The following is a 72,089-nucleotide window of genomic DNA, read 5'->3' as shown; positions in this document are numbered from 1 at the left end:
ATGGCCAGCTTAAGTGAACCAGCTAAAGTTTGTGTGAAGTGTGTTCCCTGCTTGGGCAACAGAGCTATAGGCAGCGAAGCGGCTACAGACTGACCTACCAGTAGCGGAGACGGTTGTAGTGGAGGTGTAATAAATTGTGGAGTGTCTGACTGAACTGAGGGCAGCTGACTGAACTGAGGGCAGCTGGGCTGCTGACTGAACTGAGGGCAGCTGGGCTGCTGACTGAACTGAGGGCAGCTGGGCTGCTGACTGAACTGAGGGCAGCTGACTGAACTGAGGGCAGCTGACTGAACTGAGGGCAGCTGGGCTGCTGACTGGGGTGAAAGTGAGGATGGGACAATATGGCCAGAAAAACCAGTTTCAGAAAGGTTTATTGCTTTCCCTGAAGGAACTGACGGAGACAAGAAAGCTTCCCAGACACTTAAATTCCCTATGTTCGTAGTGCTAGGCTCAGCTACTCCGGGCATGGAAACAACAGCGTGAACATAGTCATTAGCACGAAAAGTCGGCTCAACAAAGGTAGTCTTAGGAGCAATGGTCATGGGTGAGACAGAGAAATCCTTATTAATTTTAGAGGAGACACAAAAAATAGCTCCAGAAGAAGTAGACCTAGTATCTGGGTCAGAAGGAACATAAGGAGTGTCTGTTTCACCCACCACAGCCGACTGTTTTGACATCCTGAAGTCCGGCTGTGGGGTGCCGCGCCGGTGACGCGAACGTCGCTTCCTCCCTGCCGACTGCACCGGCGGGCCAGGCGACTGCTCCGGCTGGCCGGGTAAAACCTTCACCGGGGGGCTGGGTTGGGAAGCAGTAGCGGCTGGAGGGTGGAGGTGAAGTTCGTGGAGAATGAAGTTTTATACCAGAGGGTGCAGTGAGTCCAATAGCCAGGGATAATCGGAAATAAGCTGTTGTAGCCTGGCTTCCAGAAGGTAGAGAAATGCTTCTCCCTCATGCTCTAGCCACAGGTTGATTAATTTTGAAGCAGAGTTTGTTATGCGGTCCCGAAGCTCCGTGGGTGGGGTGAATGCCGCTGGATCCATATCTGGCTGGTCCGTACTGTCACGGCGAGTGAGATAAGCCGTGTGAAAATAATAAATGAGGATCCAATCGCAGGCAGTTGTGAAGATGCGAAGGTGGTTTATTGAACACGAAATAAATATGGACAAACAGCAAATGGAGCTCGAACTAAACTAGACTGGAAAAAAACTAAACTGCAGAGCACAAACCTGAATGAGACCGAGTAGAGGAGAATGACGATGGACAGCAGGGAGAACACAATGAGAATTGATAAAGAATTGATAAAGAATTGAACCGATCAGTGATATGAATAATGGAATTGGAGTTGCTAAATTCTTAACAGTTCCCATCTCTAGTACCAAGAGAGGAAATGTGGCACTGTATGAACATTTTGAACACAAAGTGACAGACATGTATGAGGATATCATGACAGTGTTGTTGTGTGGTAGGGGTGACAGATGGTGTCAAGGTGGGGGTGGGATTACATCAGGTGACTCTGAGTCCCTTCTTGTTTTCAATCTGATAGGAGAGAAACAAAAGTCAGCTGAACAAGACAGAATGAGAAAGAAAAAATAAGAGATAAGAGGGTGAAATGGTGAAGACGCAAGATGCAGACGCAGTGAAGATGGATGAGTTTATGTCTGTGTGGTTTAACCATCCCAGCAATGAAGAGAAGAATTCAAGGAGGGTGGGGTGGGTGGAGATGAGTGTCAGGGGTGAGGAATGTCAACAAGACTGAAAGGAAAGGTTTATAAAATGACAGTGAGACCTTCCATGTTGTATGGTTTGGAGACAATGAAACTAATAAAGAGACATGAAGCAGAGTTGATGTTAAGAATTTCGTTGGGAGGGATCAAAGCAGACTGGATTAGAAATGAGTACATCAGTGAGACAGCTCAGGTTGAGTGATTTAGAGACAAAGTTAGAGAGGAAAGGCTGAAATGGCTTGGGCATGTGGAGAGGAGGCATAGCAGACAAAGTTTGTGGGTTTAGTGAAGGAGGATATGAAGAGGGCTGGTGTGACAGATGAGGATGCTAGAGACAGAGTGAGATGGAGGCAGATGATCCAGTCTGGTGATCACTAAACGGACAAACTGAAAGAGGTAGAAGAAAAAAAGAGCTGTGTTCTCCTTTCTTCTTCTTCTTCTTCTTCTTCTTCTTCTTCTTCTTCTTCTTCTTCTTCTATCTTTTCCCATTTTTCTTGAGTCCTCGCCAGGATATAGGGCTGGTCAGTCTATGTGAAGTTTGATATTCAGTAAATACTTTACTTTGAAACCAAGACTGAAGATGCCTTTTATTTCTACAAAACAAAAGATGGTCACTGCTGTTGAACAGAAATATATTCTTCCAAACAGAAAATGTGTTTATTTTGAATCTGTGATGTAACCTCCAACAGGACCAATATTTTAAAAACGGTCCTTTTAAAAAGCATTGTTTCTAACCAAAAATACAAAGTCAAATGAATCCAATGAACTCAGTTGTGCCATAACATTGTGTAGCAAATGCACACACACACACACACACACACACACACACATATATATATATATATATATATATATATATATATATATATATATATATATATATAGTGAATCTATCAATATACACAGACAGAAAACACAGTTCAGTAAGTGATGATTTGTTTATTCATTAAAGGATGAGATGACGAATTGATGCATCGTACATCATTAGTGGTATGTGTGACTTTGGTGTCTTCTCATCTTCTCCGTTTTCTTAGCAGATCGCAGCATAATTTGTGGTCTCAGCTTCTCTTTTCCCTAATGAAAATATTGACAGATTAAATCTTAAATGGAACACATTTCATTCAGAAAGTTATCTAATCTGGTAAAAAGCACTGAGCAGCAGATACATGGGAAGGCTACATGGGGAAATGAAAAAGGGAGAAGAGAGCGGAATGAAGGGAAGCAGAGAGGGTGATAAATTTGTACCCAGAGTAAGTGTCTAAAAAGCTGCCATGTTTTATGAAATGCACCCATAAGCTACACTAAGTGAAATGCATTAAAGAGGTTGTGATTTGCCTCTGAGACCATTAATAAGGTAAAATACATGCATGGCTAATTTATTAATGCACGCCTCTTGACATTCATTACCACTGAGGCAGCAGCCCTCAGCTCTACTGGTGTGCCTCAAACACACACATTTACACACACACACGCTTGCATGCAGTTGCACACAGTAGGCTCAGGATGGGCCTGGTTTGAGTGATACACCTCAGGCTCTTTGCAGTTGAAAGTGTCATCATAATTGATTGGCGGAGTGGAAAGACAAACTGGAAACTGTCCAAATTACAAATTGAATGGAGAATCCTCTCAGCCAAAACTTTCAACGTTTTACCAAACAATTAATTTTAATGAGCCGACTGTCCATTGTGCAGAGAAGACCACCCATTCCTCTCCATCTCTCACTCTCTCTCTCCCCAGCTCTGTCTTACTTATTCTCTGTCTCGCTGAAATGGTGGAAACTTGCTGATAGGGGTGGAACAGTAAAACAGATTGGAACGTCTCTATTCTCCCATTACTATTTGGCTGACCAGAGGCTGACCTCACTATTATCACTCAACATGCGACAGGGGAAATTGCCAGACCAATTTAGAACTTAGAGATGCTCCAAGTTGTGAGTCTGGACCTTTGCTCGATGTCCTTTGTCTGGGGACAGATAGAAATCTGCACTTAGTGCAGGAGCAATACATTCCGATGAAGTTGTGTGTTTTAACAGACACGGTAGATGTTGACCAGATTCACTACATGCCACCATGATTTAGAGAGAAACACTAATGTTCCACCATGGTTAGGGCTGTCACAGTAACACAGTTATCAAAAAAAAATGGCTGCATCACTGTTAGTCAGTACATAGTTATGGTGAGACCCTTATTCGTAATCTCTATCACTATAAACACATATGCAGAAGATCAGTTTTACAACCTCAGTTCCAAAGAGGTTAGGAGACTGTGTAAAATGTTAATAAAAACTGAATGCAATGACTTCCAATTATCATAAACCCATGTTTTATTCACAATAGAAGATAGAAATCATATGAATTTTCAAAATGAGACTGTTTCATGAGAAATATTTCCTTGTGTTGTGACACTTTTCAAAAAAGGTGGGAGACAGTATTGACTGAAATAGTTGTCCATTGGTTTGTGGACTTCTAAAGCGTTTATTATTTTGGTTTTTGCCATTTAGTGCTCTGAAGCTGGACTCCATGAGCTTTTAGAATCCAAGGACACTATGTAATCAACAAGTTGTAGCTTATTGATTACAGATCCCTATAAAGCATATTGAGCCAAACCACTAAAGCCTAACCAGCTTAATTAGTTATAGTTTACACTGAACAAAAATATAAACGCAACACTTTTGTTTTTGCTCCCATTCCCCATGGGATGGACGTAGAGACCTAAAATTCATTCCAGATACACAATATAACCATCCCTCCCAAACAGTGGTCACAAATCAGTCTAAATGTGTGGTAGTGGGCACATCTGCTATATTGAGATAATCCATCCCACCTCACAGGTGTGCCACATCAGGATGCTGATCTGACATCATGAGTAGTGCACAGGTGTACCTCAATTCATCAGCAGATATGGTGGATTTTGAGTACAGACACTTTGTGAGTGTCATAAGTGTAGCCTGTGGGGAAAAAAAGTACAGTTGTCTGCTTGTTTTGGCATACAATGCTCTGTGGCGCCTACCAGAGGAAAGGAGCTGAGCAGATTTTGTCCATGATGTGATTGGTCTGTAGTGATGTTTCCTGCTCATTTCCTCACTCTGAATTTGTTCAAATCCTGAATCAAGGGCAAATCGATGAAGACAAATTTATTTAAAAAGTTTATGAACCACGTGAGAAATCAGCAAATTTTTCATGGAATTCTATTTGATCAGACTTCATTTACAGATGTGTTCTTTTTATGGACCATTAGTAACAATGGCCCGTAGAAGATATTTGAGCATCCAATACAGCACATTTGAAGTTCAACTAGGGTGGGACATGGACAAGCTATTTCATCGACAGGAATTTGAAATGCATGTGGGAGTTTTGAGATCAAAGCTTTATTAGTTGAGCTTGAGCGTTCAAGCTTGGTTACCCACTGATCGATATACTAAAATCGCTTGATTAATTTTCCTTCAAAATTTACTCTGCCCTCTTCTTTAAAGTTTGCATTTTAACAGGATACCTGATTTTATCACTGAAATGTACTGAAACAAATAAAATGTGATTGTAAGCCGAATGAAAGCAGCATTAGAAGCATGTTGACTGTCATTAGAAGTTGCTGTAGCAGGTGCATGAGGAGATAAAACCTATTTCTATATATGGTAACCTTGAATTTACTTTTGGAGCACGTTTTATATTTCCTGTTTGTAAGACCCTGCCATGAACACACACAGACAGACAGACACACACACATACACACACACACACACACACACACACACTTTGCATTTCAGCAGCTGAAGCAGATTTGTTCAAAGCTGGACAAGCAGCGAAGCCAAATTGCTGACAGCTGTTCAGATATCAGAGCCTCCCCACCACCACTCTCCTCTGCTCCCATAACCAGCCCTCTCACCCTACATGCACCCTTCCCTGGACTTAAACACACACAAACATACGTACTATTCTGCCTCCTTCCTCACCCTACTCTTCCATCAGGCTCTCTTCCTGGCCCATGCACCCGCTGAGACAGAGTATTGTATCATTATACTACAATGTTGCTGTTGCTGGGGGCTTACACACACAGACACACATATGCACACACACCGTTGGCCTTCATTTAAGATACATTTATTTCTCTGTGGTGTTTCACAAACCTCTGTTCATCGCTACTGTGTTGTACATGTTATGTTGACACAGAAACAGGCTGCTTATTACATGTCTCCAGGCCCAAACATATCGTGATGGAGATCTGACATTAGTAAAGTTCTAGTTTATTAATTTACAGGGTGACTCCAGAAACGAAACCCGATATTTCTCAACAACTGCTGGAGGCTTTTTCTCAACAGTGGAGCATTTGAAAGAAATGATGTTGCTCCTACTTTTAAAGTGAAATACTCTGTAAGATAATGACCCTATTAAAATCAAATCAGGGGACTAGGCTGGCGTTGTAATGGCTCACTCATGTCTGTGCGATCTGGTGTTTTCACTGGGGGTTTATGAGCAGCAGAGACCGAGTCCAGAACTGGTCCAGTCCAGATGATCAGCTGCATATTGACTCAGACCTCAGGGTCACACAGACAGGAATTAATCAATCAATATGCTCACCTCCTTAACGGTCATGTGTTTGTGTTTGCATTTCTTGTGTGTGTGTGTGTCTGTGACTGTATAGATGAGAGGAGTGCTGCTGATGCTCATTAGGGAATCTAAAGCGGCTTTTAATGCTTGATTCAGCAATATTGGCAATCTGGATAGGATGCCAAGGGAAAATGGACAGCAACTGCAGTGTATTTGCAAAGTTTCAGGAAGGAAAAGTGTCTGCTTTGAGACTCTTAAATTATTATGAAAATTGGACTTTTTACAGTAATGGTCTTAATACTAAGGGAAATACAAAAGACAGTCATGTTTCTGATTTGATCCCCTGCCTATTTTCCCTTCAACCTGCAAACATTAAATGTCTTTTTGCACTATCACTTGCAATTTATTTTAGTAATTATTCAAATGATATAAATCAGTCTTCAGTTGTTGCATAGTTTTCCCCCCCCTTTAGTTTTCATTTAGCAAGTGAAAAACATGCTGGATCATGTTAAGATTAAGATGACTGACAATGACGAATATGTCAGTTCTTAATCTTCAGTAACATACAGGTGTGTATTCTGAGTCATTATCTGTATGCCTCTGCCAGTCAACGTTGCTGCATTTCACTGAATCAGCGCGTAAAGCATCTCTCCCTAGCCTTCAGAATACATCAATGCTTCTCTCAAATGATCAAAAACCATTAGGGTTCCAGTGTCACTGGAAACTACATATACTAATGTCATCACACTGCAACCAGTGCTATATTGGTCACATACATTCTGCCTAATGCTTAACCTGCCACTGCTAAGAACGCACATGGCATTATTTGACATAGGTATAATTTCTTACTGATCTTTCACTTAGTGTGGATACAACACTTCTCAAAGGTCCTGAGCCACCCATCATTGCTTTATATTTTGATAGGAAAATGGGAAATCGCTGCAGCAATTTATTAAATGAATGTGCAAACATATATGTACAGTGCATGAGGCAAAATTGGACAAACTGCCCATATGGAAAAGATATATATAAATCTTATAAAGTTTGTATCTGTCTTGTGTGAAACTTGTATGAAAAGCATATAAGTGTGAAAACAGATATAAGATCCCTTGAAAAATTATATAATGAAACTTGTATGTTTTGGATACTTACTAAAACAATGTATGAAAGTAATGCGAAAGTGGCCACTTTCATGAGTAAATCATGTAAGCCTTATATGATTTACTCATGAAAGTGGCTACTTTCATGAGTAATCACATATACGTTTTTACTATTTCTTTTTCTGTATGGGTGAGCTTGAAAGTAAATTATTAATATAGCCTCAACTCTCTTTGTGTAGCTTTATGTAATGCATGTATTTTTTGGTTGTTGGTGCCGTTTCTTCGCTTCTCTGTCAAGATGATTGCACTGCTGCGATAATGTTGAAGTCTCGGCTTTGGGGAGGCCAATCTATGACTGTGACTGTGTTTATTTTCCTGTTTTGCCTAGGTATTGTTGAACTGCACTGACAGTTAGTTTTGGATCATTTAAATGCTGAAAACTGAAACCACTATGAATTCAATCCTTTCAGATTGTATTGCATGATGGATTAATGCATGATGGATGCATATTTAATCAATTTTGTGAGAACCCAAAGACCAGTGGCTGAAACAGTCTCCACCATATTTTCCAGATGGCTGTAGATACTCACTGTTGTATCTCACTTCATATCAACTACAATTTAAACTGAAACTTTCACATTTCTCTTTCCCTTCCTAAAAAATGGCTTTGTTACGGCCACCTTGCCAAAGTGACCATTTCTAATTAAATAACAGTTGATGGATAAACTGAAAGTCCAGATGCAGCTCTCAAGTACTGTGTTGGGTTCTTGCTGCTTTTATTCCTAGTTCTTAAGGATTTGAATTTCAGATACATTTCTACATTAGTTTTGGGCTGCTAATTGTTTTTCTTTTTTGTCCTCCAGTTTCCCAATTTCTTTGCTTCCATTTTAAAAACCGCAAATATTGCGTCATGTTTTCAGCTAATACCTGCTCTCTGACAATGGTACAAAGACTGGACTGAAAATGAGTGAAAAAGCAGACAATGTAAAAAGAAAATATTTGACAAGTATTTGGAAAGTCAATGCTATTGCCACAACAATACACTGTTGAAGATCACTGCAAGAATTTCAAGAAAGTCTTGCTTATTGGACAGGCTAGACCAAATACATGACAGTTCATCAGTGCTGTGTCTGTTCCAGGGACACAGAGACTTCCAACACCTGCAGAGATCAGCTTTCACAACCATTTATACACACCACAAGAGGCCATGAGTACAGAGTAGCAGCATGCATCAGTATTCACTCAGCTCTTTTGCCAGGAAATGCTGATAAAATGACATTTTCATCACTCTCAGTAGGAGCACCAGGACATCCCTCACACACAAATACACTGAGGAAGAACAGCCAGCACACACATACAGTATAGACCTACACATAGAATATGTACAAACACATACACATAGGGGGGTGCACCCACAAATGTGCACACACACACACACACACACAATGTTGTCCCACGCAGCACATCAAACCCATTCTACTCAACACGTCCCATTTAATCTGATAGCTGGCTATAGGGAAATGTGGCAGCAGGGAAATAATTAAAAAGTGTGTGAAGGAGACAAAAAGGGACAGAGGACAAGAAGAAAATATGTTAGGAGGAATAATAACGGCAACAAGAAACTGACCCATTCCACTGGTAGAAGAGTTTGTAATAGCAAGGTTAAAGTTATTACAGAAAACATGACAAAATTACAGACTTAGCACAAGCATGATAAACTACATAAGACTCAGACACTGCTCAGTGGAAGCTTTTATGAAGTTGCAGACTGCGGGAAACCTTTTGGGTTGACTGTAGCTCTGGAGGTAGAGCTTGTCCTGTACTGATCAGAAGCATTGGTGGTTTGATCCCTGCATCCCCAGTATGTATGCCAAGTATCCTTGGGAAAATGACTAACCTCAAAATGCTTTAGATTTATTATTCTTATTCTAATTTTTATATTTCTGCTGTGTAGCACTTTGGTCAGCCATGTGTTGTTTTTAAAGTGCTATATAAATAAATTATGGTATGTATGGTAAATTTGAATAGACACCTTGAGAAGAAAGTCCTTTCTTGGAAAAAGGTTTCCATCCAGTTTGGCATGTCAAATGTATTTTAGCAGCCACTTAGCTTGTTGTAAGCAAGCAACTTTCTGATGTGAATATACATTTACTTCAATTTTTAAATAAAGAGCGAAATTGAGGAATCTGGAGTGAACCCACACAAACACGGGAAGATGCAAACTCCACACAGAAAGACCATGGCCTGAGAGGGTAATTGAGCTCTGGACCTTTTTGCTGTGAGGCAACCGTGCTAACCAGCATGCCATTGTTTGGCCCAGAATAAATAACAAACAGGAAAAATATATACAATGAAAAGGAATCTAGACAAATTAGAGGAGTAAAAGAACAAGAAAGGTGCACAACGGAGAACAAACTGCTTGAAAGTAATGCAAAAGGACTTCGCCTGAGTGATGAGGGTTACTCAGACCATGGTGAGGTGGGTGGGTAGGTAGGTGGGTAATGTTAGTTAACAGTCCGAATGGCCCAGAGGAAGAAGCTGTTTGTGAGTCTGGAGGGTGGTACCTGCTTGTATTTTGCTTTATACACTTAGGGTTGCTTCAAACAATCTGTGAAAGTCCCTTTTGCCTAGTCTTAATTAAGTTCATTATTAATTTAAACTGGGAAACTATGCATGTTTGTCACAAATGTAATATAACATCATCTTGATCTTGCAGATTTAGCAGATTGTGATGTTTATTGCAACTTCAGTGAAACCTGCTATCTTATGGAAAATCCCTAGTAGTAAACATCAGTAATATATTTATAATATGGGTTAAATGGCACAATAAATTTATGGCTAGGCATGTACTTTTTGTAATTTATTTTTTCACAAATTAAACTAAAGCATCATATTAGCCATAATTCTTTAACAGCACCTGCACTAATTATAATAATCAAATGATATATAAGAGTACAACAGTCTGAGGGACATTTTTCTCTGCACTTGTACTTAAGGTATTAATGTAATTTTTACTGAGCCTCACTTTTACTTTTTCGTTTCAAATGCATGGAACTGTTAATTGCAAAGGATTTTTTCCCCCACATTGTGTTATTTACTTAAAAGAGTCTCCACAACACAGAAAATATTGTAATGTCAGCCTGTCCTTTGATGTCTGAAGCTTCTAGGAATTGGACAAATTGTTCTCTTGCCCAGTGGCTCTGTTTTTCCTTGTACACTGTTACCTGTGACGTACATTTTCTTTATATGGAGCATGTAGCTGTCCATAATTTTCTCGTTTGACTTATTTTCAAGGAGAATGAGACATCTTTAAACACTACAGCTATCTAAAGTAGTGTGCTTTTCACTGTCTTGACCAAATATATGGACAAAAAGCCTGCATCAGCATTCTTGTGTTCCAGGTAAGATTAGCTCATGTGTGAGCAGACATTATAAAATGCTTGCAAAAGGGTGTATAGGCTTTATTAGTTTCTTATAGAGACTTAAAAGTGCCGGACAGGACGAGGACATGCAGGCCGGACAGGACGAGGTGGCGCTGAGACCTCTGGTGCAGACGAAGCGGAACCAGCCCATGCGGAGGCGGACGAAGCAGGGCGGGGTGAGGCAGGACCAGATGGCGGCACGCCAACCGCAGGTGACAGAATTGGTGGTGGTTCTGCAGGCGGCGAAGACTGGACGGGCCCCTTGGACCCTCCAGCGGAGGCAGGTTGCTGGACGGGCCCCTGTGTGTGAATGGGTGGATGACTGGGTGTGTAAAGCGCTTTGGGGTCCCTAGGGGGAACTAGTAAAAGCGCTATACAAATACAGGCCATTTACCATTTACCATTAACATAAGACATGCACCTCCAAAGTAAAACAGGAAACATAACACAGACTGAACTTAAAGACAGACTCACAGGCAGGCACTGCAACAGAGGGAACAGAGACATAAACCACAAGACAGAACTCTAACAAAGAAACCAAAGACTAGAAATGATAAATAACATAATAAACTCAAAACTCTGGATCAACAACCCAGGCATCCTAACAAAAAGTATCTGACAGCAAACTTAGAAGTTCGCAGACCTGAAAACTGGCGATGCTGAGCATAGACTTTTCTTTTATCCTGTTCAGCAGCATCATTTTGGGCATTCTGAAGATGAGGGGTTAAGTTTTTTTTTCCCCTTTCTTAAAAAGAGACTATAAAGGTCAGCCTCATCTAGTACCTGGCCTGATTATCTCTTCAAATTATCTACATTAATTACTGTCTTCTCAATTCTGTCAGCACAACTGGTCTTAGTCACGGGGTCCTGAGAGGAAAGATCGGACGGAAGTTGCTGTGCACTTTGATAGATTCTGACACAGGAGTACCTGAAAAAGGACTTTATTTACACTTTTGGAAACATTTCTTGTAATTTTGGCTTTGCACTACAACACGATGGAGTACAAATATATGTAAATAGTCAAAAGTTGTCACGACCTGCGGGATCGGCAAGGCGCTGATCAGCATCTCTCCACTCCTAGCCCCCCTTCCCTTCTCTTTTTCCTCTCCCTCTCCCTCTCCCCTGTTTTGCCGGGGCGGAACTCATGGTGGGTTCACGCCCTCAGTCCACGCCTTCCCGGATCGTGCACACCTGGGCCTCATCAGACCAGCTGGTATATTAGAAGGAGGAGATCAGCTGTTCAACGCTGGATTGTTGTGAAGGCTCTTGTCAGTACACACCTAGCTCAAGTTTCCCGTGCCTCTGTCTCAGAGACTTAACGTGTTCCTTTGTTCCTAGATTCCCCGGACCCGTCCCCGTGTTTCCCCGTGTGGAGTGTGGAAGGAGTGACAGGTCGCTAGCGGAGTGGAGAGAGGCCGTTCTGAGCGCGTGTGTGATTTCCCTGTTTTTCCTGGAGCCCTGGAGCCCTGCCCCTCACGTCTTGTATATAGCACTAATCTCGCACTGTCTGTACATACACTTGGTGAAGATCTGTAATAAACAATCTCTGTTTGAACGCTACCCAGGAGTCCTGCGAGTGGATCCTCTAAGCAACCCGTGACAAAAGTATGGTATTAAGTATTTAAGAATTACATCCATTGATATAGACTGCTAAAAAAAAGGAACACATGAGATCAGTTAATGTGTTAAAAACAAAAGCATGTCAAATTGTTCGATGGGAATTAAAATTATGAACATACAGAGGGCTGAAATCAAAGACCCCCCCAAAGTCAAAAAATAATGCAGCAGGCTAATTCATTTTTGTTGAAATTTCATTGCAGCAACTCAAAATGGTTTTTAGTTTTTATGGACCACATGTGTTTGTATGTATGTCTAACAAAATTGGGGCATGCTCCTAAAGAGACAACGGATGCCCAGATAGCAAAACATGCATGTCCTGGATCTGTACCACACAATGTGCTTACACATGGCCCATATACTGCAAAGAATGACGGCCCTTTGGTGGCCCAGACCAGGTTTGCCAGAGGTAATCCACACATGGGCCAGCACAAGGCCAGTTGCAGACACACTGGTGGTCCTGTGCTGGACCAGAACAGTTTCAGCTCTGGCCCCAGATGTCAGCCTAATGTGTATTTTAATCAAGCCATGTAATAATAACAACATGTGCTGGAACATAATAGTGCAAAAGTAACATGACGAAACTCTGTTCAGACAGTAAATGGACTAATTCTTAATAGTGCTTTTCTATGGTAAATGGACTGGAACCACCAACCTTCCAGTTACTAGCTGACCTGCTCTACCACCTGAGCTACAGCCACTCAGGGGTAAAAACGAGTAAACCCTCACTAGGTTTTGGATAAGGTGTAAAATCCCAAACCTGTCAAACCTGCATTTGAAACGTTGGCTACCAAAGCAGTATAGTATTGCAACATGTCTTTTGGGTCTTCTAACTAAAATAGGAAAATAGGAACATAAATAGTGCCATCATTGCCAGACCTAGCCCACATCTGATTGACATACACCCTGCCATGACACCAGTCAGTCAGAAGTGCCAGCTTGATGCCAGATCCAGGCCAGACCTGTTTTCTATGAGCCTGGGCCACATAAACCAAACCACAATCAGGCCAGATGTGGCATGCCATCACATAGACAGTGCCATCTACTCCAGGCCTGGCCCATATCTGGATGATATACAACTTACCATGCCAGAAGTCAGCCAGCAGTGCCGGCTTGACACCAGATCCAGGCCCACTACACCAGCGTAGGGTCTGACAAAAAGTTAAAAGATTTCATCATGATACATAATGGCAGTCAGGGTGCTGTTGCCAAGCCTGTAGAGATCTATGCATCCATGAATATACTTCCCCAGATTTGATTGCTTGGTCCAAATTCCCTCCAGTGGCTTGCTAAGGTGCTGACCTCGAGGTGCTGCAGGTCAGCACCTTAATTTGACAAGGCCAAGTATTATGGCAGCAAAGGGCAGTGCATGAAATTGGACCCAAATGCAGATGCAGATGGTGGCAAACTGGTAGGTTTTTCAATGAGATTGTATTTACAAAGACAAAAGACAAATACTTAAGCACAGGAAACGAGATGACAATCTAGTGGGATTCGCAAGCAGTGGATTGAGGTCACTGAAGCAGAGGGAGAGAAATGTCAGTGGAATGACGGGGAGGCAAGGCAACTCAATGGATTTTCAGCGGCTTACTTGCTTGCAGGTTGAGTGTGACACGAGGGAGAGGTGGAACGGTCTGGGTCGTATTCAGAAGGGGTGAGTGTGGATTGTGAATCCAGCCTGAGTGATCAGGTGGTCCGAGGAGGTTGTGGCAGGAGGGCAGGCAGATGAAAAGCAACAGAAACAGAGCTTGAACCAGTTGCGTGAGATTCAGAGATTCGACCAGCATCCAGATAAGTGAAGTTATAGCCAGGTTGAAGGCGTTGTGGTCAGTGGGAAAACAAGAATGCAATATATCCTTGACCCGGCTACACTATGACCAAACCCTTTTGTGTCATACCTTTTGCTCTTTATATCTCATTGAAACCAGTTTCACCCGACTTTTCCTTGCAGTCCTCCAAATAGTTTTTCTTATAGATGGTTAAGCTGCTCAGGCCACTCTCTATTCTGTAAACCCACTGTATGCCAGTATCCTACAGGGTGGGCCATTTATATGGATACACCGTATTAAAATGGGAATGGTTGGTGATATTAAAGTCCTGTTTGTGGCACATTAGTATATGTGAGGGGGCAAACTCCTCAAGATGGGTGGTGACCAGTAGTTGGAGGCGACTGTTATTGTGATTTGGAGCTGTATCAGTAAAACTGAACTGAATTGAATTGAAACTGCCTATATAAATCACCACAAGTTAAATTAACCCTCCTTATGGCACCTCCATTACACAACCAGAAGGAAGACCACCATTTCTTTCTCTGATATCTATAGGTCTTTCCTCTATGGCAGATTTTAAGACCTAGAATGCTCTGGATCATTAGTGTTAGCCAGAAAAAACAAACAAAAAACTGAATCTCTGGGCAAGCTGGTTGCTGCACAGTGTCAAGGTAGGCCCCTTGTGGAGCAGTGTCCCAGTGGTGCCTTCCACAACACAGGAAAGACAGAAGCTAACAAAATCTGTACAGACTGAGGAACTGTCACCATAGGCTTAAAAAAATTAACTATCAGAACTTCTTAAAATTAGTAGTTCTGAGTTATTTGATACATTTGGTAAAGACTTTACTTCATATATTTCCTGGTGTATTACCTCTAGTGCTCCTCTATAATTCATATTGTTTTTGAAATGTACAGAATCCGGAGGTTACATGGCTATGTAATGTACATAAATAATAATCAATGATAATCAATGATAAATGATTGATGTTGCGTTAAAAGGGGTTTTATTTCTGGTTTTTTTTTTTTTATATCTATGTCTATGTTCTAATTACACTAAAAACTCTCCAAAAACAAAAAAAAAAAATCTATTTCATCAGTTTCACTAACAACATAAAGCTAAAGAGAGACATGGCATATAGTAAATTAAACCCACAGAATAAATGAGTAGGCAAGACAGGTGTAAAGGGAGTATATATACCCTGACAAGCTGCTGTCCTGCTGTTACCTAACATTAAGGTGACATTGTCCATGGCAGGGTGTCCCGGAGGATTGTACACACCAACCTAACACACCCCAGCTGCTTTTGCCTTTAAAATCCCTGTCTGTGTCCCTGCATGGCTCTACAGTTTGGGTCTTTCTTTAGCCCTAGCCATTCAGTGACCTATACTGGCAGTCTGTCTTTAGCCATTGCTATTCAAGGATGCATTGGCAGGGAACTTTACTGTTCCAGCATGGTGAAGGCCCTGACAACTGCAGACTATGCCAGCTGTTGCCACCTTTATATACAGCAATATGTCATCTCTTTTCTCAGCTTGTCTCATCTGTCTTTCTCCGCTCTACCATCATTCTTTTCCTCGCCTGCTAACTCTGTCTGTATTTTCTTTCTGTCTTTGTCATCTCTTGCTAAGTTGAGTCTTGTTAGGTTGTCAACATTAATCTTTCTGTTTATCCATCTGTCTCGTCTCTCCCGTTCTGTTTTCTTCTTTCCCTTCCGATACTCTTGCCTCTCTCTTCCTTTGTAACACTCTGACTTTGAGCGTAGGTCAACTATCTTTGACCCGTGTTCCTTTCTTTTTCTTCTCATTCTCCCATGCTCTCTCTCCTTCACCGATTATGCCATCCCTATTGAGGCAGCAGACTATGTGTCTGCATTCTGTCAGCCTGCACACACCCTGAGTGTTAAAAAGGAGCCAGGATCCAGAAGATGAATGTACATCACTCCAGATTAATGAAGTGATTTTCAGGACAGTCTGTATTACTGACAGAATCCTCAAATCACATACACGCAACAACACACACAATAGCATAAGTGCATTCTTGCTCTGGAATTGTTTAAGCACTCACACCCAGGCACATGCAAGCACACTCAACCTCCTTTCCAGTGAAGGATAGACCTTTGTGTTAGGACAGGGTTGGGGGTGGGAATAAAGCTACTGAAGAATATGAATGATAAGACATCCACCATAATCACTTTCTGCTTTTCATTCACCCTGCCTGCCACTCCCTCTCACCTCTGCATCTCCCCATCAACTCATCTTCTGCGTTTTATTACAGTGGGGTTTCAAACTTTTCTTTTTTTTCCTCTCAGGGGGACTGTATTTTCTCTCCTAGTTTCCCCTCTGCTGCTTTTGCTGACTGCAGTGCACATTCTACATTATAAGCTAATGTTACAAAATATTACCCTGCTGTTTCTCGCTCTCTTTTTTTCTCCCAGAGAAGTGACCCACTGTGTCATAGTCACTTTTTTATCCTGTCATTTGTTGGAGAGCTTTTGAAAGGATTTGGCAACACTATTCTTATAATAGCTTTGGATGCTAATTTTACCATAATTTGAAAACGGTTTTAAATCTTTTTGGTGACTCAGATCTGGACCGTAGCCCAGAGTCTGAAAAATGCTACTTTAATGTATGTCAGTCAGATGTGTTTTAACACAGCTATGATGTTTAATGGGTCACTACTTTCCCCAGACTGCCTGTCTACTGTGAGTCACACATCCATTCTGAGAGGATGTTTTTTTATTTTTAAAACTACTAATCGGCATAAAAGACCACAAATCTGACATACAGTTGTGGACAGAAGTTTAAATGCACTTGTCATGGATACGAAATACAGTTTGGCAATTTGTAACTTAAGTTTGCATACACTACAGAATACAGATACACAGATACGCATACAGAATTTTATTAAAGGAGAAGTGATGCAAGTAAACATGACCCATTCCCATTTTCTTTTCCTTCTTTCAAATATATTTCTGAATGCTGACAAGAATTGATATACTTGTATTTGGCTATGTGGATTATAGATTCATTTTAACAGACCCAAGAAACAAGGGAGATAAGGGTGGTGACACACATACATAAAGACCGAGAATATGTACAAGAGATGATGAGGAAAGTGCAAACAAGAGGGCAATACAGCTGAAGAGTCAACTGTCATGGTCCTGTGTTTATGTTTGATTATTTAATATTCTTTGATATAGTATTTTCAGTCGCGTCTCTTGCGCCCTCTGTTTCTTACAGTGGCCCCTAGAGACAAAGCACGTACAAACTCCAAAACACTTGCAAAATCCAAAACACATGCAAATTCCAAAACACAACGGAAGTGCTCCAGGATGCTAGGGGCAGTGTTGAGCTTTTGTTACCTAGTAACTACACAAGCCAGGAAGTACCAATGACCGGATTTGGTCTGCAGCCTTAAAGACCGCATTTTAAGGCCGATTACGTCACAGTGACACGACGAAGGCTGTCCCAATTCAAAGGCTGCTCGAAATGCGGCCCTCAAATGCATCCTTAATTTTCCTGAATTTTAAGGATGGGTCGGTGTAGCCTTCATGGCCTAACATATCCCAGACTTCATAGCGCGGCGGTGGTGTGGATAATTTTGCCGAAAAAAAAAACTGGCGGGAGCGGACGATGAGTAAAATTTCAGAAGTAAGTACTGAATATTATGTCACTTATTTATGCGCAAATGTTTTTATAATGAAGAACATTAAAACATTACTGTTGGCCACATGTCGGGAAAGTTATGTGACATTAGCGATGTTTGTACTAACTTGGTTTTAAAGCCTTTACTTTATACGCTGTTCAATAGTTTACTTTAATCTTACAGAGAATGTGATGATTTTATGGATAATTAAAGTCAGTCATATATCCACAAACACAACAAGCTGAAAGTCAGTGATGCTGCTCGGTTTGCAGTCCTGAATATGACGGCACAAGCAGGATTCACTGCACTGCTAATGTTAGCTATGTTATATTGCTGCCTCTGTTCGGTGGTGTCGAGCCAAACGGACTTTAACGTGTGTTTGAACGAGCTGACGGTTCACTCGTTAAGCTGAAAGAAAGATGCTTTAATCACAGGAGTCACACATGTGTCCACTGTATCATCTGGGAACTCTTCTTGTTTCGTAATAACACAAACACTAAATCCTCCTTCTTTTGTGCTGTTTTGTAGCAGTGTATACACCTGAGACTGCCACCTGTCTGTCTGTCCTACACACTCTCTCTTTTTCTTTCTCTCTGATTGTGTAATAAAAGTATGAACAAATCAAATCACTTTTATTGTCACATCACATGTGACAATACACTGGTACAGTACATGTGAGTGAAATTCTTGTGTGCGAGCTTCACAAGCAGCAGAGTTGTGCAAAATACAATAACGTAAAACAAGCAAAATATAAGAATGGCTTAATCTGAAACTAATAAATATATGTACTATATATATATATATATATGCATACAGTATATGCATTTCTGGATGTGTATACTAAATATGTTTTTCTGCGTGTGTGTGTGTATACATATTTTACAAATTAAATAAAGTAAACAATAAATAAAATATATAAAAATATACAGAGTTGAGACATGTGCAAAACAGTGGCATTACTGTACAGTATGGAGTGCATAATGTTGAAGTTCCAGTAGTGAAGCTGAGGTGTCTATGACGTGTTCAGCAGTCTGATGGCCTGATGGAAAAAGCTGTCTCTCAGTCTGCTGGTACGGGACCCGATGCTACAGAACCTCCTTCCCGAGGGAAGTAGTCCGAACAGTTTATGGCTGGGGTGACTGGAGTCCTTGATGATCCTCCCTGCTTTCCTCAGGCACCGCTTCCTGTAGATGTCTTGGAGGGAGGGAAGCTCACCTCCAATTATCCGTTCAGAGCACCGCACTACTCGCTGGAGAGCTTTGCGGTTGTAGGCGGTGCTGTTGCCATACCAGGTGGTGATGCATCCAGTGAGGATGCTCTCAATGGCACAGTGATAGAAGGTCCTGAGGATGCGGGGGCTCATGCCGAATCTTTTCAGTCTCCTGAGAAAGAAGAGGCGCTGTTGCGCCTTCTTCACTGTTTTGTTTATGTGTACTGACCACGTAAGATCCTCAGCCAGATGTACCCCAAGGAACCGGAAGCTGCTCACTCTCTCCACAGCAGCGCCGTTGATGGTGATGGGGGTGTGTACTTCTCTGCACCTCCAGAAGTCCACTATCAACTCCTTTGTCTTTGCGACGTTGAGGGTGAGATGGTTGTCTTGACACCAGTGGGTCAGGGCGCTGACCTCCTCCCTGTAGGCAGTCTGAGACCCACCATTGTAGTGTCGGCCGCAAACTTCACAATGATGTTGGAGTTGTTAGCGGCTGTGCAGTATACATACAACATGTATTTATAAGTTGCACTTGTGTTTGAATCCTGCAGCTTGTCACACATTTGATTTCCATGTGTGACAACTGCAAGTGTCCAGAGTGAGGACAGACTGAGGGACCCACTGCTGCACATCATCTGTGAGGCTTTGCACCCCTGATGATCCACCAGGACAAACTCAGCAGTGTGTGAGGAAGAGGAGGAGGAAGAGCCAGCAGCAGCTGACAGATGGAGAAAATAGACAGACTGTTCCCTGTTTGTGAAGAACTGCTAGGAAAGTTTAAATAACTAATTGTCTGTCCTGAATCAGTCTTATTAGGCAATGTTAAAATAATTGTATCATTCCAGTGTTTTCAGTGTGGGAGAAAGTACTCAGGGCCTTCAAGTTACACACTATGAAAGGCAGCAACAACTTTAATATTCAGAAACCTAAAGTATGTATCAGCAGCAGAATGGACCTAAAATAAATGTTTGTTTCAGTTCTATGAAGCTTTAAGTATTTTGGATTAGTAGTACTGCTGTGTTTGTTGCATCATATTGCTGTTTAACACAAGAACCAGAGGAAAAACATCTATATCTAATTTTTTTGATGTATGGAACTACACTAAAGCAGAAACTCAAAGCAGATAGCAAAGCAAGTATTAATTTGAGGGAAAAGTGAACCCAACGCTAAAGATAACATCTTTCCGAAATAAGTAACAAAACTCAAATAAAAATCAAAAAAGGCAAATTACCTCAAAAATAGGTACTTGAATCACTGTTTGGTCCAAAGAATACAAGTATGTAAACAATAAGAAATTCACTGGTGTGTATCTGTGTATGTGTCTGTGGAGACCTGTGTAGCTAGGTTAGAGGCTCAAGGCTACATTAGCCACTATTTGCATAACACACTTATATCTAAGTAAACTGTTTGTAATAAGGCTGCATTGTGGGTAATGTAGGAGGCAGGTGTTTGACAAGGAAGATGGATAGATGGGGAAATTATGTTGTATCAAGTTTGATCTTGCTTTCAAAAGAAAATAAAGTTAATAGTGAGTGAGAATGTTATAGGAGTGAAAAGATAGATCATTGGCCTTCGTTTTAAGAATAAAATACTGGTTCATTTGTCAGACATGGACAGATACAGATTAAGAGCTGCCAGTGCAATGAAATGGCTACAACACACACTAGGGGTCACAACTCCGTGAAAGGTCCTGAGGCACATGTTTTTGGGGCCTCATTGTGCTGGAGCAAACACAGCACAACTCAGATTCTCTCTCTCTCTCTCTCTCTCTCTCTCACTCACTCACACACACACACACACACACACACACACACACACACACACACACACACACACACACACATGCAGATTATAACACAAGAATGAAGGGGGGCACACTCAGTGCCTCAGGTACTGTGAGCCTACACTGGGCTATGGTCAGTAATGACAACGAGCGACCGCGGCACTGACAGATGTGCCATCCAAATGAACATCTCTGTCTCTTTATGTCACCTATCCATCTCTGTCAATCTCTCTTTACTTCCACCTATTTATGCTCTCACCCTGTCACAAGTCTTTATCACTCTTTCTGCCCACCCCACCTCTCAGACTCACTCCATCACTCTCTCATCCCGCTTCGTCTCTCGCCGTCTCCTTTTGAAGTCGTCTATATCTTTGCCCAACTCTTCGTCAAAGTCAAGGTTTTTTCGCTCTCGCTCAGCTTTAGTCCTCATCAGTTGAGTTTCATTGATGTTTTCCTGGATGCCCTCTGCTTCCCATCAAGGTCTTTCCTCCTGCACCTCCCTCTCTCACCCTTTTGCTCTCTCACACTTCCTCTCACTGAGCCACTTTATCTTCACAGTCACTCCGGATCTGAACAGAAATGAGAAAAAAAGAATTGTGATCAAAATATGGAAAAAAAATTGCAATCAAAGTATGCATACTAAAACTGAGGCAGGATTTGACCACATAGCACACTTGCACAGTAAAAAATAATAATTTTTTTATCATGTTATAAATGCAGAAAAGTAAGACATTTCAGACATTATTTAGGAAGTATTTTATTTTAGGATGGATGCATCTGATTTCTACATCACAGCATGATTAGACGAACTCAGTTCAGTGAGCTGAAGTAACACTGAATGTTATGGGGTTGGGCAAAATCCACTGTGGCCTCCAAAATCTGATTGCAGCTGAACCCACTCGTAATTTGCATCTTTTATTTCTTGGACAAATGAGTTGAGCGTATGATTATGTTTCATGGGTGCAGGCAAAATGTATCTTAAAAGATGCATGCAGATATATGCTTGATTAAATCTGTGCTTCTGTTTCCATGTGCTTGCTCTGTTTTTTGTGTGCGCGTGTGCGCATGTGCTACTGGGACACTATAGTATATCTGCATTAGCTGTTTACTGCATTGCAGGCGATCTGTCCCAACAAGCAGGGGTACAGACTCCAGGTGTGAGTGCCTCATCTCGTGGAGTATGCAGACATCAGAATCAGATTCATTACTTACAAAAAATTCCGGCTCTCTTACCCTTTCTTTAATTATTAACAAAGGAGGTGAGATTACAAATGACCCACAAATTCACAGAGGCATGATGGAAGTGACAGCAGCAATCTGCAAACTTTAACTTCTCACTCAGCATTTCTTTTGTCTGTACTGATGAATATTTTACCTGAAATACACGTGATGTATTTGTGTGAACTTGAACTCTTTGCTATCTTTGTTTTTTTTTTTTGTATTGTCTCTGATGTAATTACAGCCTATTCAGACATGCACAAGTATACGTTTATATAGAACTTTTCTTGTTTTACTGACCACTCAAAGAGCTCTATGGTACCAGCTGCATATTATCTTTTTACACAGGTGTCCGAAAAAGTTGATTCTGTTCATCTGGACGTAGCATTCTTATCCAAGTAAGAGAGTCTTCAGTGACGAAATGTTTCTCTCACTGAAAGTCCAGATGAACAGAATCAACTTTTTGGGATTTCCTTACCTGGATGATTAAGCATGCATCAAGACCTCTGTGAGATGCTTACCTTGCTAAGAGCAGAAACATTTTCAGGAGGTGACGTGGGACTCACAAAATACAGTATTTCATAACAATTTCATTTTTAAGCTGATTGTAATCAGATTTAATTTAGTTAATGCTTTAAAATTGTCGAGGTTCCTGAGTCTCTCTTGCTATCCTGCCTTTTGTCTCTCTCTCACTCTCTCTTGTTTTAGCTTGCACTCGATAAATGATCACCCCAATGCCAAAATGCCAGCTCTGCTAATTTCCTTTTTCTCTCTGTGTCTAAACTGTTGTAACCCAAAAGGACCATTATAAATAAGTGGGCTGCATTTCGCCTTCTTTTATTTTGGCGCAATCACACAGTCTGCTCTTTGCACTTCGCAATTTGCACTTTCCAGCGCACACTCTCTTTTAGTCTTGGGACGAGAGCAGGATGCAATGGCTGCTGTTTTGTCCATCTGTGGACACATCTGCCTGCCCCCCAAGTGGTACCCCAGATACTGTACCCCGTCCATCCAACCGCACACTTCTTCGGGTTGGCTGTGAGCCCCGCTCGCCTCAGGTACTCCAGGACCATGACCACCCACATGCTCCGCCCAGGTGTCTCTATTGATGATGACATCATCCAGGTAGGTGGCAGCATATGCAGCTTGCGGCCACAGCACCTGATGCACGAGACACTGGAAAGTGGCTGGGGCTCCGAACAAGTTGAACAGAAGGCCATTTTTTCCTTAGACTCTGCAGACAAGGTAATCTGTCAGTAGCCCTTGGTTAAATCCAGTGTTGTGTAAAGCTCCTGGACCGGGTGCCTACCCGGTTCAGGAGCTTTGTCGACCCAGGGTATGGGGTAGGCATCAAACTGTGACACTTCATTCACCCTGCGATAGTCCACACATAACCACTGAGACCTGTCTTTCTTCTACTACAAGAACTGTGGGGCTACACCAAGTGCTGTGCGACTCTTCTATTACTCCCAGCTTTCACATTTCCGCCAATTACTTTTGCACAATTTGTGTTTTTGTGCTTATGTAGCCTATAGGGCTGTGAACGCACCATCTTGCCAGGCTGTGTTTCAAAGTGATGCTCCATGAGAGTCGTACGTGTCACAGTCCTGGGTCTGTGAACCAGTGTTTTTAATTATTATTGATCTTTGATTTCATTATGATTAATCATTGCTAGTTTCTTGGTTTTTGCTTTTGTATTTCTAGCTCCCTAAGTTCTTTAGTATCTTCTGATTTCTACTCTTTGTGTTCTGTTAATGTACCTTCCCTATGGTACATTTTTGTAAAACCTTTTGAATTAAACCTGAAAGTCTGCACTTCAACTTACAATGTGATTGTGTAAAGGTGACAAAATTAAAAAAAATTGTGTCTCTGCCCCAAACATTATGGATGGAACACTTTATTTTCTACTCTTGGTATGATGTCAATGAGAGAGGATATTCCTAATATGGTTATATTAGGATCAGAGTTCTGTGAGCACAGACACTTGCCGAATCTTGGCATCAAATCTTTTTATTGAGTCCACAAAGAAAAATATGGAGCTGGAAGTGGGTCCACATTAAGGCTGGATGATATCCACATGCAGAATATCATAACTACCACAATATAGATTTCTCATTATGAAGCTGTTGTAGAGTTCTGTCTGAAAGAAACAGGAAAAGTCTTTGTAGATGGATTTGTGGATCTTTTGTGCCTCAGCATGCATTGACAATGGAATGATGTGATCTTCAATGCAATAACAGACTAGAATGGATAGGATGGGGGCCACAAATTGAACTGTGTGAAAAGTGATAATAAAATCTGTTTCACTGAGTAAAACAAAAATCACCTGGGTACAAGGTTACATAGGCATTAGGTACGGGTTTGCTGGGACTTCATATTTTCTATGGCTCTTTGCTACATACAAATATTTATAGACATTAATATTCTGAGGTAAATGTGCACACAGGGAAGTGCAGTGATGGATGGTCTGGTTTCGTCAAATTCTCTTCTTCATGCATGAGTAATTGGCCTCTGTACTTTCTAATGTGGAATGCTGGCAGTATAGGGAAGGAAGGGGTGGATGAAGAGGTAGAGCAGAATAACAGTCTTGAGGCGATAGACAGGAAAAAAATAGACATGGAGCTAACAGTTATGCCTTATCGCAGCCAAAGGGACCGATGTTGATTCATAAGCAGTTAACTGGCTGATAACAATTCCCTCTCACCAGTTAATCCTTCAACCTCTCCTTCCACCCTCACCACCCATTCTCTTTCTGGTCAACCCTGGATGTGATTGAGTTTTATTCTAGTTTTTGATTCATCTATGTCTCCTGATTTATGAGCCTTTTCGTGTCCTCTGTCTAATCTGTCTTGTCCTCAGTGTTTTACTTTCAGTCATGCCTGTGCGTCAGTCTCTCGCCGTGTTCCACGTTCTAGTTGTCAAGCTTGTGCTGTCATGTCTACATGTCTCCATGTTTCCTGTTTTACTTTGAAGAGTCTGGTGTTTCCATGTTCATTGCGTTTAGTTTCACTTTTCCCTGTGGTGTCATGATCATTTGTGTCATTTGTGTTTCCACTCCCCCCATTACCCTCCTGTGTATTTAAGTCCTTTGCCTCCTTCTATTCTTTGCCAGGTTGTCTGTTCATTGTCATGTCAGGTCACCGAATTTCTGCTACTCCTCAAGTTCATGCTCATATTTACGTTTGCATGTTCCTGTTCAGTTTCATGTTTCATGTTCTTGTCTCTCGTAATTGTTGTCATAGCTAGTTTAGGTTTTTCCCAGTCTAGGTTTTAGTTTAGTTTCACCCTGCCTTGTTTTTCTGTTTTTGGACATCAGCCCGAAATAAACGGCTCGTTTTTTGTTAAAGATTCAGTTCCGTCTCGCCCTTGTCTGCTTTTGGGTCTGCTCCATAAACACACCAGCAATCCCCACCATGACAGTTTTATCAGCATTCGACCAGTGTCCAATCTACAACCTGTTTATGTACTTCAACTGAAATAAAAGACTGTGCCACAAAACTGGCATCATGGCACCTTAAAATTGCTGGTGCCAAAGTTGAACCCACTGACATCAAATTGCTGTTTTGATTATTCAGTGCCTTCATTGGTTCTTATGTCGTTTTAAAGTAGATTTTTTTGTCATTCTTTTTCTAATTTTGGTTCTGTGTGATGTCAGTCAGAGCACATATCCCTATGTGGTCATCCTGGGCACACAGCTCTCATTATTATCATTTGGATGTTTGTTAGTGGGATGAGGGCTGGTGCCTCCATCATCCAGTAAACTCGTAAGGATACGGTCCTTAGGAATGGTAATGGATGCCTTGCTATTTCATTCTGGATGGTCCTTGATCATAGACTTTTATAGGCCATACCTGGAAAAGCCTGGTAGGTCACCAGGGGGTGTGTATTGAGGTGGGGTACTGTTATGGTTGGGTGGGGTTGGGCTTTTGTCTCCTTTCTTTCTCTCTTTTTTACTCTTCTTTTTCTCTTGCTCTCAGATGGAGTTATGAACTGGTCCTTCCTATCGGGCCCAGCTGCAAATGGAGTTTCGCTTTGCCGGGCTTCTATCCCACAGCTGCTGCTATTTAATCAGCTCATGGTATTTAAGAATCAGCTGGTGCAGCTATTCTCTGCCAGATCATTGTCACCATAATAGTGGTAATTAGGCCTCCCTTGTTGCAAACTAGCTTCCGTGTTTCTCAACCAGTAGCAGTATTGCCTTATTTATTCTCCAGTAGTCTGCCTGAATCTTGGGTGAACCTTCCCAGGTTCCTGACTTGTGTAGCTTTGAGCGGTTTAACAGACACTGAGTCAAACAGTTGGACTTTCATCGCTCCATATAGGTATTTAGCCTGCCCACCAATAGCTCCAAGGTGAGGTTCGAGGAATCAGCAAGTAAGGGTTCAAACTACAATTATAAATCAAAGACTTATCAGCTCTTCCTGGATACCGCTGACATCCTCTGTCTTCTTTGACAAAACTCCAGCCCCCCTTTAGTAGACATAACACCCTCTCAAACTACTTACCTGCTCTGCATTGACATCTTTTACCAGTTGAATAAATCTTTTAAACCTGCTCGCTGTGTCTGATTTTCAGCTGAACGTGACATCTCACTAAGCTACACCCATCTGCTGTTCAAATCTTTGGTTTGCAAGTGGCTGACAATCTTGCGAAAGTCAACGTAAATGAAAATGAGTTAAAACAGTTTGTCTCTGACAATAGCCCAGTACAAGACAAATTGACAAGAGTGTACTATGCAAAACGATCATCTTAAGCTACAGTGGGTTTGAGCTTTCAGAACCACATATTTACTCAGACATGAGACTAACATGTTCAGAAAATGGGCAGATGTCTGAAAGGGCCCTCTGATACGCACTCATATTGCACACACACCCTCACACACACACACAGACATATGCATAGAGCTAGAGATGCTATAAACCCTACAAATTGGTGGGGTCTATTTCAGTCTCCTGTGAAAGTTTAGTAAACTCAGCTGGCCTTTTGGCCCATATCCTCTGCCTTATCCTTATCTTGTGTGTGTATGTCAGTGTGTTAATCTGTGTGTGTGTGTGTGTGTGTGTGTGTGTGTGTGTGTGCGTGCATGCGTGTGTGTGTGTGTGTGTGTGTGTGTGTGTGTGTGTGTGTGCGTAGCACACAGCCAGCTACATCACAGGCTGACAGAGCCCTTTCCTTTTATAGCTGCCCCCCGAGTAACCAGCCCTGAAAAGGGAAGAGGACAGGGGACAGACACCGTGTCACATTCTCACACACACCTGCTCAGTAAGACACACACTTATATACACTCTAGCACACAATGTCCAGTGTATTGATACACAGATGCACAGAGCTCTTGTGCTTGTGGTAGTTTAAATGTACACATATGTAGGAACATTTTAATATCTATAAAAACACACAAACAGGCCAGGCACATTCATGTGGTTATAACAATAAAGGTGATCTCTGCTCTGCATTAGGCTGAGATATACAGTTCCTCTTCATGCTGCTGATCTACATCTTTTCTAATTAACAACAATAATTCCTATCTCTCCTCTATTTACTGCTGTGGTAATAGGGGATATCATGACAGGTATTAACCCAATTATCATGAGAATTATAGCCTCCTCCATGCCCTAGCTGTGTTCCAGTGTGAAACAGTAACCATCACTATCCATCCTGCTTCCATAACAAAGCCCATTAGGAGCCTCACAGCCACAGTTATGGCTCAATGGGTGTTTGCATGAGAGGGAATAAGCTTTATCTAAATAGATACTTCTAAACTCAACATAAGCTAACTTTTATAAGGCTGTTTTCAGCTTTTGCCTGACTAAACTAATGAATAAGATAAGATTTTAACAGTGGAACACCAGTGTATCATCCAATAGAAGTGTAGTTGTCAGTCTCACTTGGTTGATGAGAAAAACTCTGGTCTCATTTATGATGAACCTGTGTTGCACTGAAATATTTCATGACAATTTGGCAAACAGATGTTTTAACCATCTGAGATCTAAGTTCCCATTATGATGTCTCCAATAACTTAAGTCTGATCTCAGGTTATCAGAATATGTCATTTTTGTTTTTATTGAATTGGTCTCCCATGACTTTGACAATCCATGACGATTCTGACCCTTTTCGAAGTCTGATTACATTTTATTTTTTTCCATCTCCAAAATATATGGTTAGATTTGATAGCTTAGACTTTAGAGGGTTAACTACACAGCTATGCTCGACATGCATGAAAATAAAACAAAAAAACAGACTTTCAGACCTGCAAACTACATGGATTTCTGGGAGTTGCTGTTTACAGCATTTTCTGCTGAAAAATCACAAGCTCACAATATACTGCTTACATATTAAATAAAGAGACTGACTTAACTTTGCCAGTTTGTAACAAATATTTTTAGTATTTTACCAGTTTTATAAAGTTAGATTTTCACAATAAACAGGTGTCAGACAAAATGTCAGACGGAGAAACAATTCTGCACTAATAAACTGAAGTGCAAAAGCCAGCAAGTTAAATGTGCTTTTGCCTCAAAATTTGCATCTTAGAGTCAAATCACAATAAGCATAGATTGATTTTCATTTAAAATTTTAAGCTTTATTTATTTAAAATATCTCCCAGTCAGTTAACCCATGGGATTCTCAATTCTCTCCTCATCTTTATGTTGAGGATGACAATCTAAAGGGTGAGTTGGAATCTATGCACTTCACACTGTATCTCCTCCTGGGATTTGATATATGTGGTGAACTGAAAAGTGTATGAACAGTAACATCAGTCTGGGCTCCCCACTGGATATGAGGGGTGATCCACTAATATACTGATGAAAGGACATAGAGAGGGAGGAAGGATCTGATTGTTAGGAGAGGATGGATTTTTCGAGGGGAAAGTCAATTATGGCTCACAAAGCACTTGGTTAAAATATCAAGGTCACCATACGGTGATAGGCCCTCTATGCGTGCTGTGACAAAGTGCCATTTTTCATCGCTTTGTGTCTCTTCTGGAGGTTAGATCCATTTGGGATCCATTTATTAACCCTAAAGTGCTTGTGCTGGCAGGAGCTGGGCTCTCTGTGGTGTGGGGCTGGATAGCTAAGAAGAGGTCGGCAGTGGACACAGACAGAGCAGTGTGTTTGTGCCTGTGTGTACAGCAAGGGGTTCTTGCTTGTAGTCATGCACATGCACTCCACCCATCTATCTAACAGAGTAACGCTTGGACACGCTGTGATGGACAGAGGGGACACGGAAATCTACACAAACTCAATCTGTGCTTATTGTCAATTAAGATTAGAGAGATCATCAAAGAAAAGATGGGGACGGTTGTTTTTACCGCAATAATGACACGGTGCTTTAGGAGATTAAAAATCAATGGAGCCCAGCAGCTCACTGAGCGACAGTATCTTGAGATGTACAATGTCCAAATGACTTTTCTGTTCCAGCCGTCGAAGCAAAAGGTGAAGGTAAGTCCATAGCTCTGTCAGTGAAGAACAATATTTCTTTGTTGTAGGACTCAACAATGCAAAGAGGTCTGTTCAAAAGTGTATACAGCCAGCCCGGAGTGACTAAATTGCAATAAACATATTCATTTTTCTATTTTTCATTCAAAATCTGTAACATGGATTCCAAAGATTTTGACCTTGAGAGCAGCATTAATTTAACAGTGACTGTATTATGGTCTAGATCCATTAATGTAAATGTAATCCTAAATGTTCTTTGTAATTGCAGTAACTTGTAACTGGTGGCATGGCTGTTTTCTTGGAATTTTCTGTTCTTCTATTTGTATCCTTGGAAAGCCAGAGACAGGTAAGGTAAACAGCAGCAGATAACAGCCAAGGCATTAAGGCCTACAAATATATATAACTCTCCACTGAAACTACAACAAATAACAAACTGTCAGTCAGGCAAGGTGACAGGTGATAGAGTGACCCTCCTTTTGAAACACAAGAAAGGAAGTATATCAGAGCTGCTACACCATCCTGTATTTACATAACTGTCTGTTGGAGGCATATGGGACCCTGCAGGTCAGACAGGTTGTCAATAACAAACAATGTTAAGATGATGTGTAGCAGGCTGATGCTTTGACTTAAAATAGATACAAGAGCATACACACCTGCATCAAGATACTATAGCTGAATGATATTAAGGAAACGCACTGTGTGTAACAGCAGCATATGATCTATATTTCTTTAGGATGTGTTAAGTTCTAGCCTGCATAAGATATCCTGACAGAGCATACAAACAAGGACTATAGACTGGAATGTGCTAGTACTCTAAATCTCCATTCTTTGTAATTGCCAACAGGAGGCAGGTTCACTGATGTAAAAAGGCTGATTATACTGAAATGGGAAATGACCCTACTACTCACCTGATCTGTGACATAACTAAATACTTTTCTGACAAGTTCAAGGTCTCAATTGTTGGTTCAAAGTCTTATTAAATACAACATTTTGCTCTGGCTAAGCTTCTCATCACTTGACCAACTACAGGGAGTGCAGAATTATTAGGCAAGTTGTATTTTTGAGGAATAATTTTATTATTGAACAACAACCATGTTCTCAATGAACCCAAAAAACTCATTAATATCAAAGCTGAATGTTTTTGGAAGTAGTTTTTAGTTTGTTTTTAGTTTTAGCTATTTTAGTGTGTGCAGGTGACTATTACTGTGCATAATTATTAGGCAACTTAACAAAAAACAAATATATACCCATTTCAATTATTTATTTTTACCAGTGACACCAATATAACATCTCCACATTCACAAATATACATTTCTGACATTCAAAAACAAAACAAAAACAAATCAGCGACCAATATAGCCACCTTTCTTTGCAAGGACACTCAAAAGCCTGCCATCCATGGATTCTGTCAGTGTTTTGATCTGTTCACCATCAACATTGCGTGCAGCAGCAACCATAGCCTCCCAGACACTGTTCAGAGAGGTGTACTGTTTTCCCTCCTTGTAAATCTCACATTTGATGATGGACCACAGGTTCTCAAAGGGGTTAAGATCAGGTGAACAAGGTGGCCATGTCATTAGTTTTTCTTCTTTTATACCCTTTCTTTCCAGCCACGCTGTGGAGTACTTGGATGTGTGTGATGGAGCATTGTCCTGCATGAAAATCATGTTTTTCTTGAAGGATGCAGACTTCTTCCTGTACCACTGCTTGAAGAAGGTGTCTTCCAGAAACTGGCAGTAGGACTGGGAGTTGAGCTTGACTCCATCCTCAACCTGAAAAGGCCCAACAAGCTCATCTTTGATGATACCAGCCCAAACCAGTACTCCACCTCCACCTTGCTGGCATCTGAGTCAGACTGGAGCTCTCTGCCCTTTACCAATCCAGCCACGGGCCCATCCATCTGGCCCATCAAGACTCACTCTCATTTCATCAGTCCATAAAACCTTAGAAAAATCAGTCTTGAGATATTTCTTGGCCCAGTCTTGACGTTTCAGCTTGTGTGTCTTGTTCAGTGGTGGTCGTCTTTCAGCCTTTCTTACCTTGGCCATGTCTCTGAGTATTGCACACCTTGTGCTTTTGGGCACTCCAGTGATGTTGCAGCTCTGAAATATGGCCAAACTGGTGGCAAGTGGTATCTTGGCAGCTGCATGCTTGACTTTTCTCAGTTCATGGGCAGTTATTTTGTGCCTTGGTTTTTCCACACGCTTCTTGCGACCCTGTTGACTATTTTGAATGAAACACTTGATTGTTCGATGATCACGCTTCAGAAGCTTTGCAATTTTGAGAATGCTGCATCCCTCTGCAAGATATCTCACTGTTTTTGACTTTTCTGAGCCTGTCAAGTCCTTCTTTTGACCCATTTTGCCAAAGGAAAGGACGTTGCCTAATAATTATGCACACCTGATATAGGTTGATGTCATTAGACCACACCCCTTCTCATTACAGAGATGCACATCACCTAATATGCTTAATTGGTAGTAGGCTTTCGAGCCTATACAGCTTGGAGTAAGACAACATGCATGAAGAGGATGATGTGGACAAAATACTCATTTGCCTAATAATTCTGCACTCCCTGTATTATAGTGCTTTTCTACTTTTCTTGAGCACTCAAGCACTTTATATAGTATTGTCATTCACACATTTCTATCTAATATTCATACTTTGGCATGCAGATGGGAGCAGCCAAGTGTTTGAACTACCAACTCTAAACAGATAAAGGCTAAAGCATGTACAAATTTAAGCATATTAGCCAAGATAGAAGTGAAGCCAGGCAGTTGTAACTTAGCTATGCAATATAAATCTACGATTGCTTGGTTTTTTTTTTTTCAAATTCAAGTCAACTTTATGTTGATTATACTAAAGTATAGGCTTGTGTCTCGATTTTGCACAATACATACAAAAGTGCAACATAATAATCCAGCACAGTCCTGTAAAGCTGGTATCACAGTTCATGTGTTCAGCTTGCACATAAGAGCATGAGCTGACTGCAGTTCACTGAATGGCCACAGGTGGCATTAATAGCAATCCAAAGCATTCCTGTCATTACGATGAATTGTTAAATACTGTGGTGCTCATTGTTACAATCTCAGACTGAAACCTTTTTATGAAAATGCTAAAGGCATTTTGTGGCACTAATTACTTATTTTCTTTTAAACTTGACTTAAATCATTATACTATCATAGGCCCTAATTAGCTTTTTAATTAAACTTGGCCTACATTTTTCTTGTTTTGTATTTTTCTTTGTTTTTTTTTTTTGTTGAGATGTTCTTCTTCTGTGAACATTTACAACAAAGGTGATTAAGATAATGGAGCCTGCTGTCAGGGGAAAGCATGACCAAATCAGGTAAATGCTCATGGATGTACCAGATTAGGAAATTAGCTGTTTGATAATTCATTCAGTGGGTATGGTAAAGCTTCTTAGAATCTCTTGTGTTCATTATGCCTACTGGTATGTTTGATTCATATGTTGCTAGTCCTTTTTGTCTTTTGGAAAACTGAGACGCCTGTGAATGGATGTGATTGATCAGGGGATGTACTGTACCTTACACATTGGTGGAGTGGTACTTAGTGTGTGTGTGTTGGAATGTGTATATCACTACATATATGTTTGTGCAAGTCTTCGTGTGTCACTGTGTCATCTGATTCTGGCTCATCAGCATGAAGCATTCTGCAATGAACACAGTCCATTAACAGTTCCCTCTAAAGGTGATCCAATGCTGACTCAGGTTCTGAGGAGAAGGAAGTGATTCTTGAAGGACAGTCTTCTGATGATGAACTCCCCCTTTTACAGCCCCCATCCCCTGGAGTGAAGAATTGTGGGATTTGCACTCCAACCCCAACCCTGTTACAAAAGGGAACTGAACAGTCTAGGGGAAAAAATGCTGATGTGTGAAATCAGGAAAAAACCAAGCTGGGGTCAAGGAGAACAGAAACGCAAACAGCAAGGTGTAATGATTTAACTCAACTATAACACTTTCTATACGAGTAAGAGAGGCCAAAGGAATAAGGAATTAAATAAGCTGTAAGGAGCAAAAAGAAAAAAAGAAAAAAATACCCAGGAAGATAAATGAGTGTGTGAACAAGATAACACAAAGAATAGAATAGATAGAGAGTCATGTGTATGAGCAGGAAATGTTCCGATATTATCCCACAGTCTCTTTAGACAGTTTTTCTATGATAAGAGGTGATACCTCGAGTGTAAAAGGTGTTGGCTTGAAAGAGAGCTTGAGAAAAAAGAGAGAGATGTAGACGGATAGAGAGGCACAGATTAAATGGAGAAAGGAGGGTGACATCACTTAGGAGATGAAACCAGCCAAAGAATAGTGTGCCCTTCAGGCTGCCGCACACTCACAAGCATAGTTGTGATTTCATCACTTCACACAGGGCATTGTATTGACTTACTTGATTTTTTCTGGTGACTTTTTATACAAACTAACTACTTATTGCCTGCTCCAAAAACAACTAAAATACCCTTCACCCTGAATACATGTCTTTAAAATGAAATGATCTAATTTATGGGGTTTTTTTTTTGTTTTGTTTTGTTTTTTTAATTTTTGGCAAGTACTGACCTCTGCCAAGCCAACAGTCTCAAACATCATACTCAGTTATTAGGCAATAATAAATTACACGAATTAATGTTATTAGTTATTACTGAATATTTGATCAAGAAGAAGTAGTATAAACATTTGACAACTCATGTTTTAAATTTAAAACACAGACAATGTGCCCTTTTTTGTCCCAATGTGACAAAAAAGGGAAAATTATCATGAGTAACAAAGTGGTGTTTCCTGACTGAGAACGTCTAACTGAATGAGAATAATGCTGCATTTCCCTAAGGAAAGAGCATTCAAATCTGTTCAGTTTTATTTAAACAGTGCCAAATCACAGCAACAGTTGCCTGTAGGTGCTTTATATCGTAATGTAAAAAGCCTATGATAGTACGGGGAAAACAGAAGAACAGAAAAAAACAAAAAATTGTCAGATTTGTCTCACTGTTATGCATCTCCTCCTTAGTAGCTTCAGAGTTCGTCCTCTTAGTGTCCTATTTCTAAGACCTCCTGTCCTATTTCTGAACTTTTCACCTTTACATCATAGTATCTTTTCCTCCTCTCAGCAGCCTTTTGAGAGTTTTGGTTGGGATAGGCTTCCTTCATACCTCCTTTCCATTTCATCCCATAGTTGTACTGGTCACTGTGCAGTTTCAGAAGCATATAAACTGACAGTCTCCCATACAGAAGGTAGAATGAAGAATTGTATTCCAGTAGCTCCATTAATGACTTCCAGAATTTCTTCACAAATAAAATGTAAACATTAGAGACAAATCTCATTAAGTACAGACACTTTAATACCTATTGATATTTACTTAGATATGTGAGATATGCTCTTTTTCTTTTCTCTTCTTGCTCCAATTACCCCTTATAACAGGATGCAGCAGATGATTGCACCTCCCTTGCCATTGCCGTTTTTTTTTTCCGTAGGTGGTAGTTGGATTGGATTTTCAGAATGCTCTAGAGTATTTACCTTTGAACTAAATTGAACTAAACTAAATTTAATTGTTACAGCGTGATAAAGCACAAGATGAAAGCTGAGCGACAAGACTGTCTTTGGTTGCAAACAGAATTGGACGTTATTGAAGGTGTTGTAAATTCTGTTGCAGTGGCTTTTTCACTGATGATGAAGTGAGTGATGACACATGAGAGTGGATAGTGCTGGAGCCCTTCAGCGTAGCAAAGCTCAGTTCGAATCATGATGTTTCTGCCTCAAGGGACCTACCTCCTCGTACAGCTGACTCTAGCTGTAAACCAATGGTGATGTGAATCAAAACCCCTGTAGCCAACAGAAATTTGTGCATGAGCCCACTTCCAGTCTCCATTTTGCATTTTAATGCAAATGGCATCATGCATTAATCCTATTCTTACTAATGTTTTGTACAAAAATCTACAGCAGAAAAACTGAATCCCTGCAAGGATTTTTTTCATAGCCTAAACCAGAGGTCGGGAAACCTTTTTGGCTGAGAGAGCCATGAACGCCACATATTTTAAAATGTAATTCCGTGAGAGCCATACAATATGCTTAAAACTAAGTACAAGTAAATGATTGTATTTTATGCAAGAACAACACTTTTAAAGTACAATAAGTCTCTGAATTCTTTTTAATAACGTTGTTATGCTGTTGCTAACCAAAGATGAATAAAGTACTTCTTATCATTAATGCGACTTCTGGCACTGCATGGGTTTGCTGATGGCTTTGTAGTCTGGTTGATATGTGGTGAGATTAAGCTTCATGCAGGCATTGAGACTTCCATTCGTTAAACGTGATTGTAGGTTGGTCTTAATGTTCTTTAGATGTGAGAACGACTGCTCACATGCATATGTAGAGCCAAACATTGTCAGTACAGCAATACTCACACGCTGCAGTGTGTGGTATGTGATGTGAACAACAAAGAGTTCTAGCTTGTTTTCAAACGCAAACAGTGCTTGTTGAAGGGATAAGACTGTATTTCCAACGCCTTGCATTTTCACATTGAGCTGGTTCAGGTGTTCAGTCATGTCCACGAGATAGTAGAACTTCAGGAGCCACTCATTGTTAGCTAACTCAGGATGCTCGACATTTTTCATTTCAAGAAAAGTCCGGATTTCGCTCAGACAAGCTGCGAAACAGCTGAGCACCTTCCCTCTTGAGAACCAACACACATTGCTGTGCAGAAGAAGACCAGGATAATTGTTCCCAACTTTATCCAGCAGTGTTCTAAACTGGTGATCATTTAAAGCTCGGGCAACAATAAAGTTGACCACCCAAATGATCAGCGACATCACCTCACCAAGCTGCTCGCCACACATCTGAGCACAAAGCGCTTCCTAGGATGCAGAGAAAACTTAGGATGGGTCTCGTTTCATGTTCACGAAGAAGTGCTACGAATCCTCTGTACACAGTGAAATAAGTTTATCCATCGGTAGATTTTTTTCTTTGAACTCAGTGAAAGACTTGAATAAATCCTCCCCTTTCATAGGCAAAACAGCAAGACTTTCCTCACGCAGTGTGTCACTGACAACATACCTTGCAATCACGCTGAACTGGGATAAATGGCTTACGTCTGTTGACTCATCCTAAGCGAGAGAAAAGCATGGTGCTGCATTTATGTCCTTCACTTGTGTTGCCTCAATTTGATTTGACATCATGATGGTACGATCGTGAACAGTTCTTGCCAACAGAGGCATGTCTTTTATTCATTTGATTATCTTGTCTTTATCCGAAAAGTCATTAAAAAGTTCATCAAGCATTAATGTTTTGGCATACTCCCCATCTGTGAATGGCTTTCCGTTTCTTACGATTGCTAAAGCGCCAGCAAAGCTAGCTGAATTCCAATACCATACCATACCATACCACCTTTATTTATAAAGCACTTTAACATAAAACCAGAGTTCACAAAGTGCTGTACATGCTAAAAGCATAAGTAAAGAAAATTTAAATGAGATAAGATAAAATAAATAACTAAAAAACTAAAATAAATTGAAACATGTCAAAACAAATTGAGTCAACCCCTCTAATCAATGCCAAAGGCTTCAGCGAATAAATATGTTTTAAGAAGACTTTTAAATTCAGAGAGAGAAGAGGCCTGCCTAATATGCAAGGGTAGATCATTCCACAACTTTGGAGCAACTACAGCAAAAGCACGATCAACTTTAGATTTATACTTAGTTTTTGGTACCTTAAGGAGCTGCTGATTGGCGGACCTAAGGGAACGGGGAGGTGTATATGGTTGTAGTAGCTCCGAGAGGTGGGGGGGGGGCAGGCCATTAAGAGATTTAAAAGCAAATAAGAGAATTTTAAAAACAATCCTAAAATGTACAGGTAGCCAGTGGAGTGAAATTAAAATTGGGGTAATGTGCTCAAACTTTTTTGTTCCAGTTAAAAGACGTGCTGCAGCATTTTGCACAACCTGCAGGCGCCTAATGGACGCATCACTAACCCCAAAATAAAGTGCGTTACAATAATCCAGCCTAGAGGTAACAAAGGCATGGATTACTGTCTCAAAATGCTGTTTCGATAAGATAGGCTTTATTTTGGCTAATTCCCTCAAATGAAAAAAGCTAGATCTTACAACAGCTCTGACCTGGCTTTCAAGTTTAAGATTTGCCTCTATTTTAACTCCCAGATTAGTGATGACTGGTTTAACATACTGTGCCAGTGAACCAAGATCTATAATAGTGGCCTCAGAAGCGCCACAAAAAACCATCACTTCTGTTTTCTGTTCATTAAAATGTAAAAAGTTCAAAGCCATCCAGGCCCTTATTTCATCAAGGCATCTGAGCAGCGGGTCTACTGAGAAGCCATTTATCTTTTTAAGTGGGAAATAAATCTGGGAGTCATCGGCGTAGCAGTGGAAAGAAATCCCATGTTTCCTAAAAATAGACCCAAGGGGTAGGAGATATAGAGAGAAAAGAAGCGGGCCTAAAACTGAACCCTGTGGGACCCCACATTGAAGAGAAGCAGCAGAGGATACAAACTCCCCTAGTTTCACAGAGAAAGTTCGCTCTGCCAAATAGGATCTGAGCCACTGCAGTGCGGTACTCCGCATACCCACCAACTGCTCTAAACGGGAGATTAAAATATTATGATCCACTGTATCAAAAGCAGCAGTTAAATCTAACAGCACGATAATAACACAGTCACCTGAGTCATTTGCCAAAAACACATCATTAAAAACTCTTAAAAGGGCAGATTCGGTACTGTGTAAAGCTTTAAAACCAGATTGGAAAACTTCTAAAATACCGTGTTCTTCTAGGAAGGACATTAATTGCTTGTAAACTACCTTTTCAAGAATCTTTGAGATAAAAGGCAGTTTGGAAATAGGTCTGTAATTCGCAATAATATCAGGACCAAGAGCAGGTTTCTTGAGTAGAGGCTGAATCACCACATGTTTGAGATTGACAGGTACAACACCAGAGGACAAACTACTATTTACAATGGATTGTACAGCTGATGCTATAGTGAGAAAAACCTCTTTGAAAAATCGAGGAGGGAGAGCATCATAAGGGGAACCTGAGGGCTTCATGTGAGCAACCAACTCCTGCAGGCAGAGCAAGGAAACTGGCTCGAACCTGTCAAAGACAGCAGAACTAGGGACAGGGGTAGAAGGGTCGAGAACGGACTGGGAAGTCTGCGCTTTGACAGATAGCACTTTATCAATAAAAAACAATCACCTTGTTGGGTCCAAACATGGAGTTGCTGCTGACTAGCTTGCTCTCTGCACAGTAGCTCTTGACATGCTTTCTTCCTGCTGTCCCCCGCAGGACATTTCGATGCAAAAGTAGTATGGCGTGTGTCGAAGTGACGCTTTAGATTTTACCGTTTCATCGATGCAATTTTATCATTAGATATTGGACACACTGCAGAACCTGCTCTCTCCACAAAGACGAATTCCTCTGTCTATTCCTGCTGAAAAGTACGATACTCCTCATCTTTTTTTCTTTTAGCCATCTTCTTCGATAAAAGAGTTGCTGCAATTAGCTAACTGACTACTTGATTAAGAGGCGGGAAGGTTACTTTCTGACCTCACCACAACCCGTGTACGTTAGGTATTATCCAATAAAATTTTGGTGTTGTCCTGGAGGGCAGCTGTGATTGGCTCCAGCCACCCCCAACCATGAACATGAGCAGTAGGAAATTAATGGATTACAATACATGAGAATGTTTTATATTTTTAACATTTTTTTTTAAATTAAAGATTTGTCTGCGAGCCAGGTGCAGCCATCAAAAGAGCCACATCTGGCTCGCGAACCATTGATTCCCGACCCCTAGCCTAAACATGTATTTACTATTCACTACTGATCTGCACCACCCAGGTCTATGCCCTTTATTTGACTGCTTTTTAAGCTGGCTATGGCCAGAACTTGATTGAAGTTACCCCACCAGTTACCACTCACCCATTTTCTTCCACTTATCAAATTCAGGGTCGTGTGTCATCATAGAACTTTGAACTTGGGAGAAATCCAGAGTATCCAGAGAGAACCCACACAGGCATGGAGAGGACATGCAAACTCCACAGAGAATGGAACTTCTTGCTGTGAGGTGACAGTGTTAACCACCACTGAAATTACTGAAAGAGAACACAGACAGCAACACATGACATGTAAAAACATTCAGACACATGGATGTACAAAATCTCTATCTTATCAACTAGTAAAGGTAATGCATTAGACTTGTAAGATCTCTGGACTTTTAGATGATAATCTTTTTTGTATTTCATGGACTCTACTTGTGAAAATGTTTACTGTGTTCATTCCACCACTGAATAAACTATGTATAAAATAAGCTGATTGCTGCTGTAGCTGCTGAAGCACTGCATTGTATTTCTCCAAAAAAACTGCAGAAATTGGAGAAAGAGAGTGATTCATGAAGGGGGCCCTGTTGATGCTAACGTAAAGAAAACAGTAGGTGCACAGATTGAAAACCTGTAAAAAAAAAAAAAAAAAGCATGCCGCCTGATCCTAGTCCTCACCCTTAGGAAGCAGTTTCACAAAAAAAATCATACAGCAAATTAGAAGGTTCATGGCAAGCTAAATAACACTGTAATAACCACCACCACCAAGAAAAAAACAGAACAGTAACTTAAGTTTAAACACCTTTATTTCTTTACTTTTTACATTTATTTGATACTGAATTCAGTGGCACTTTTAGATGTGAGGACCAATTGTGGCCATGAATAAACACATATTAAACCTCTTGGTCAAAGTACTAATGTGAATTTCTATTAATGCTGAGTGAAGCATAAACAGCTTACTTGTTTTACTTTGTGTAAAATAACCTGTTTTATACATTTTATACAGTATAGTGGATACAGTATAATATGTACAGTTGTTTCCCGATTGAACTGATGATCTCATCATGTATTCCTTCTTTATTTTCTGTAAGAGACCAAAATCAACACAGCACTGGTGAATCTGTTTGGTTCGGTTAAATAATAAAAACAACCAGAGACGGCAACATCACCTTTCCTCATCATCTCCTTGTTTTTCTTAAAAGCCCTTTTTTCTATGTCTTTTGTTTCTAGCACTTACAGAGTAAACATTTATGTTTTTCTCAGGCCTGAGGGTTCTGACCTGAATATTCATAGACTATTGATTATTTCAGCTCTGGAAATGGAGGCTACCCTGTCACCCTTATTTGGTAAACACCTATTCCTCACTTTTCTATGAGTGCGTCTTTCAAGGTTAATTGATAGAACAAAGTAATAGCTGAGGATGAAGCTGGTCACAGGAGTTTATTACCGGCATCAGCAATCTACCCAACAGTTGAAAAAAAATCACAAGCTAACAATAAATGACTAACAGCAAATATGTATCGGCAGTATTATATGAATCATGCGATTAAAATACACATTACTTTGAATCTTTTTCTTACTCACAACTCAGATGAATGTACTTGTTTTAAACAACTCTCAGTGCAATCCTTCTTATTTTGTGGATTCTGTCACTACCGCAGGTGTTCAGTCGCATTAATGTGTTGTTTTTTTTTTACTTCCATCCATCCATCCATCCATCCATCCATCCATTCTGTTGCGCTTATTTTTTTCAGGGTCACTGAGGGGCTGGAGCCTATCCCAGCTACCATAGAGTGAGAGGCAGGATACACCCAGTCTGTCGCAGGGCTAACACATAGAGACAGGCAACCATTCGCACTCACATGTCCATTGTGTGTTATTCAACTTCCCTCTCTGCTTTTTGCTGGTAGTTTTTAAGTTGCTCTGTATTTCACCTCTTAAGGCAATTGTAAAACACAGGGTTTTCCAGCTAGATTTCTGAGAAGCTCTGGGAATAATGTTAACAAACCAATTTAAAATGTCAGAGAGCAGTGGGGTCAGGGGTCAGTCATCCCCGACAACCCCATTACCCAACACAAAGTCCTGCAAATGTCTAGGTGTCTTCTTTCAGTGCACCGGCCAATCTCGACCGGCAGGGGAAGAGTCACTCGGATCAGAACATGAGGTGCCACCAGCATCCCCTGCCCCGGCGGCTGCTGGACCACGCGGTTGGTACGGTGAGAGTCTGTCCTGATGCAACACCACCATGCGCCCCGGGCCCGGCATGCGGATCCGGTACACCACTTCTGTTAGCCGCTCCATGACCTCCACCGGCCCTTGCCAGTGACTGCGGAGCTTGGGGGACATTCCTCTCTTGCAAACCGGGCAGTAAACCCAAACTTTGTCGCCAGGCATGAAAGCTCCCCCTCGGCACCTGGTGTGTCATAGGCTCTTTTCTGTCGTACTCCGGCGCTGGCCTGGGCCTGGCGGGTGTAGTCATGAACAGAGATGGGCAGTAACGCGTTACTTGTAACGCGTTACTGTAATCTGATTACTTTTTTCAAGTAACGAGTAAAGTAAGGGATTACTATTGCAAAAACGGTAATTAGATTACCGTTACTTTCCCGTAGGAACGCTGCGTTACTGCATTACTAAAACCGTAATTTTTTTGCGAGAATGTCTCACGACAGTGACGTAAGCGAGTGCGCCGTTCGTGACAACAGCTGTGTGCAGATCAACAATGGATCACATATCGATTGTGGGAGAGAGTATGAGCGTGCAGCGTTTAAAGCGTGGAAGTACTGACCTTACTTTGAGTTTGATTCCATAAAAAGTGACAAAAACATTAGCGTCCATCGTGCGTGGGAAGAAAACTTCTTTTTACAGCGAAAAAAAACCCTAAACTTCCAAGCAAGCGCTGAGTGCGCTATGACGTAATGGGAAATTCAGAGAGAAACTCGCGGATTCTTCCATTGACCACGGCACACCTGCACCAGGGTAACCCTCCGCCTACCGCAGTCCTGCTTTACAGGTGAAAATAGAGCAACATGTAACCCAGAGTAATTTCCTGCACTTATTTCCTCTGTAGCCTCTGGGACAGACACTGGCACCACATAGAACGCATCACAAATGCATGACTCCAACCACATGACTTTGCTCAGCCAATCGAATGGCATGTAGGTCATAGTAAGCCTGTCCCGGCTTCCTCCCGTCAGATGCGTGGAGGCAAGCCAGGTGACAGAGCTGTTGCAGGTGTGTATTGGCAAACATTTGCTTTTCCCGTTTTAATGCATTTTTTTTAACACCAACTAACTTATGCAACTTAGATGCTGATTACTGTGAGCCAGAGCCATAATGTTGTTGTGCACTGAACAGAACGGAATTGGTGAGTTTGAACTTTTAATTGACTGTTTGTATTGCTACCAGCTGACCCTAATCGGCTGCTGCCGGTCCAAACAATTTGATTTTGATTTGACTGATAGTTGTTGAATAACAAATGTTGTGGAGCTACATAGTATGTATGTATGTATGTAGCAGTTGAAATGTTTTCAGTTAAATCCTTATTGGTTAGAAATATTATATTTAACCAATATATTGTTTGTTTATTTTTATAAATTGTGTACACAGGAACAAGAATAACTTAATGTATTTAGCTTAATTGGCTGACATTTTTGTATGTTATTCTTGTGATTTCTTATTGGCCTTGTTTATTTAATGCAGGCCAGGTGAACCTTTTTTGGGTATGGAAAAGGATGGCGAGCCAATGAACGGCTAGGAGCAGGACTCATTCTGCATTGAAGCTTCCACTGGACTGGTAGGAAGCTATCAAAGGCGACGCTCTGTCCCGTACTTTCCGAATACACTGATTTCCACAATCATACACACCAGTTCCCCCGTTTATGGACAATAGCGCTTGGACATCTCTCATGGATATTCAGATAAAACTCATGGACTTCAATGTGGATCAGTGTTTTCGATGTTAACATGTGTTATTTATGGGGAACTTTTTTTGAGAATCTATATTGCTTGGTATAAGCCAGAAGAATTTGCTTAGTTTTTTTTGTGCACCCCCACTGGGTTTTTCTATTAATTAAATAGCTACAGCAGGAATGATTATTTAAGCTTTCATTTTCTTTTCTTAATTTTCTTTGCTTTCGGTTAAATACATGGTACCTGCAAAAGCATTTTGTGTTGTGTGTATTTAATTACTGCCCATCAGCTCCAGTAGCATTCCTAAATCTTCTGATTAATAATAATCACACTCAATCCCTAGCCTGTATTAACTCATTAGCGCTACATCAGTGTTACAAACAGGACCGCTGAGTCTTTGACTTTATTTATTTTCTGCTGTGTTTTACTTGCATCTATTTGAAAGACTGAGTGTAAACACAAAAAATATTTTATTTTATGTGCTGGAATGTGTAGAAAATAGGTTTAAATGTTAAACTAATTTATTCAAGTCAGAGAATGTTGCTTATAGTTTAATTTTTACTTGATGCATAAAGTTAAAAGATTAAAACTGATAAAACAAGTTAAAAAAAGAGATTTTTCCATTTGATTACATTTTGTATGATGGATTATGCAGAAAAAGTAGAATTGGGCTGAAAGATCGATCTCTTTATCACCTATTCAGGTTGTAAATCGTGTTTTTAAAAAGTAACTAAGTAACTAAGTAATTAATTACTTTTGAAGATAAGTAATCAGTAAAGTAACGGGATTACTTTTTTGGGGAAGTAATTAGTAATTAGTTACTGATTACTATTTTCAAGTAAGTTGACCAACACTGGTCATGAACCACCTGCAGCCTCCTGTAGTAGTCCATCTCTGACCCAGAGATGGCTTTGGGGGGGGGGGGAACACCAAATCCACGGGTGTCCAGAGCTCCCGTCCAAACATCAAGGCGGCATGCGTGCACTGGTTAGACTCCTGAACCACAGTCCGATACGACCAAAGGACCAGGGGCAGATGTCGGTCCCAATCCCGCTGGTGGTGGCTGGTGAGGATGACGAGCTGGGTGGCCACCATGCGGTTGAAGCACTCGACCAAGCCATCGCTTTGCGGGTGGAGCGGTTTGGTTCTTGTCTTCTCCACCACCAGCAGCCGACAGATCTCCCCAAAAACCTTCGATTCGAAGTTACGCCCCTGGTCACTGTGGTGTAATCTGTTTGAGCATAACCTGTTTTATTGTGAAAGGGGGTTCGGAAACAGGAAGTAGACAATAAAGGTCGGAGTTTGAGTGCTCTACAAAGTGTCACTTGAATCCTTGCCTAAAACCACGACATGGTGTCAGAAGTGGGATTGCAGTAAGAGCCTTGTCATCGGGGAGTGACAGCAAGCGGCTTTGGGAGCGGTAAAGAGTTTTTCTCCAGATGATAAGATGTCAGACAAAGAAGCGGGAGCTAGCGCAACAGCTACACGGCCTCGCACGTCACCGCCCCACCAGCAAGCTAACAGCGGCTATAATGCTAACGCTAACTTACCCCCTAATGCCACATTCACCATCCAGCCTCCCGAGCTGTTTGATTTCTCAAAGCCACAGCAATGGGAAAAGTGGATAAGGAGGTTTGAAAGATTTCGACTTGCAAGCAAACTGCACCTTAGCGCAGAGGCTAACCAGGTAAACACACTGTTAACCATTCCTCACCGTCAGTCCCCTGACCGTGGTCGGGAGACGCGAGGGGAGATGCTTCCTCCAGGGCCAAAGTTTGTCCTCCTTCGGGGTTAACTCCCTTCACTTTTGTGGAGTAGTGAGACAGACAGAAATCAGCCGAGGCACCGGAGAGTACTGAAGAGATGAGGCTTTAATAACAGTACTGCACACTTGGACAACACACTGCGTAGCCTGTAGCCCGTTAGAACGCTGCTCCCGGTCCTCCTCTCTACCCATGACACACTCTCTCCATTTTTTTCTCTTTTGCTCCCCGCGTTTCCTTCACGCGCATGCTCACACACACATCACATACACTCCTTACTGCACCCAGTCACACACAAGACGGCAATTCCCGCAACACTACCCCCACTCTGGATGGCAATTAAACAACAATTCCACTCCAGCATTGTAATGCATAAAACTGGTACACAATCCCCTTTACCACTTGGAGCCCACAGGAGATAAAAGTGTTAGCCATTACCGCATATAAGGGGAGGTATAGTATCAACGAGTGCACTTCAGTGACAAAGAGGTTGGCTCAAGTAAGGTGTACATACATGTGCAAAATAAAGCATTTCAAGTGCTGTTAAGTAGAAAAGAAATTACACAACTGTAACTATTACATGGCGACCGGGAATAACTAACTTATCCTAGCATCTAGGAAGGCACAAATACAAATGGATAAGTGCATGTACTGTAGATAACCCCGTAGGTCCTTCAGATACTTTACTCACTTTTTTTTTTAAATGTAAACACTGGAACAATGAAAAATATAGCTCTTTTGAACCATTGTAGCTAACAGTGTAGGAGGCTGAAACGATTTAAACTTGAACTGAATCTTCAGTCCTACTTGGAACTGTCCATGGTAGGTAAACCAAGCTAAGTGATCCAAACTCCATACCGGTCTGGAGCTCTGCGCTGACGAGTTGGCCGCTGAAACTGCTGGCCCAGGTGGTCTGGCTCACCCACCACACCCCCACCATTCTCATGGTCTACATGGGAAGGGGACGATGGGACAACCACAACCAGAGCGGGATCAGCTGCAACTGAGACAGAAGGCTGAGAGGAGCTGGGGCCATTGCCAGTTGCAGTAGAGAACAGACTGTGCAGACCCAGATCACGGTCTGCTGGGTCATCCTCTAAAGCTGGTGGTGGGACCTCTGTAGGGGACCACTGATGAGCTTGATCAAGGACCCAGGTGTTGTCCAGTGGCTCGCGGCAGCGATAATGCTTTAGCTGGTCATAGTGGACAACTTTCACTTTAGACCTTGGGTTCTTCCGGATCCGATAAACTAGGTCATCCAATTGCCCCAGGACAAAGAATGGTCCTTCATACGATGGGAGGAACTTTCTGACCTTGTTCTTGACGTGACGTGTTCCTTTGATGAGATACCACACAGGATCTCCAGTCTTATACTGTGTGTGGCAACAGTTCTTGTCATATTGCCTTTTTGCGCGCTTGACTGACTCACCCAGGGCTTCCCTGGCGATGAGGTGGGCCAGCTCCAGCCGCTCACGCATTTGCTGCACATACTCTGGAGCTGAGGGTTGGTTGTCTGGATCAGGAGGTAGACCTGCAACAAGGTCCACTGGCTCACTCAGTTCTCGGCCAAACATCATGAAGTTCGGGGTGAAACCTGTAGTACTGTGTTTGGTCGCCCTGTAGGCCATAACAGCGTACGGGATCATCAGGTCCCAGTCCCAATGGCAACGCTCTGCTGTGGAGGCCAGGATCTTCTGGAGAGTGGCATTGAAACGTTCAACCTGGCCATCTGACTGGGGTCAGAATGGCGTTGTATGAGTCTTATCTATGCCAAACAAACTGCACACCCCCTGGAACACATCAGATTCAAAATTGCGTCCCTGGTCACTGTGCAGTGCTTGAGGTATCCCGTAGCGGCACACCCACTCAGATGCAACGACTTCGCCAACGGTTGCAGCCCGTTCATCTGGGATAGGAAAGGCTTCAGTCCACTTTGTAAAGTAGTGTTATATCACAAGCACATATCGGTTTGTGCGCTCCGTCTCATTCAGTGGTCCCATAATGTCCAGCGCAACGCGCTCCATTGGGGCTCCTACCCGGACAGTTCCCATCGGAGCTTGTGGTGTCTTCTGGGGTCGGGCCCTGGATGCACAGCTGGTACAAGTACGGCACCAAAGGGCGACGTCTTCCGTTATGTGATACCAATAGAATCGGGTTCGTAGTCTGGCCACAGTCCTCTCAACTCCAAAATGTCCACCTACTGGCCCTTCGTGCATCTGGCCCATCACTTCTGGTTGTAGCTTGCGTGGCAGCACGATTTGAGGATAGAACTGGGTCTCGTCAAGGCAGTAGAAGCGACGGACCAGAACGGCATCTCTGAAGTAGAGATGTTGTCCATTGAGCCCAGTATGTCTTAGTGGCTGGGCTGCATGGTGAAACAATCCAGTTGTTCAGTGATGACGCGACGAATCCTACTTCCGGGTCTAAAGTAGTCTGCGTTTAATATGGCTTTTGTGTTGTTAACATGTTTAATGTTATGTATTTTCTTCTATTTGATCTCAAAAAGCAGTCAGTGATCACTGTTGACCTCCCTCGGCTTTTATTACCGCTAATCATTTATTTAAGCTCAGTTTTTAAAACCTTAGGATGTAACTACAGCCCAGCCCATGCAGCAGTATATGAATGACTAACCTCGTATTGTGGATGGATTATCTCAGTTGTTCTCCCGGCTGAAGTTTGGTCCTTTTACAGCATCCTGCCATGCGATTACATTTGTTCCTGACCACCGAGAACACTCACGTTAACTTTTATCGAGTGGAAAAAAAGTTAGCTTGTTTATATTATGCTAACATAGCTGTGTCGCTAACGGTCACGTAGCACATCATTATATACCAGCTAGCCCAACTTCAGTAACCCTACAAACGTCACTGCTTTTTAGTTTTCTGTCTTCATTTATGCTGGAAGTTATAGCAGAGCTGTACGTTTTAATTTGTTTCCAAAACCCCGCAGTCAGGACATGCTATATTGTATTTAGATAGAAGCTAGCGAGCTAACTCCCTGCTAACTTCTAACTCCATTAAATGTCATAAATTCCGTTTTCATGGATGCCTGGATGTTAAACTCAAGTGTTACACCTGGTAGAGCAGAACGCTGATCATTTTATTAAAGATGAAAGACTTTAGATAGTTTTTCAACTCTCAGTAATGCCATAGTGATCGTTTGATATATGGACCTGCAGCGGAGTTTAGACCCAGACACGGCTAGTGACGTCAGACTGAACAATCGGATAGTCCATGGGGGGTGCTCACTGCTGGCCTCCATCCAGGCGCGTATGGGTGCAATGTCTGCATCAGCGTCCTGGGCTTGGCTCAGCTCCCCCATGGTCCAGCCATGAAACAGAGAAGCAGTATCAAGGGTTTTAGCCACATATACTCTCTCAGTCAGCTTTACAGTGTGTGTATTAGTGGACATGTTCTGGTGTGATATGTCTGTTCTAGTGTGAATTGTCTGTTCTGAGATGTCTGTGTTGGTAGGAGTGTTTTGACATAAAATGTCTGACTTTGTAAGAGCAGTTTGGTCTAAAGTCTTTGTTTCTGGTGTGGTGGTGTTATGACTTACCCCCACTAGACACACCGCTGTAGTAGCCGGTTGCCCCTCCACCCTCACCGGACTCAGCAACAGGGAGCTGGTGTCAGAGTCCAACTCGCATTGGACTGCCTGATGACTGGTCCCCCCGAGATGCTTGGCCCCCCAAGGGGGGGGGGGGGGGGGGGGTCCTGCACTCTGCATGGACAGGATTGGCGACAGGGTCTTCTGGAGAGGCTATCAGCATTGGTGTGCACTCGACCTGGACGGTGGATGATCTCAAAGTTGTACTCGGCGAGCTTCTCGAGCCATCGAGCTAACTGTCCCTCTGGCTCTTTCATTTTTGTTAGCCACCGCAGGCTGCTGTGGTCTGTGCGCACTTCGAAAGGCCGTCCAAGGAGGTACTGGCGAAAATGTCTAGTGTCATTTCTCCATGGTCAAGTGGATAGCCAAGAACAGGGGCAGAGGTGAGTCGACACTTCAGCTTGTCGAAAGCTGCTTGGTGCTCAGCATGCCACTGAAAATGTGCATTCCTCTTGGTCAGGTTGTGCAGGGGTTCGGCTATAGAGGCAAAATCTTTCACGAACCGGCGATAATATGAGGCCAGGCCGATGAAGCGTCTGACCTCCTGGATGGACGTAGGTGTGGGCCACATCTGAACTTTTTGAACTTTGCTGGGGTCGGTAGCCACACCATGCTCGGATACCACATGGCCAAGATAAGCAACTTCGCGGCGAAAGAGGCAGCATTTGGCAGGTTTCAGTTTCAAGTTAGCTTGTTGAAGTCTATAGAATACCTAGCCAAGCCGTTGCAGCATCCCCGACACGTCCTTAGCCAGCACGATGATGTTGTCCAAGTAGACCAGGCAGGTCTCCCACTGTATGAGAGCCAGGAGGCGGTCCATCAGCCGCTGGAACGTTGCCGGGGCATTGCATAGTCCAAATGGCATGACGTTCCACTCAAAGAGGCCTGTCCTAGTGCAGAAAGCGGCAGCCCTGCGTGCTCTAGGCGTCAGCTCAACCTGCCAGTAGCCTGATTCGAGGTCTAATGTGCTGAACCATCTGGCAGTTGAGAGTGTGTCCAGCGTGTCCTGGATGCGGGGCAGCGGGTAGGCGTCTGTTATGGTGCGGTCGCTGAGAGCCCTGTAGTCAATGCAGAGACGGTATGTCCCATCTTTCTTACGCACCATAACGATGGGCGAGGCCAGCTGCTGCAGCTGCGTTGGGCGAGACCGCTCTGTAGACTGTCGTAGATCTGCTGATCAGCATTTTGCTGCTTTTCCCCTGCCATTCTTCGTGGATTTTGTTTGACTGGGGCACCAGGACCGGTTATGATGTCATGCTGCACAAGGCTGGTTCGGCCCAGGTCAGCAGGCCCTGTAGAAAACACATGTCCATAAGTGCAAAGCAAGCGTTTCAGTTGGAGCTGTTCATAGTCATTGAGGTCTGTGGAGCTCTGGGCATAGAGCTCCTGCAGGTGCAGAGGAACCACAGGAGGGCTGGTCAGAGAGTCTGCAGCTGGGGAGACTGTGGAGGGTTCCACGGCCTCAGCTGGCTGGAGGAGCCCGGCAATGGATCCTGCCTTAATTGTTACTGCTTTATTGCCGAGGTTAAAAAGGTGAAGTGGGACAGCTTTAGAAGGCTGTGCGTTGACTAGGACTCTGGCTTATCGCTATCGTACTTTGTGCTTCTCAACAAAACCTTTGGTGGGACTAAGCATCATGTCACCTCGAGCTGCTGCACCAGGATGCACATTGCCTTTCACCATATACTCTTGCCCCGGTTCCACCACCACAGTTCTAGCTATTCTCACTGCGTATGACTTTGTACTGGCTTCGGTTTGGTAGTGTCGTGGTCTGGGTGGTTTTCCACAGCATTGGCTCCTCCCCACTGGGTGGAGTCTTTGTTGTCCCTCACCTGATGGCAATCGTACCAGCAGTATTTATGACCGGCGCACTCAACTGGTCTTCGCCAGATTATCTGCCAACTTTAGTCAGTTCTCGGCCTCATGTCCGTTCCTTGGTGACTCATCGTGTGTATTAACCGTATCTCTGTTTTTCTCGTCAGCCTCTGAAACCCACCTACCAAGCTCTCCTGGACACCAGTTTGCTGCCGCCGGTAATCCCTCTCCGTTTTGGAACTGCCATTCTCTCCTGCCTGCCTCCCTGCATTGCATACAGCACCCACCTGGACCTCTCCTGCCTCCCCCCTCCACGCAACCCCCACCTGCAAGCTTGTAAGACAGCTCTGTGTACTATCCTTAGATTCACTCGCAACCCCCTGTAGGATTCCCCTGACTGCTCTCTCCTCTGTTTCAGTGCCCTGGCCCGCCACAGTTTCCCCTGCCCAGTACCTGTACCCAGTTATCCCTGCCATCTAGTTATCATCACAGTATTTTCTCTCGCTTCAGACATCTAGTTTATGTTCATTGATTCTAGTCTGCACTTTCTGTTAGCCTCTGAGCATTGTAAAATAAAATCTCTTTTCGTTACACCTCACCCCTGGCCTCCGGTTTTGAATCTGCACTTGAGTCCATCCCATTTCCACGGGCCACTGCACCATGACAGTATAATCTGGCCAGTATATGGACTCAGCGGATCAAATCCGGACTGCCGTCTCGAAACAGGGTGCCATTCTTGGTACTCACGAGGAAGCGCTCCAGTTTCTCCTGGCGAAGGTTAACTCACTCACTGACGAGCAGGAGAAGATGCAGTCCGCGGTTCAGACCCTTCAGTCAGCCACTGCCCCTGAACCCGAACCCGTTCCCGGTACGTCGGCACCGGTACCCGCGCCGCCGCCTCAGCCCGCTGCGGATTCTGAGCCTCTGCAGACGCCGATGTTCCGCGATGCCGCCTCCCCGGAGCCGGAACCCTTTTCTGGCGGCCGGGGGGGGGATGTAGCGGTTTCCTCCTTCAGTGCGAGCTAGCATTCGGTCGCTCACCCCGCTCGTTTGTTTCTGATACCGTGCGGATTTCTTATTTAGTCGGGAAACTGCGCGATCGCGCCCTTACATGGGCGGAGGCTTATCTAGCTAGACATCCGTTACCGACTTGTCATTATGATGACTTTCTGAGTGAGTTTAAGAAAACTTTCGCTCACCCGACCTCTGAATGCAGTTCGGCGCGGAGGCTGTTGCATCTTCGTCAGGGACGGCGGAGCATTGCGGACTTCCTAATCGATTTCCACATCGCCGCCGCCGAGGCGGGCTGGTCTGATCGGGCTCTGCATGGGGTGTATTTGCACTCTCTCAACGAAGAGATGAAGGACCACCTGGCCTCCCGGGATGAGCCCGCTAATTTTGAGGAGCTGGTTTCCCTCACACTTCGCATTGACAGCAGGTTGCGGGAGCGAGAGTGGGAGAGGGACTACAGGTCCTTGCGGCAGTCATCCCCGGTCGTTTCTCCCCCTCCACTGCTTCCGGTTCAGCCGTCCAATCCCATTGCTGGCACAGGGAGTGGTGAACCGGAACCGGAACCCATGCAGATCGGGCGTTACCAGTTGACGGTAGAGGAGAGAGAGAGGCGCCGCCATTCACACTCTTGCTTTTATTGTGGCTCCGGTGAGCATTTGATTTCTTCCTGCCCTAAGAAGGGAAAAGAGACCGCCCGCCGGTAGGTCCGGGGGTACGGGTGGGCGGTACCAGGGTTAACGCCAAGCCCCGATTTTTGCTTTCTGTGACACTCTTACTCGGTCAGGGAGCCCACGTCTCATCAGCGCTGGTTGATTCAGGGGCCGAGCGGAGTTTGATCGACAGGGGATTTGCTGAACAGCTTCAGATCCCTCTTTTTGAGTTAAATCCGTCTATCCCAGTTAGGGCATTAAACGATCAGGTCTTTTCTTACATCACTCATCGCACTGCACCGGTTGCCTTGATCACTTCCAGCAACCACAGAGAAACACTGATCTTTTACACCTCACAGTCCCCTGACACGCCCATAATTTTAGGTTTCCCATGGCTAAGGCATCATAATCCTCACCTGGATTGGGTGGGACAGAGGGTCGTGAGTTGGAGCCCATATTGTCTCGTCTCAGCTGCCCCACCAGGGGCCACCGAGCCCTCTAGCAAGGAGAACTGCACCCCTGACCTCTCTGCGGTTCCCCCCGAATATCATGACATATCAGAAGTTTTTAACAAAGATAAGGCACTGTCCCTACCACCCCATCGCCCTTACGATTGTGCCATTACCTTGTTTTCCGGCTCCACGTTACCTTCCAGCCGCCTCTACAACTTGTCACGCCCTGAACGGGCTGCCATGGAAAAATACATCAGAGACTCACTGGCGGCTGGACTCATCAGACCATCAACTTCCCCCGTGGGTGCTGGCTTCTTCTTCGTGGGTAAGAAAGATGGCACACTCCGTCCATGCATCGACTTTCGGCCCCTTAATGACATCACAGTTAAAAACAAATACCCGTTACCACTCATCAGCTCCGCTTTTGAGCCCCTCCATGGGGTCACCTAGTCAGAATCAGGGAGGGGGATGAGTGGAAAACTGCGTTTACAGTTTTTTACAGACGCTAGGACACATTTCTCAATACTTAGGTCACGTTTGCAAAACTCCTCACACAGTGAGCACAACAGAAGTCTATGTGGGCTAAACTGAGGACCAGTTATCATTGTTTTGGCACAAAATGCATTCAATGACTACATCTCTCAAATTTCATGAATTATCTTCTCACTCAGACACAACAACTGCCAAAAAGCTTTGTACGGACAGGACATTTTGCATGTGCTTACATACTGTTTTCAAAACTGTTAAACTTATGGCCAAAACAATAACACAATGCAAAACTGAATAAGACAGCAAAATCCAACAGCAATATTTTAGTGAAACATATTTTAAATCTAAAAATGCAGTTTAACCAGCCACAGCTTATTCTCATTGTAGATGAACATCTACACAGGTGTTACTCCTTCAATTTTTCAACTCCTTCAATTCTGGCATGCCAGAAGATTCTTTCCTAGGTGTATCGCCCTAGATGACATAAGATGTGATGTGGATGAGAACCTGTGGCCAAATGGAGAAGACCGAGTAGATTAGCGTTACTATTGTATGTGTATCAGTGGATGGTGTGTATACAAATTCTTGTATTTTGGGATTACTTAGTGCAAAAAAATAAAAATACATAAACAAATATTAACGAATTCTGCATGATGTCTGATTCATTCCAGTAACATATATTGAAATTATAAACAGAGATGTGTCCTTGTTTTACACAAGAAAACACTGTGTAATGCTACATGTTGTTAGTGTTTTTTACACTCTAAGAAATGATACATTGATGTTGCTAGCATTATGTAAACGTTTTATGTTAAAATTAATGTCACAATTGATTTTTAACTCTAAACACAAGGATATTGTTTTGATTTTAATTAATAACACAATATTTCAATACAACAAAATGCAGTACATTAAATTCAACGTAAAAAGTTCATTTAAAATGAACAGCACTTTAATTTGAAGAGGATTGTCCTAACAGGCTCTCCGTACTTCTCAGTTTGCACATGTGCAGTGTGGAAGTTTGAACAACTGCCATTTTCAACCGAAACTTGCATCATGCTCAGAAGCCTGGATAAAATCCATTGCCATTTGAGGATTATTCGGTAAGTACAACCATTTAAGGATGACATATTTGGTTAATGTGTACTAAATGATAAACAGCCGACATTTTCGGGAGTACTTCTGTATGTTTTATTTTAAAACAAATGATGTCTGGTAATTTTTTTTTTTTTAGCATTCTAGCTTGTATGCCTCTCACAGGTGTTATTAGTCAGGCATTTAACAAATATTATTGGGCCCACTTCGGTGTAATTTCCCAAAATGTTTTACGATTCATGTTAAGCTGCAACTTGCCTACTAAGAACTGCAGCTTTAAAATTACTCCCAACATCTACCGCGCATGCTCCCTGGTGTCAGTAATGAGCACCAGGAGCGCCAGCGATCCGATCCGTTTGAAGAATGAAATATATGTATAGTGTATTTTAGAAACATGCATCAAATAAGTTGCTACATTGTTTGAAGGAATTCTACCCCGTGTTGATATCTGGTTTAGTGTTAATATCAGTGATTAAAGTGTAAGACATGCATTTATCTTGTGTCATTAAAATGCAGCATTATGTGTAATACAGCTATATGTAATGCATTTAACTCCTTGTATCAGTTCCATTGATTATCAAAGTGACAATTTGTGTGTTCCCCCTTCATTTTATGTTGGTCAGCTAGTTCTGTCTGTCAGTAGATGCAACAAAAGTGGCTCAGATGTGATTGTGGTTACTGTTATCTTTTATTGTAACTCTTGTTATCGTAATAAATACCAGAAAATATTGTGATAGGATTTTGAATCCATATTGCCGAGTTCTAATCTTCTATTTCATTTTAACATTTTTAGGGGTACAATTAATAATTATATTGTTGAACAGTCTAGAATTGATTAAAGCAAAAGTGAAAGCTTTCATGTATTGTCAAAAATGAAAAGCTTCTAGTTTTGTGTTCATATATTTGTTGATCTGACTCAGAAGAATCAGTGCCTAACCAATCATTAACCTCACTGAATGTCACTAATGTGAGTTGTCAAACATTGTTTAATTACTCATCGCTAATCACTCATCTGTTAATATTTTTGACTTTGGTTTGGGAAGAGGTGGAAAAGAACCAAAATCTTGTCTCACATTGAGTTCTTATCTCCACCAGAATATCAGCATTGATGTTCGACGGGAATGCGTCCTAAAAACTGTGTCTACTTAAATAAAAAGCCAGATGACCTGTTCAAGGAATTCTTGGTAAGTTAGAAAAGGGGAAAGATCAGTTTGTTTGTTTGTTTTGTTTGTTTGGTTTTTTTTAATTTGGGATAGTAAATTGAAGGTGGGCTCATTTGTTCATATGTATCTATATGCAAGTAACTTTTTCCCCCCTTTGTTTTCATTTTAAGGATATGGATCTTAGTGCAAGAAGAGAAATGGAGCAGCTGACTTTAGGAGTCTGTGTTGTCAGACATGAAGGAGCAGACTCTGCAGATACACCTGAGGACATTGGTGTCATCATAGAAGGATACACTGTGCTGAAAGCTCTTAGTGATGTGGCAAAGGGGTGTGCCCTCCTGCTTGGACTAATCTACAGTCTAAATCTGAGGTACCCAAAGCACCTGAAATACATATTTGAATTTCTTCAGAAGGTGCTGATGGAGTTGGATGGGAACAACCTATCCATGAATGTGCAAGTTCTTAAAAACAAACTGCTTGAGTGAAACAGCCTGCACTGAACTATAGAGGACACTGAACTGGTTACAAGATTCTCAAACCCATCTCCTTGCACTTTATAAACTGTTCAGTTTGAATTCCGCAAGAACTTCTGCAAGGCCTCATACTTTTTGGCATGCTTTGTTCATGTTGAACTTTTACCACCATCCAGCTACATTGAACAAGACTGCTCCTAAGTTTGGACTTCATTTTAAGTTTTGGGGAAAAAAAAGGTTTTTTAAATATGGACAAAAATGCCACTAAAGTCATTTCTACTTGTTGTTTATAGGACTGTATTGTGAGTTTTCCATTGTACCCGAAGCAAGTTTAAATTAAGTCATGTTAATGTTAAAAATGTTGGAATCACAACACTTTCCAGTTTTAATAACTTGATTTTAACATTCTGCATTATGTCTTCCTGTACTTAATATGCACTTGCATATATGTGAAGATATTTTTGTTTAGGAAAAAGGCATTGATCTAGAATTTTGAACAGCTCAAAGTTTGCTTCAGCACATTTTACACCAAGTGTTATTAAAGTTGGGTTAACTGAATAAAATTGTGTTTGATTTATTCAATTTACTTTAAATAGAGTAAGTAATTTAATCCTATAGTTTCAGTAGAGCTCGTTTAGGGTTAGTCAATTTATCAGATGTACTTAAAATTTGTTGTTCAAATTAAATGTGTCATACATTTTAGATTTCACTAACCCAGTTGTGTGGAACCGGTTGACATAACTGGGTGGAGTAAATGCAACATCTTATTTTATAGAGTAAGTAGGGCTTGTTTTGGTTGAGTAGATTTTATTTAGTGTTGTCAATTTAAGTCAATATGTTAGTTAGATCAACATTATGATATTTAGTTAATACAACACCATTCTTGTGATTTGCATTTAATTAGCCAAAGCTTGACAGATGTACTTAAAATTTGTTGTTCAAATTAAGTGTATCATACATTTTATATTTCACTAACCCAGTTATGTGGAACCGGTTGACATAACTGGGTGGAGTAAATGCAACATTTTATTTCTTAGAGTGTAGGTCATTGTTTTGTGGGTGACAAAGTGTGTTTGTCGGCTGTCAACCTTTGCTAGTGTTCTGGAAGAATGAGTTTATTTGAGACCTGAATGAAGTGTTTTGGTAGTTGTAGTGCATTTTGAATGTGAAATGAACGGCTTTGCCAAGCTGACGGTCAGTTAGGAGGATTGTGTGAAGTGTTTTGCAAAAGTGACCTAAGTATTGGGAAATGTGTCCTAGCGTCTGTAAAAAACTGTAACACACACTTAGGACATTTCGAGTATTTAGTCATGCCATTTGGCCTCACTAATGCACCTGCAGTTTTTCAAACCCTAGTGAATGATGTCCTTAGGGATTTTCTGGATCGTTTTGTCTTCGTTTACCTCGATTACATCCTGATTTTTTCCAAGGACCTCAAGGAACACAGAGTCCATGTCCGGGCCGTACTCCAGCGGTTGTTGGAGAACAAATTATTTGTCAAAGCCGAGAAATGTGAATTCCACTCACCATCTGTGTCATTTCTGGGTTACATTCTTGCAGGGGGGCAGGTGAAGACTGATCCGGCTAAAGTGAAGGCAGTAGCGTAGTGGCCACTACCAACCTCACGAAAACACGTACAAGGGTTTTTGGGCTTCGCGAACTTCTACCGCCGCTTCATCAGGAATTATAGCCAAGTAGCCGCTCCCCTAACTCGTCTAACTTCCTCTAAGCTTCCTTACCATTGGAGTCCGGAGGCCGACGCCGCCTTCTCCCGGTTGAAAGAACTGTTTACCTCTGCGCCGGTCTTAATCCATCCTGATCATAGTAAACCTTTCGTCGTGGAAGTAGACGCGTCAGGCGTTGGGGTGGGGGCGGTGTTGTCCCAGCGTTCAGGTTCATCTGCTAAGCTTCAGCCCTGCGCCTTTTTCTCCCGCCGCCTCTCACCCGCGGAGAGGAATTATGACGTTGGAGACAGGGAGTTGCTTGCTGTAAAGCTGGCACTGGAGGAATGGCGGCATTTACTTGAGGGAGCAGAGCATCCATTCACTATTTGGACTGATCATAAAAACTTAACCTATTTACGCACGCCAAAAGGCTCAACTCGCGCCAAGCTCGATGGTCCCTATTCTTTACTCGATTTAACTCGAGGGGAGATGCTTCCTCCAGGGCCGAAGTTTGTCCTCCTTCGAGGTTAACTCCCTTCACTTTTGTGGAGTAGTGAGACAGACAGATTTAACTTTTCCACCCGCAACACTAAGCCGGATGCTCTGTCCCGCCAGTTCGACCCTGTGTGTGACCCGTCTGATGCACCCACCATCTTGCCGGCAGGAGTCAGGATCGGTTCTGTCGCCTGGGACATGGAGGAGGACATCCGCCGTGCGCTGGAGACTGAGCCAGACCCCGGCACGGGCCATCCGAACCGACGCTATGTCCCCACCGTGGCTTGCCCTAAGGTGATCGATTGGGTCCACAAGGGCAAATTTGCTTACCATCCGGGTGGGGGGAGAACAGGCTCACTCCTTAAAAGGTATTTCTGGTGGGAGACTATTGATAAACACGTCAAAGAATATGTAGCTGCCTGTCCTGTCTGCGCACGTAACAAATCGAGCTCACTACGCCCAGCCGGACTTTTACGACCCCTCACTATACCTCATCGCCCCTGGTCTCACATTGCGTTGGATTTTGTTACTGGCCTCCCCATCTCCTCAGGTAAAACCACAATTCTCACAGTAGTAGATAGATTCTCCAAAGCTGCACACTTCATTGCCCTAAACAAACTCCCCACCGCATCGGAGACAGCCAAGATTATGACTGAGCAGGTCTTCAGACTCCACGGCATACCTTTGGAGATCGTGTCAGATAGGCATGAGGGCCCTCAGTTCATTTCGCGAGTGTGGAGGTCGTTCTGCACCGCTCTCGGAGCAAAACCCTGCTTGAGCTCAGGATTTCATCCACAGACGAATGGGCAGGCCGAACGGCTCAACCAGGAACTGGAGGCCACCCTCCGTTGTGTCGCTGCCTCCAACCCCACCTCATGGTCCTCATTGCTGCCGTGGGCGGAATACGCTCACAATTCGCTTACGTCTTCTGCTACTGGCCTCTCGCCTTTCGAGGCCTCCATAGGTTACCAGTCGCCCCTCTTCCCCGACCAGGAGGCTGACCTCGAGGTTCCCTCGGTCCAACACCATCTCAGGCGTTGTCAGCGGGCGTGGAGGTTGACCCGTCGGTCATTGTGCCGGTCCATTGCTCGCCAGTGCCTGTACGCGGACCGTCGCCGCAGGGCAGCCCCTGCCTACTCCCCTGGGCAGAAGGTGTGGTTGTCTGCTAAGGACGTTCCCCTCAAGGTGGCATCTCGTAAGCTGGCCCCGCGTTTCATTGGACCCTTCGAGGTGGAGCGGGTCCTCAGCCCTTCTGCGCTGAGGTTGAAGCTGCCTTCCTCGCTGCGCATTCACCCGACCTTCCACGTCTGCCAGGTCAAGCCGGTGGTCGTGAGTCCGTTGTGCCCTCCTTCCGCTCCCCCTCCTCCCGCCCGGCTCGTTGATGGGCATCCTGCCTTCGCGGTCCGGCGCATTCTGGACGTCCGTCGGCGGGGACGGGTCCGGCGGTTCTTGGTGGACTGGGAGGGTTATGGGCCTGAGGAGCGGTCCTGGGTGTCTCGTTCCTTGGTTTTGGATCCTGCTTTGCTTTCTGCTTTTTACAGGGCTCGGCGCGGGCCGCGGGTGGCTCGGTCGCCAGGGATCGACCCTTGCTGGGGGGGTAGTGTCGTGGTCTGGGTGGTTTTCCACAGCATCGGCTCCTCCCCACTGGGTGGAGTCTTTGTTGTTCCTCACCTTATGGCAATCGTACCAGCAGTATTTATGACCGGCGCACTCAACTGGTCTTCGCCAGATTATCTGCCAACTTCAGTCAGTTCTCGGCCTCATGTCCGTTCCTTGGTGACTCATCGTGTGTATTAACCGTATCTCTGTTTTTCTCGTCAGCCTCTGAAACCCACCTACCAAGCTCTCCTGGACACCAGTTTGCTGCCGCCGATAATCCCTCTCCGTTTTGGAACTGCCATTCTCTCCTGCCTGCCTCCCTGCATTGCATACAGCACCCACCTGGACCTCTCCTGCCTCCCCCCTCCACGCAACCCCCACCTGCAAGCTTGTAAGACAGCTCAGTGTACTATCCTTAGATTCACTCGCAACCCTCTGTAGGATTCCCCTGACTGCTCTCTCCTCTGTTTCAGTGCCCTGCCATCTAGTTATCATCACAGTATTTTCTCTCGCTTCAGACATCTAGTTTATGTTCATTGATTCTAGTCTGCACTTTCTGTTAGCCTCTGAGCATTGTAAAATAAAATCTCTTTTCGTTACACCTCACCCCTGGCCTCCGGTTTTGAATCTGCACTTGAGTCCATCCCATTTCCACGGGCCACTGCGCCATGACAGGTAGTAGAGCACCTCTTCACCAAACAGGATGATGCGGCGTTTGCCGAAATCAAGACGTGCTTCAGCTTGAGTGAGGAAGGGATGCCCAAGCAGCACCTCATTTCCTGCTATATCTGCCACCAGAAAATCAACATCAACCTGTCGATTGTTAATATTGACAGGTATCTGGGCTTCACCTAGCACCGGCACGTCCCCAGGTCCCACACCAAGCACGGTCTCAACAACTGAGGGCTGTAGTGGTGGTCTCACGTCTGGGTGGATGGAGTTGTAGCAGCACGCTCCTCCGGGCTCCGCTGTCCAAAACAGCACATACCTCCACTTCGTAGAGGCGCATGGGGATACTCATTTCTTGGCTTTGGCACTTAAGGTGGAGCACAGTGGGCTTTGGGCTGTCCCAAGGGCTACTGTTCAATGTTAAGGCCTTGGTGGTTTTGTGAGGGGAAGGGCACTGCTTTTGGACATGGCCCCAACCTTGACAGTTATGGCAGCGAACCCCACTCCTTTTAAAATTTCTCTGATTCTTCGGTGTTGTCGAGGGTATGTGTGGGACAAAACGATTTGGTGAGGGGCTAGCTGCAGGTGCATGCTCAGCAACAGTCTCATCTTTGTCTTTTTCTCTGACGACAGCAGCTCGGGGCCAGCGTTCAGCTGCGTTACGGGCTCCTTGCTGCATGGCACTGGTTACATAAGATGCAGCCCTTTTAGTGGTTTCGTGTCGGTGGGCTATTTTGTATGCACAGGCAAGTGTGGCTAGGTCCCTCTCTAGCAACTTCTGTACTATTTCTGCATCACCCAGCCCATTGGTGAAAACTTCAACAGCTATAGAGTATTGTTCAATCTCTGCTCTATTACCAAATGCAACAGCCACTTTCCCATAAATGTCATCTCTGAAAACATGCAGGGCCTCACCAGGTTTACGCACTCGCTGCCTCAGTTCTACAGCAACAGCAGCTGCATGGTCAGAAGAAGGGCCATATGCAGTTTCCAGTTCGTCCACCAGGCGGCGGTAATCCCATTTGGATGAGCGGGGATTTCTGTGGATAATGGCCCCTGCTGCTCCAACTAGGCAGAATTTAAGCTGAGTTGTCATTGTTTTTTCTGACCAATAGTTGGCTTCAGCACAGCGCTCAAACCTGTGCAGAAATTCCTTCCACGGTGTGGTGCCGTCATATTGGCCCGGACATAGGGTGGGGACTCTCTCTCTAGTGTCACTGTCCTCTTCACTGTCAGATGGGGGCTGACGGGGCACACAGCGGGTCTTGCCTGGTTTCGAGCGGGGTTTATGCTGTGCAGTGGTTTCCCCATAGCTTATGGCTTCATCAAGGCTACTGGAAGGCATACATTGCATGGGTGTATTTAACATTGCGTTAAACTGAGCCGGTGTGCTGCGTACAAAACTGTCAATGTGAGCGGAGGAAAATGGGTTTGAGTCTGGATAGTGGATTTTCATTTGGGGAGTAGGAGCTGGATAATAGTTCATGCTGCTGCCCGTGTTTCCCTCACGGCCGTAGCTGCGGCATTCAGCATCAACGAAGGGATTCGTGCGAGAAAACTGCCGCCGGGAAGGACCATCGGGCAGCGCGAATACACCTTCTCCATTAGCATGTGTGTTAGCACAACTTTCAGCACACAGGGATGGGTTCATATGTTCACATTTAGTCACAGCTCTGTCTCTGTTAGCTTCCCTAATGCTCGCGGCACCCTCGGAGACACTGGTCAGCGATATGAAAGGGTTGGAGTAATTGGTCTCAAGTCCGTACTTTGCACGAGAATGGTGAGCAGCGGCCATCGCGAGTTAGCTTAGCTACGGGCTAATACACTTGTAATTACGGTCACTCGGCTTTATCGTTAGCTGCTTTAGCCTGTCGGTTTTTCTCAGTGCTCACCACTCCTTTGACAACGTGAGAGGGTCCCTTCGTGGTCGCCAGTGTTAACCATTCCTCGCCGTCAGTCCCCTGACCGTGGTCGGGAGACGCGAGGGGAGATGCTTCCTCCAGGGCCGAAGTTTGTCCTCCTTCGAGGTTAACTCCCTTCACTTTTGTGGAGTAGTGAGACAGACAGAAATCAGCCGAGGCACCGGAGAGTACTGAAGAGATGAGGCTTTAATAACAGTACTGCGCACTTCGACAACACACTGCATAGCCTGTAGCCCGTTAGAACGCTGCTCCCGGTCGCCCTCTCTACCCATGACACACTCTCTCCATTTTTCTCTTTTTCGCTCCCCGTGTTTCCTTCACGCGCATGCTCACACACACATCACATACACTCCTTACTGCACCCAGTCACACACAAGACGGCAATTCCCGCAACACTACTCATCTACTGCATGGGGGATGAAGCAGATGATATCCTCCGAGGGCAAGCTTTATCGGACATACAAAGGCAGCAGTACCAAGCAGTAAGAGACACTTTGGATACGTATTTTGTTCCCAGGAAAAACATTATCTATGAGAGAGCTCGCTTTAATCAAAGAACACAGCAAGCTAATGAGACTGTTGACTCGTTTGTCAGGACCGCACTTTATGCTTTAGCTGAAAACTGCAGTTACGGTGCACTGCAAGATGAGTTAATAAGAGATCGCCTCGTCGTGGGTCTGAGGGACATCAGCTTAGCGGAGAGACTTCAAATGGACAAAGATTTGACGTTGGAGAAAGCGGTTAATCAGGCCCGGCAGTCTGAAGTCATCAAAAAACAACAGACAGATATCAGAGGGTAAAATAAGATGGAAATAGATGCTGTGACAGCGAAGCACAGGGAACAAAAGCATTCAACATTAAAACCCCGAAGAGAACATAAATGCACAACAAAGGACAAAACACCAAATGGGAGATCATGCTACAGGTGTGGGAAAACCCCTGCGCATGGTAAAGGACAATGCCCAGCAAAAGATGCAACATGTCACTCATGTGGTAAAAGAGGACACTTGAGTAAAGTGTGTAAATCTGTTAAATATGTGCATGTGATAGAAACAGAGAAAAGTGATGATACACCCATGTTTCTTGGTTCTGTAGACGCAGGTTCAGATCCTAGGTATGCAGACCTTACTATCAGAAACTACAAAGTTAGATTTAAGATAGACACAGGAGCTGACGTCTCTGTTATCCCAGCCCAGATGTATTACTGCATAAACCAAAATCAGACAGAGTTATGTAAACCAGATAGACCATTGTTTGGTCCAGGTGGTACTCCACTTGATGTGTTGGGTATGAGCAGAGAAACAATCTGCAAAGGTGAACAGGGAATACAGGAAAATGTGTACATTGTCTAAGATTTGCACATAGCACTGTTAAGCAGGCCAGCAAGTGTCAAGCTGACCCTTGTGTGTAGAGCTGACAGTATTGACATGAATGTGTTGAATGAGAACTACCCAAAGCTGTGTCAGGGATTAGGTTTAATGCAACAACCTTAAACGATTAAGTTGAAACGCAATGCTGTGCCTTTTTCCCTGGCCACACCAAGACGGGTCCCCATCCCTTTGTTAAGAAAGGTGAAACGGGAACTGGAAAGAATGGAGTCCATGGGAGTAATCAGCAGAGTTGAAGAACCAACAGAATGGTGTGCAGGTATGGTCCCAGTGCCAAAAAAAAACGACTCTGTGCGTATTTGTGTTGACCTCACTCACCTCAATGAAGCAGTGTGCAGAGAAAAGTACATCCTGCCTTCGGTTGAACAGACACTTGGATCCCTGGCGGGAGCAAAAGTCTTCGGTAAGTTAGACGCAAACAGAGGCTTCTGGCAGGTTCCATTGTCACCAGAGTCAGCACACTACACAACGTTCATTACACCCTTTGGGGGCTTCCACTTTAACAGACTTCCTTTTGGAATAGCATCAGCCCCAGAACATTTTCAGCGTAGAATGTCAGTGATCCTTAATGGGCTGCCAGGTGTGGTTTGTCACATGGATGACATCCTCATTTGGGGACAGGATCAGCAGGAGCACAATGCCAGACTGCACACAGTGCTCAATAAGCTACAAGAGGCCGGTGTCACACTAAACCTGGAGAAATATGACCTGAGCAAACAGGAAGTGAAGTTCCTCGGACACGTTTTGTCTGCGGAGGGAGTACAGCCAGACTCAGACAAAATTTGAGCGATCACAGCAATGAAAGAGCCATCAAACGTCAGTGAAGTGCGCAGCTTTCTCGGGATGGTTAACCAATTAGGCAAATTCTTCCCAGGACTAGCCGAAAAAGACAAACCCCTAAGAGACCTGCTCTCGAAGAAAAATCAGTGGGTTTGGAGCTGCGCACAGCAAAAAGCGTTCAATCAGCTAAAAGGCGATCTGACGTCAACTCCCATTCTTGCACTCTATGACCCAAATAAAGAGTTAAAACTGTCTGCAGATGCTTCCTGCTATGGACTGGGAGCAGTCCTATTTCAAAAAGAGGGAGAGCAATGGAGACCTGTTGCATATGCGTCTCGTTCTTTAACGGAAACAGAACAGAGGTATGCACAGGTGGAGAAGGAGGCGCTTGAACTAACATGGGGTTGTGAAAGATTCAAAGATTTTCTCATCGGGAGACACTTTTCCTTAGAGACTGACCATAAGCCACTCGTCAGCCTGCTAGGACAGCAAGCTCTAACTGAGCTTCCACCCAGAATCCAACGGTTCCGTCTAAGGCTTGTGAGGTACAGTTACACCATCTCACACACTCCAGGCAAAGCACTCTTCACAGCAGATGCACTGTCACGTGCACCCGTTAACCAAGACCCTGATTCTAAGGCTACAGCTGAACTACTGGATGACACAAATATATATGTGGATGAAATAGTCAAATGCATGCCTGCTACCTCGACATACATCACACAGTTAAAGGAACAGCTTAAAACCGACAGCATATGCTCAGATGTCATGGCTTTTTGTCAGAGCAGCTGGCCAGAATACAGCCATCTCACAGGCCCAATTAAAGCATATTGGCCACACAGAGACACCTTAACGGTACACGACAATCTGCTACTGAAAGGCACAAGACTAGTGATCCCTACTGCTATGCGCCACTCTGTCCTCATTGCCCTACACGAGGGACATCAGGGAATGTCTAGATGCAGAGAGAGAGCCAGGGAGACAGTATGGTGGCCTGGTCTGAGTGGGCAAATAAATGAACTTGTGAAAACTGCACCATATGCATCAAAGAGCGTACCAACCCAGTGCAACCTTTAATGCCAAGCCAACTCCCTGAGAGACCATGGCAAAAAGTTGGAGCAGACCTTTTTACGTTTAACAACAGCAACTATGTGCTTCTGGTGGACTACTACTCTAAATTTGTGGAAATAGCCAAACTTACTCCCACAAGAACGGGGGATGTTATAGTGCATCTAAAATAATCATTTCCAGACATGGGATTCCAGAGTTTCTCTACAGTGACAATGGACCTCAGTTTTCAAGACAACAGTTCAAAGACTTTGCAGCAGCTTATGGGTTCAGGCATGTAACAAGAAGTCCAAGATTTGCACAAAGCAATGGTGAGGCTGAGCGTCATGTCCAAACTGTGAAAAGTCTGCTAAAGAAAGCAAAAGACCCATATCTTGCACTTCTAGCTTACAGAGCAACCCCATTGGCTAATGGATATAGCCCTGCGCAACTACTAATGGGATGAAGACTGCGCACGTCAGTTCCCCAGCTTCCTTCTTTGCTCAATCCCAGCCTGCCCAACAAGGCTACAGTGTTGACAAAAGCGAGAGAGAGAGTGATGAAGGACAGTGTTGCGTACAACAGGAGACACCGTGTGACAGAACTTCCTCCACTCTCACCGGGACAACCAGTGTGGATTACAGACACTAGGCGTGAAGGGACTGTCCTCTCCTCTCACTCCACACCCCGCTCATACATTGTCGAGACCCCTTCAGGAGCCATCAGGAGAAATAGGCATCTCCTCCAGCCATTGCCAGATGCCACACCAAAGTTACAAACCCTAATTACGCCTGTCAGTCCAACAGAGAACGCCCTGCCTGCTTCAAATCTATCGGCGACTACAACTCTGACTCCTAAGACAGAAGACCCAGGTCCTGTCAGAACTAGGGCTGGCAGGGTTGTCACAAAACCACAAAGACTGGACTTGTGAAAATAAACAAAACAAAAAAGAAAAACATGGGTTTAAAAGTAAAGGAAAAAAGGTTGAAGAGAAAGAAAAGTTTCTATGAAAGGTTCTAAGAAAAAAAAAGAGTACAGTTTTCATATATGCAGTAAATGTTCTTGTAAGTTTGATGTTTTCAGCGAAAGGAGAATGTGGTGTAATCTGTTTGAGCATAACCTGTTTTATTGTGAAAGGGGGTTCGGAAACAGGAAGTAGACAATAAAGGTCGGAGTTTGAGTGCTCTACAAGGTGTCGCTTGAATCCTTGCCTAAAACCACAACAGTCACTGTGGAGCTCAGCCAGGACCCCAAAACAGGTGAACATCTCCTCCACCAGTTTCTCTGCCGTCGTAGTTGCACTCTGGTCCGGCACTGCGTAGGCCTCCAGCCACTTTGTCCATGGCCACGAACACATACCAGTTCCCTTACTCTGTGATGGGGAAAGGCCCTAGGACGTCCACTCCCACATGCGCCATCGGGGCCCCCACCAGGTACTGCTGCAGGGGGCAGTGGAGCATTGAGTTGGGCCCTTCTGTGCCATGCAGGTGTCACAGCAGTGCACATGAAGTTCCACATCCCGTCAAGAACCAGGCCAGTAGAACCGTCCCCTGAGAGGTCGATTATCTTGTTAATAATTTCACCTCCTCACTACGTACGACTCTGGATACTGTAGCTCCTGTGAAAACTAAGGTCTCTAATCATCTTCTTCTTCTTCTTCTTCTTTTATTTATTGTCATTGTCAAGAACAATGAAATTGCGTTTGGGGCTTCCATACAACCAAAAAAAAAAAAAAAAAAAAAAAAAAAAAGAAGAAAATAATAAATACCCCTTAAAACCCAAGTGTACATATTTAACCCAGTGTGACTCCAATGCAATAAGACAATCCTTAGCAATAATGTTCGTAGAAATTCAGACAAAGACCTGAGAAACATGACAAAATACAACAATGCAACCCATTCAATATTATTGTACTGTGAGATATGATATCAGATATGATAGTTATCTATTTAAGAAAGAGGGGGGGGGGGGCAGGAGGAGGAAGAGAATAAAGATATGATGCACCAATGCAGACCAGTTCATTGCTATTAAGAAGTTGGATATGGTTATTGTCCGTGAGAGGGGGGCAGAGAGTTCAGGAGCCTCACAGCCTGTGGATACAGGCTGTTGGCCAGTCTGGATGTTCTGGCCTGTATAGACCTGTACCTTCTCCCTGAGGGCAGCAGATGGAAAAGGTGGCGCGCAGGGTGATGTTGGTCCCGCAGGATACTGTGCACCCTCCTCAGACAGCGAGTGGGGAAGATATTACTGATCTCTGGCAGACTTGTTCCAATAATTCTGCCAGCTTCTTTCACCACCCGCTGGAGTGCTTGCTGATCGGCCTTGGTGCAGCTGGGGAACCACACTAGAAATCCATACGTCAGAACGCTGCTGATGGCACAGTTGTAGAAGTTCAACATCAGAGATCTGGGAATGTGTGCGCTCCGCAGTCTCCTCAGGTAGTAGAGGCGCTGTTGGGCCTTCCGTACAACTGAGGTGATATGGTTGCCCCAGGACAGGTCCTCGGTCACAGTTACCCCCAAGAATTTAAAACTGCTCACTCTCTCCACCGCCTCACTGCCAATGAAGAGAGGCAGATGGTTGTTATGGCCCCTCTTCCGGAAATCTACAATGATCTCCTTGGTCTTTTTGGTGTTTAAGACCAAGTTATTGTCGTGGCACCATGACTCTAGTTGTTGCACCTCTGTCCTATAGTTTGTCTCATCATTGTTGGATATAAGTCCGAGCACTGTAGTGTCATCTGCAAACTTAACAATGAGATTGGACGCGCAGGAGGAAATACAGTCATGGGTGAAGAGAGTGTATAGCAGAGGGCTCAGAACACACCCCTGAGGGGCACCGGTGTTGACCACAAGGGTGGAAGAGGTGTTCTTACCCACTCTGACACTCTGTCTACGGTTAGTGAGGAAGTCCACAATCCAGTTGCACAGAGAGGAGTTAAGTCCCAGTTGGTGGAGTTTGGGACGGAGTTTGTATGGCCGGATGGTATTAAAAGCCGAGCTGTAGTCTACAAAGAGGAGCCGTGCATAGGTGTTCCTGTGTTCCAAGTGCTTCAGTAATGTGTGCAGCACTGTGGCGATCGCATCCTCGGTTGACCGGTTCTCCCTGTATGCAAACTGGTGCGAGTCCAGGGATGGTGGAAAAGCAGCTCTGATGTGTTTAATGACCAGTCTCTCCAGGCATTTGGCGGGAATGGGGGTGAGTGCCACAGGTCTGAAATCGTTCAGACATGTGACATTTGACTGTTTTGGGATGGGAACGATGGTTGCTGCTTTGAAACAGGATGGTACCAGTGAACAGGACAACGAGGTATTATATATAGAGGTGAAGACGTCCGCCAGGTCCGCAGCACAGTCTTTTAGCACCCGGCCCAGCACTCCATCCGGCCCGGCCGCCTTCCTGGTGTTAATGCTCCGGAACACACGCCTCAGCTCATGAGTGCTCAGGACCGGAGCAGGGTCGGTTGAGGGGAGAGGGGACAGGACAGGGTCGGTGTTCTCCCTGTCAAAACGGGCATAAAAGAGATTTAGATCCTCAGCCAGAGTAGAACTGTCGGCTGAGGGTGATGGTGTTCTTCTTTTGTAGTCCGTGATAGCCCTGATGCCCTCCCAGACCTGCCTTGGGTTTGTGTTGTTCTCAAACCTGGCCTCGATACGCCTCCTGTGCTGCTGCTTGGAAGTCTTGATGCCTCTTCTCAGGTTGGCCCTGGCAGCACTGTATGCCTCCTGGTCCCCGGATTTGAAAGCGTTGTTCCTTGTTCGAATAAGTTGTTGAACTCCGTGTGTCATCCAGGGTGGATTATTAGGGAACACACGGAATCGTTTCCAAGTTGTTACATTGTCCACACAGAAACAGATGTAGTCCAAGACAGTGGAGGTGTAACTGTCCAATGCGACACGATTGTCAGTGTCCTGCACCTTGAATACATCCCAGTCTGTGCAGTGGAAACAGTCCTGAAGCATCGGAATAGCGTCCTGCGGCCATGTTCTCACGGTTTTGGTTGTAATCCCAGTGCTCTTGATCTTTTGTGTGTATATTGGGTGTAGCAGAAGGGAGAGATGGTCTGACAGACCCAGGTGGGGATAAGCCTGGGCTCTGTACGCATTCGCCATGTTGGTGTACACCTGGTCCAACGTTCTATCTCCTCTGGTAGCACACTTCACATTACGGTGGAAATTGTGAAGTACAGATTTCAGGTCCGCGTGGTTAAAATCCCCAGCCGCAATAAAGACACTGTCCGGGTGTGCTACCAGGCTGTTATTGATGCTGCTGCTCAATTGTGCTAACGCTAGCTTAGCATTAGCATCTGGTGGAATGTAAACAGCACAGATGTAAACGGCAGAAAATTCCCGAGGGAGATAGAATGGACGGCACTTTAACACCAACAGTTCTACCTCTGTACTGCACAGTTTTTCCGTTACCGTGACGTTCGTGCACCAAAGGTTGTTAATATAGATGCACAGCCCCCCGCCAGTCTTCTTACCCGAGTCCGCAGACCTGTCGGCTCGATAGGCGGTGCGGCCTGCTAGATCGATAGCCGCATCGGGAATGGCGCTGTCCAGCCAGGTTTCAGTGAAAATCATGCACGAACAGTTATTAAAAGTCCATCGAGTGGCGATCTGCAGTCGTATTTCATCCAGTTTGTAACGGATTGAACGGGCGTTGGAGAGGAATATGATCGGGAGTGGTGGTTTAAACGGACTAGTCTTTAGCCGTGCCCACAGGCCTCCCCGCTTGCCTCTCTTCTGCCTCCGCTCGCAACGTCTCCTCCTGCGGCTTGCTGTTGCGGGTAGCCCCGGGGGTTGCTTAACGATCTCCGGGGGGATGAGATACTCGGATGTTAGTTGAAGATCTCCACGGCTTAGTTGTAGTAGATCATCTCTGTTGTATTGAAGTAACCCCAGACTGTGTGAAATAATACACAGTACCACCAAAAGTGCAAAAGTGTAGGAGCTCCGGGCCGCTGCGTCTGTGCGCGCCGCCATCTGACTGTGCTGATTGCTTTGAAAAGTATTATACCACGGAGTCAGAAGTACCTGACTCCGTGGTATAATTCTCAAACACGTACCCTAAAGCAGATGACTCGTAATCTGGAGAGGTAATGGCGTGTCACAAATTTAGAGGTTCATCATTTAGCCTGGAGAAATAGTTTGCTGCTTTATAAGAAAGCCCTCCGCAAAGCCAGAACATCTTACTATTCATCACTGATTGAAGAAAATAAGAACAACCCCAGGTTTCTCTTCAGCACTGTAGCCAGGCTGACAAAAAGTCAGAGCTCTTTTGAGCCAACAATCCCTTTAACGTTAACTAGTAATGACTTCATGAACTTCTTCACAAATAAAATTTTTATCATTAGAGAAAAAATTACCAATAATCATCCCACAGATGTAATATTATCTACAGCTACTCTTAGTACCATTGATGTTAAGTTAGACTCTTTTTCTCTAATTGATCTTTCTGAGTTAACTTCAATAATTACTTCCTCCAAACCATCAACGTGTCTTTTAGACCCCATTCCTACAAAACTGCTCAAAGAAGTCCTGCCATTAATTAATTCTTCGATCTTAAATATGATCAACCTATCTCTAATGATCGGCTATGTACCACAGGCCTTCAAGCTAGCTGTAGTCAAACCTTTACTCAAAAAGCCATCTCTAGACCCAGCAGTCTTAGCTAATTATAGGCCAATCTCCAACCTTCCTTTCATATCAAAAATCCTTGAAAGAGTAATTGTCAAACAGCTAACAGATCATCTGCAGAGGAATGGTTTATTTGAAGAGTTTCAGTCAGGTTTCAGAGCTCATCACAGCACAGAAACAGCTTTAGTGAAGGTTACAAATGATCTTCTTATGGCCTCTGACAGTGGACTCATCTCTGTGCTTGTCCTGCTAGACCTTAGTGCAGCATTCGATACTGTCGACCATAATATCCTATTAGAGCGATTAGAACATGCTGTAGGTATTACAGGTACTGCACTGCAGTGGTTTGTATCATATCTATCTAATAGACTCCAATTTGTTCATGTAAATGGAGAGTCCTCTTCACACACTGAGGTTAATTATGGAGTTCCACAGGGTTCAGTGCTAGGACCAATTCTGTTTACATTATACATGCTTCCCTTAGGCAGTATCATTAGAAGACATAGCATACATTTTCACTGCTATGCAGATGACACCCAGCTCTATCTGTCCATGAAGCCAGATAACACACACCAATTAGTTAAACTGCAGGAATGTCTTAAAGACATAAAGACCTGGATGGCCGCTAACTTTCTGCTTCTTAATTCAGATAAAACTGAGGTTATTGTACTCGGCCCTGAAAAGCCTAGAAATATGGTATCTAACCAGATTCTGACCTTGGCCTCCAGTAACGCTGTGAGGAACCTTGGAGTCATTTTTGACCAGGACATGTCCTTCAATGCACATATTAAACAAATATGTAAGACTGCGTTCTTCCATTTGCGCAACATCTCTAAAATTAGAAATATCCTGTCTCAGAGTGACGCTGAAAAACTAGTTAATGCATTTATTACTTCCAGGCTGGACTACTGTAATTATTATCAGGATGTCCAAAAAACTCACTGAAAAGCCTTCAGCTAATCCAAAATGCTGCAGCAAGAGTCCTGACAGGGACTAGAAAGAGAGAGCATATTTCTCCTGTTTTGGCTTCCCTTCATTGGCTTCCTGTTAAATTCAGAATTGAATTCAAACTCCTGCTCCTCACATACAAGGTCTTAAATAATCAGGCCCCATCTTATCTTAATGACCTTGTAGTACCATATCACCCTATTAGAGCACTTCGCTCTC

At 43.5% G+C, this 72,089-nt stretch overlaps 2 long non-coding RNA genes across 2 annotated transcripts; both read left to right on the top strand.

Annotated features, from left to right (window-relative positions):
* Positions 1 to 42,381: 42,381 nt before the first annotated feature.
* Positions 42,382 to 43,453, top strand: LOC146550576 (uncharacterized). Its single transcript, XR_014890227.1, has 2 exons — positions 42,382 to 42,654; positions 42,990 to 43,453. It is a non-coding gene; the product is annotated as an uncharacterized LOC146550576 (long non-coding RNA).
* A 10,596-nt stretch (positions 43,454 to 54,049) lies between these two features.
* Positions 54,050 to 56,501, top strand: LOC146550575 (uncharacterized). The gene is made up of 3 exons (XR_014890168.1): positions 54,050 to 54,091; positions 55,179 to 55,267; positions 55,417 to 56,501. It is a non-coding gene; the product is annotated as an uncharacterized LOC146550575 (long non-coding RNA).
* The last annotated feature ends 15,588 nt before the right edge of the window (positions 56,502 to 72,089 follow it).

Source organism: Mchenga conophoros, linkage group LG20 (assembly GCF_057382185.1).
Source record: "Mchenga conophoros isolate Kocher_MC1m ecotype Shallow Benthic linkage group LG20, M_conophoros_male_GT1.1, whole genome shotgun sequence".
NCBI lineage: Eukaryota > Metazoa > Chordata > Actinopteri > Cichliformes > Cichlidae > Mchenga > Mchenga conophoros.
The sequence above is the reverse complement of the archived record's forward strand: the minus strand, read 5'-3'. Positions and strand labels throughout refer to the sequence as shown.